This window comes from Amphiura filiformis, chromosome 14 (genome assembly GCF_039555335.1).
Source record: "Amphiura filiformis chromosome 14, Afil_fr2py, whole genome shotgun sequence".
NCBI classification, from domain to species: domain Eukaryota; kingdom Metazoa; phylum Echinodermata; class Ophiuroidea; order Amphilepidida; family Amphiuridae; genus Amphiura; species Amphiura filiformis.
The window spans coordinates 52,081,773-52,142,720 of record NC_092641.1 but is presented as its reverse complement, the minus strand read 5'-3'; the positions used below and the strand labels follow the sequence as shown (position 1 = coordinate 52,142,720).

At 35.0% G+C, this 60,948-nt stretch overlaps 1 protein-coding gene across 1 annotated transcript; it reads right to left on the bottom strand.

Moving 5' to 3' along the window:
• Nucleotides 1-19,762: 19,762 nt before the first annotated feature.
• On the bottom strand, nucleotides 19,763-41,689 carry LOC140169485 (CDP-diacylglycerol--inositol 3-phosphatidyltransferase-like). The gene is made up of 6 exons (XM_072192747.1): nucleotides 41,480-41,689; nucleotides 28,266-28,400; nucleotides 27,168-27,321; nucleotides 22,156-22,228; nucleotides 21,516-21,591; nucleotides 19,763-19,941 (listed from the first exon to the last, which is right to left on the bottom strand). Exons 1-6 carry the CDS (start codon nucleotides 41,523-41,525, stop codon nucleotides 19,763-19,765), a joined length of 663 nt encoding a protein of 220 aa, XP_072048848.1. The 5' UTR covers nucleotides 41,526-41,689.
• Between the last annotated feature and the right edge of the window lie 19,259 nt (nucleotides 41,690-60,948).

The following is a 60,948-nucleotide window of genomic DNA, read 5'->3' as shown; positions in this document are numbered from 1 at the left end:
TGTTGACCACAATATTCTTCTTTCCAGTCTTCACTATTATCTTGGCATTCAAGATCTTGCCCTGGACTGGTGTAAATCATACCTTACAAATAAGCCGCAATATGTTTGCATTGGCAATGCTACTTCTCATTCTACCATTCTTGATTATTCTGTGCCTCAAGGCTCTGTACTTGGACCTCAGTGGTTTACCATTTACACCTACCCTGTACGGAATATCATTCTTCGCCATCAATTGAATTATCATGTTTATGCGGACGACACGCAACTTTATTTATCATTTGAATCTTCTCAACATAGTGCTAATTCTGCAATTGCTTCTCTTGAAATTTGTATCAGTGAAATCCGTAATTGGATGAAATCAAACTTCTTGAAATTAAATGATGATAAAACAGAATTTCTTCTGTTTGGATCCCACCAACAGCTCTCTAAAATCAACATTGAAAATGTTTGCATCGGTGACTCTGCAATTGCCTTATCTTCCAAAGCACGCAATTTAGGTGCATTTTTGACACTCACATGACCATGCAACCTCATATCTCTAATGTCATTCGTTGTTCAGCGCTTCAACTACGTAACATCAGCCGGATCCGCAAATACCTAAGTCGCGATGCTACTGAACAAATTATTCACTCATTCATCTCTTCTCGTTTGGATAACAACAATGCACTTCTTTATGGATTACCAGCAAACCAACTCTATCGCCTTCAGAAAATTCAAAACACTGCCGCTCGAATTCTTACTTTCACCAGAAAATATTGCCATATCACGCCAATCCTAAAGGAACAGCATTGGCTTCCTGTCACACAAAGAATTGTTTTTAAACTTATGTTGATTGTATATAAATGTATTAATGATATTGCTCCGTTATATTTATCTGAACTCCTTTTACATTATGTTCCCACCCGTACGCTTCGATCTGGAAACATGCAACTTCTTCAAGAAAGAAAACCCAACCGCACATGGGGTGACAGATCATTTGTAATCGCAGCTCCACGTCTATGGAATGAACTGCCTATTTATATCAGAACTGCTAAAAATGTAACTGTGTTTAAAAAGTTGTTAAAAACTCATCTTATGTCAGTGACATTCTGTAATTCTTAAGTTATGTTTCTTAATTTAGTTCCAGTTTTCTTTGTCTTGTTAGTTTTTTGTTTGTTTGTTTTGTTTTAGTGCCTTGAGCGCTCTTAATTGAGTGGATATGTGCCTTGTCGCTATTATTATTATTATTATTATTATTATTATTATTATTATTATTAGATATTTGTTGATATCTTGGATTTTTCATGTAATACATTCCCCGTATAGACGATACAGCAATAACATACAGTAAGGGGAAAAAATTTTTCCCCACTATATGAGCAAAAAAAACCTTCCTACCCCCCCCCCTTTGAAGTCTAATGGTGCGTCCCTAAGCCAAAGAACTAAGGTACCATTTGTTTTTACCCCTGTATATCCTAAATAAAGACAACTATGTCAAAATTAAAACAAGCCAATACCTGTACTCTTTAGCTCTGATTTAAGACCTTATTAATTTTGTTGAAATTGGTTGAGAATTAAAGAAACGGTGATCTAAACCCTAATGAAGAAACGAAATAAAAAGTTGTACTTTTGTGTGAAAGCACGACGCTAGTTTTAATGTGCTAATCAATGGAAGCACGGCGCTAGTTCTCTTGTTCGCGAACGCTTTGTGTACAAATCAATAGGGCATGCAATGGAGCAAACTGTAACTTTTAAATTGGCATCTTCCTTAGCTTTGTAGATCGTCGTGTCTTTATTTCTTGAACAATTTCAACGAATCGGAATAAGGTCTTAAATTCGAGCTAAAAGACGCAGCTATTGGCTGCTGGTTAAGATTAAGATCTATGGTATATAGTGCAAGTTTGTTAATTTATTTCTTGTTTGTAAAAGGCATGTTTTTGTTTATGCTCTGAAAAGCGCCTCCATATTATTATTAATCAGCTGTAATTTAATGTGAATGCCACCACAAAGTGGCAAAAATAAAACCCATATTATAAAGTGAAAACAATATTAAGCAATAGGAAACAACCTGGACGACATTTTCCTCATTTTTGCTTGATCGACATATCGTCAGCCTGCTACGATAATTGCTTAAGTAATTTTTTTGTAATTTTGAGAACAAATGACAAAATGTGTTTCGAGTATGCATCAGTTACGTAATCATGCTAATTATTTGGGATTATTCCCTTTTATTTGTATCATTATCATTTGTTCTCGTGAATAAATATGTTTAGATGCATGCTTGAACCAAATTTTGTACTTTGTTCTCAACATTTAAAAAAATTACTTATCGTAGCATTCTGACGTAACGATAATTACGATATCTTAACTAGCCTTATTAGGATCGACTCACAACGTAATAAAACCCGTAATGGGATATCTAACCAATATGAAATGAATTTGAATAGTAATTTGTAAACCTTCTTCATCATTTTCTTTTCCCCCTTTTCTTCTTCATCATTATCTTTCTTTTGTTCATTTTCTTGTTCTTTTTCGTGTTCCTCTTTTCCTTCTCCATCGTCGATCATTATCTTATAATTATTTCATCTTCAATATACTATTCCAAACATGAGTTTAGGTAAGGTTAAGGGCTAGGGTTCTCTTATGGACCAATAAAGGGCCGAAATCTGTGGTCACCTGTGGTATATGGTATAAATAATAAAACCACTAGCGCGCAGGTATTTGTAATGTGATACACCAAAAATTGCATTGTATGACTTCGTAGATATTGCAGACGAAATCATTATTAGATCAAACATCGACAGAATAAAATAAAATCACTAGGTATTCTATTCCTGAGAAGATGCAATTTGATGATATCTTGGATTTTTCATGTTATATATTCCCTCGTCTAAACCATGCAACAACAATATACATCAGTAAGGCTAGTAAGAGTAGTTAGCTGTTGTGAATTGGTCGAATAGTAGTATACTGTGAATAGTGAATGACCTCGGCGAAATATTTCACAAAATTGTGAAAAAAAAATTAATCTACCCGTATCTCTACCAGGTGTATATTGCATTATTAAAAAAAAACAAGAATCATGTTTTGAATCATTATTAGATCAAACTTCACCAAAATGAGATAAAAAGCATCAGATATTCTTGAAAAGATGCTACAATTTGATGATCATATCTTGGATTTTTGATGCAATAAAGTTTCCCTGTCTAGACCATAGAACAAGAACATATATCATTAAATTACCCATGAAGTGATTCGTGCATGCGCAAGAAAGATACCAATGTAATATCCACATCCTCTGGGTGATTATAAAATGTTTGATCTGATGATGATTGCTATAGGTGAGGACCATCATATCAGACAATCATGCCTTCCCGCGGGTGAAAAACCGTGGGTGAAAAAAATGAAATTATGATGTAACGATTGGGTTGAATTTGAGTTCAAATTTCACATTATCACGTCATTGTAAAAAATAATGGATATTAATATTTTTATCGCAGCTTAATTGTATCATTTATGTAAATAATTGCTTAGTATGAAACCAAGTTTCCAAGAAGTAATGATCATCCACGTATGGTGTTTAACCACCGATGACGTAGTTGAATTCATCTCTCTAAGTAATGAACATGTTTAATCCATTATCTATGGGTTCTCAGAATTCATCCTAATGACCACATATAGCGCAATTATATTAAGTTTCGGCCTTTATAATTGTGGCGGAATTAGATTTTTCACCCCAAGGAAAAATTAATGGATTGTATTTGGGCAAGGACAGACTACAATCCATAGTATTACTGTATTATACAACCTGGGGTAGGCTATACCGTAAAAGGGCGTAACTTTGGCACGCAGTGGTTAATGTAGCCGCTTTTTTGCACGTCGCGTTTTTTTAACTTCAACTCCATAAAATATATCAGAAATTAATTTCCTTTTGAATAATTTTGCCTCAAAGAAAAATTATATTGTCATAATATAATTTTTTTAGTACCTACCTAGTGTAAATGTGTAAAGATTGTAAATAATTTTCTTGTTTGTAAAGGGCATAGAGTCAGTCTTGTTTATGCACTTATAAGCGCCTCCCTATCATTATTATTATTATTATTATTGTTATTATTGTTATTATTATTATTATTATTTCAGTATTTTATTATTATTATTATTATTATTATTATTATTATTATTATTATTATTATTATTATTATTATTATTATTATTATTATTATTATACAAAAATGACTCAGCCAATTATCGTAGTAGGGTGACGATACACGACGATACAACGATAATCTCTTACTAACCTTATTAGAATCGAATCACAACGTAATAAGAAACGTAATGCGATACAACGTTAATACGAGGGTTGGTCAATAATATCCCGCAACCATTATTTATCTCCGCTCATGCATGACTTAGATGACTGTTACTTACGATCAATAAAGTGTGTACCTTTGTCTTTCAAAACGCACCACAATTAGTATCAGAGTACCTTTAATTATGTAATCTCATTTGCATAAAGTCATTGCTATATGTACACTGACAATTGTCAACATTGGCGAGAAATTTAAATTGGCTTTGAGGAACGTGTAATAAAAAGAAGCAGAAGTAAGGACCAAAGTAGTTTACAAGTCTTATTTTTGGTATGAGGTAATCTGAGTATATTCAATTGATAATTGTGAAAGAAGAAATGTATCCGTCAACAGATGAGGAAAGGGACCGTCTTTGAACTTCACCAAAAATAGGCCTATAACAACAAGCAAAAATGGTGTGAAAATCGCGAAAAAGAGCCCACACGACAGAAGAAAGAATCCAAATTATCTCCAAAATAAAACAAAACCAAATATGGTTATTGGTATGGTATTAGAGATCATAGTCAGGACAATAGAATTTGTTGCAACAAAAATAGAAATATGCGCATGCGTTGATGGTATGCATGATTGAAAGTACCAAAAATGTATGAAAAAAGTAAAAATTCATCAAAAACGCGCTAAAAATATGACTAATACAAGGTTTGCGGAACAGTAGTTATGTGAGTGAATTGCTATACCAAGTCTTATGCTAAAATTAGACACACCTTTCGAAATTCAAATTTCTTATTCAATCCAGAGCCTCTCTATGGTGTGCTACTTTAATTACAAAAACAAGACCTTTTGAAATTAAGGGTTCATTAAGAAAGAAATGTTTATGGTTTCACTACTGGGACCTCCCTTTTTTATAATCAGTAGATACCCAATCAAACCAGGTACCATTGGTTAAATTTTGTCATCGATTAATCTTTCTATCTCTTATTATGTAAAGAACAATGGGTGATAAAGCCTACTCAACATTGGAGATATTCAACACGATTTCTTTTCTTTAATAAAAATGGTATATGTCTAAAAAGAGTCCAGCATCATGCCTATGTTATTGGTCTATAAAGCTGCAAAAACCGTGCCAGATTCTTTACTTTTATTCTCGAGATATTTGGAATTATGTAACAATACCTCAATTTGGCGCGAGATTTTCTTGACTACTTTTCACCATAAATCAGGCAGTGCCCATACGCTATTGTGTTTATGCTAATGTCATTACGTAATCAAGCATTCAGCATCGCTAATACATATTCGTTTTGAAAGACAAAAGTACAAACTTGAATTTAGCGTAAGTACACAGCCATCCAAGTCATGCATGAGCGGAGATACACCATAGTTGCGGGAACTTATTGACCAGCCCTCGTATAAGAAACGTATTGCGATACAACGTTATAAGAAACGTAATGGGATATTTAACAGATATGTAACCAATATCAAATGGATTTATATGCAAATCGATTTTTTTGTAAACCTGTGGAAGATCGGTTTCAAGTCTTTTGTTGCGTTCCATTTCAATTTGACACCTAGCTGATTTGTTTACGATGTTTAAATCGGTAGCGGTAGATTGTAAAAGATGTAATAATTCTAATATGAGTTACAACGTATAGCGTTCGGTATAAAATTTATATAGGTTATGTTACTCACGCGTAAGCACACGCTCAAATGCAGGGTGTCCCTGAAAGAACTGTATCGTCGGAAACTTAATTGTTTGGGTATTTTAACGCCACAACTGAATATAACTAAATAATTGGTGTTGTTCAGGAATAAATCAGCTATCACATACTTTTTTAATTTTGGCAATTGACCGCACCGTTCTTGAAATATAAGAATTTTACGAAACTCCCTCATTTTCAAACCTGTCCACGGATCCAAATATCAATCGATGATCTGTATTTGCAGTACTAATCACTGCGCATCATCGGTGCACGAGGCGACTATTGTCATATTTGACTCTGTGGAATGGGCTGAAAATTAGGTTGTTTCATAAAATTCTTTTATCTCAAAAACGGAGCGATTAATTGTCAAAATTCAAAAAGTATGTGATAGCTGATATATTTCTCAACCACATCAGTTATTTAGTTATGTTCGATTTATGCGTTAAAATACCCACACAATTCAGTTTCCGACTATACAGTTCTTTCAGGGACGGACACCCTATACAGTGATTTATTAATGAATAATGAGTATCTGTACAATCTCAATCAAAGTTTTATGAAATTTTGAATATTATGTAAACTTTCCCATTTTTCTAGACAAAATATGAATCAAATTCTGGACTCACCAATTTTTTACAGTAACGTTGCGCTTCCCGTTTTTCTTTTATTCACACGTAATAATCACACGCAAATACAGTGATAATACTGATGAATTATTTATAAAAATATACATATAATATGATTAAAAAAATATGACATTATATAATTATATTAACAACCCAACACACACACATCGATTTCGTAACATTTTAAAAGTATTTGTAAAAGTAAATGGTATGAAACATAACGAACTTTTATTGTCAAAAAGTATTGTCAAAACGTTTGGAACAAACTATTTTATAACAACATATTCACATTTTAAAAACGTTTTAGTACTTTTTTTGGTTGTTTTTGTTTTGTTTTTTGTTTATTTTTCCATATTTCCATGTAAATATTTTACGATTTTTTTTACCGTTTCCAGTTTAACAAATCTGTATTTTGGTTCTGAGCACACCTACAAAAATTTGGAAACCACATCAATAAACTTTCTTTCATTTTGTAGTAAATATTCCAATGTGTTATCATGGCAAATTTGAAGAAGCTACCATTTAATACAGAATCAAAGTTATAAGAGTCGCGGTAGAACTTATTGAATGACCCTCCCATAAACAAGTTTAGCTATAATATATCATAGTATTACCAAATACAATGGTATAATCCTTACATTGCATGCGCACTGCCAGTTAAAATCTATTTTGCTTCACCTGCGTAAATTAGGGAATAAATAAAGAAAAATGGGTAAATATCCAACGCTGACGTTAACTAGGACACCTAGCCCACCTTTGACCTGTTATAGACGTACAGGTTGTTGTTATTTTTACCAAAGGCTGAGGAGCAAAACACTTTATGTCCCATGTGAAATATAAGTGTTCCGTCATATTTGGAACCCGTCTATTTTTACATACACTGCATAAAATAAGGAAATCGCATAATTTAACCTTAAATGATTGAATTTCTTGCAGGAAGGTAGTGCGTAAACTATGGTCATCTTGACCACTCGGTTATGGATGTAGGAAATTATGAAGTGCTTACCACTGCGACCTATACCTGAAGATATCGTTGTAACTTTACTTTGCCGTTCGGCATATATATTGATTGGTAAGTTATGTCATTTCGTTGTTTCATCCCTTCGCTGACGTCGCATCCTTCTTTATTTTGTTCGATTTAGTCATTTCGTTCATTCTTGTTTTCTTTTTCTTCCTCTTCTTCATGATTTTCTTCTTTTTTTTCCTTTTCTTCTTCATCATTATCTTTCTTTTGATCATTTTGTAATATGATCATCTCATTTGTCTTGTTCTTTATCCTTTTTTTTTTCATTTCCTTCTCCATCGTCGATCATTATCTTATAATTATTTCAAAAATTAGGTAAAACTCAAAATATTCTTGAAAGTTGTCAAAACATTGTACGAATTAATTAAGTTACACGTTTCATCCGTTTATTTGCATCCTTGAAAACAACAACCATGTTTTGGATCATTATGAGATCAAACATCGAAAAAAATTAGATAAGAGCACTAGATATTCCTGAAAAGATGCTGCAATTTGATGATACGTCTTGGATTTTTATGTTATATATGTATATTTCCCCGGGGTATATTTCCCTTTCTAGACCATACAACAAGAACACACATCATTAAGGGCAATTACAGTAGATACCTGTAGTGATTTGGTTGAATCTTTTAAGTTATCATGGTTATTATGTAAAGCGTGTTGAAACGAAACATCTTTGTAAAACGACACATATCTCAAGAACCAAAATTAATCAATTTTTAAATTGGATGACAGTATACCTGTCGTAGGTGCAGACCAACCATGGGTGACAGAATGAAATTGGGCTATTCCATTTAAAATCCACACTACCCCTGTGGAAGATTTTGGAAATATCTGCCACAGGAGGAGTATGAATTTGAAATGGAATGAACACATTAAGCAGCTCCATTTAAATGTCATATACCATCTGATAAAGATTCAACCTGAATCTTCCACTGAGGGCAGGCTAGTTTAAAATGGAGCTGCTAATATTCATTACACTTGAAATTCATACTCCCCCTGTGGAATATATCTAAAATCTTCCACAGGGGGAATGTGAATTTTAAATGGAACAGCCCATTATGACATGTATGATGTAATGATTGTCAGAAGTAATAATCATCCACGTATGGTGCTTAACCACCGATGACGTAGTTTGATTCATGTATCTAAGTAATGAACATCTTTGATCCATTATCTATGGGTTCTCAAAATCCATCTTAATGACCACATATAGCGCAATTATATTAAGTTTCGGCTATTGTAATTGCATTATGACAGAATTTGATTTTTCAGCCCAAAGTAGAACAGTGCCTAATTTGCATAAATCCAACAGCTTCAGAACTATCGACTGTATTCAAAATAATTTAAGGAAAAGTACTTTATATACGTGCATTTGGATACCTCATTCGCCAAATTCCAAAAACAACATACCAGTATTTTTAAAGAAAATTAATCCGAATTTAAAAGTTGCACTTACAGCGATCAATGGTTAAAGCATTATAGCATGTAAAACCCACCATTTTCTTCGCGCTGAATTTGGGGTTTTTCTTTTAAAATTTTGATGTGTTATTAACATTTAACAAAATTGGTCGAATGGGATATCAAAACGCGAGAAACCACGTTTCCTTCTATGTTAAAATATTGTGACTACGGTTAAGGTTAAATGAGATCAAATATTGCTTTCCCTACTGGAAAAAATATATTGTGACTTTACACGTAAGAAAACCTATCATGCTGAATAAAGAAAAATTGATTGACAGGCAATTCTGTCACGTGGACAATTATTTCGATTGTCTAAAACACAGACGTCTAAAAGGATCACGTATTTTGTTAGCAGTCAAGCTGATTGCAAAAATTCTACGCCGCTGCACTCGTACTACAAGCTCTATTTAGTCCATGCGCACGCACGGCGTGGCCATGTTGAGCTCGATTCCAATCATGCCAATACTCGTCCCAAACCAAACTGGCCCTACCTTCATTTTTATCTTGATTTATTTATTTGCTTATTCGTTTTGTTTGTTTGTTTATTTATTTATTTATTTATTTTTGGTTATTTTTCTGTACTTACATATAATACTTTCCGTGTGTTTTTCTTTTTACTTTTGAATTTTATATTACTTGAGAGAGATGTCTAGTTGTCTATGGTTTAACATGTTTAATATTAGGCCCAAACACTCGTTTGTACTTTCCCGTAGGTGGCTTGAAAAGCTAAATTTTGATTTTTTTTAGTCAGAGTTACATAATGCCCGAAATCAACTAGGCCAATGTGCAAGTGTCAAGCACATTTGCCACAGGGTTTCATTCAAATTCGAGTAACTTCCCATTTGACCCCAGATGACCTTTGAGAGGACCTCTGGTTTGCACAATTTCACATTTATTTCCAGCAAGTGTTTGCCCAATCACAGCTATTTTCTTAAATAATTAAAATGTTGCAAATCTTCTGACTCAAGTGACCTTTGAACTTGTTTTCCTTGACACTCTTGACCCTTCAGATAAGAAGTATTTCAACAAACCATAGCAGTAGTGATCTATTACTTTCAGGGTGACTGAAAATTTGATTATCTCAGTATTATAATAATCTGTCGGGGTGTGTTGCGAGCGCAGCGAACAGGAAAATTTGCATATATTGTGTTTACATACTGTTTTCCTAAGCCGCCTTAGAGCGTTTTATTTAAAAGGCGCCCCGTGAATGTCTGCCAAACATCGCTTGCCCCCATCTCGGCTTGCCAAAATTGCCCCCCCGTTTTGGCTCATAAAAATTTCTTTCCTCCCCAATTTTACCCTCACCCAGGGCTCATAATTTATATTGCACACCCTGACCATGTTATGGTTGTGAATTGGGTTACCAAATATTTGTCATGTGCAAAGGGCAAAATTTGTTGGCAAGCGCAGAGGGTGGGGACTGGGGAAAGGATTTTTATGGGCCCGGGTTATGGGCATGCCGGGGGAAGCAGTATTTTTGTCAGGCCATTTTCAAATGTTTACATTAGGGACCGTTCACAAACACTTGTTAGGGAGCCTGATGCAAAATTGGAGGCCTTAAAAGTTTTTACTAATTAGGGGGGCCCTGAAAAAATTGCCCAATTTTTTCCGGGAAAATTGAGTTTATATGCTTTTCTGATGATGGGATTGACCCATAATTTTCATGTCAAAAAAGAAAAGGGGTGGGCCCTGAAATTTTGAGACCTGAAAGGGGGGGCAAACAATTTTCGTGATAAAATTGTTTTGCATCAGGCCCTCACTAACAAGTGTTTGTGAACGGTAGGCCTATTATTTGAGGACTTTTTGTAATTCTATAATTTTCATTTATTCATTTTTATTATTTTGTTTTATTTATTTCATATATCCTAGGCCTATATTTAGGAGAGAGGGAGAGAGAGTGAAAGAGAGAGATGAGAGAGAGAGAGAGAGAGAGAGAGGCAGGAGAAAGAAGTGGAGGAAGAAAACGGCACAGAAATTGGACATAGTTGTTTGTCATATAGCAGGGCAAATTGGAATTGGGCTGAACTGGTTCTTGGCCATGCGGACATGAGCGCTACGTCATTGGATGCGAGTTGTCTGTATCATACGATACAACGTGTGTGTGTTGTGCTGGCTTGAATTCTCGAGGAAATAATATAAAATGGTCCGTATTTCAACATTTTTGATGAAAAAGTATGTATTTAATTTTTGATTAGAATGTCACGCTAATCATTAATAACCATGTCCATTGTGCTGTGAACAGATTGAAAGATAAAGCTAAAACAATTCATTTTGTTCATGTGTATTTCTGTCATGGCCCATAACTCGAGATATTGAAATCCGTGAAAATGACAGCATCAATGTGACAAAACTCACAGATATTTCATTTTTGGCGAATCCTAGTAAAATTAGCATACCACGTGTGGTTTAAGAAGGTATCATAGAAATAATGTGGCCGAGGATTCTGGCGATAATATCATACACAAAAACAATATTATTGGTGCAAAATGACAATAAAGTGGTACCAGATTTCACTCAAATTTTGTCAATGCATAACCTTATAAAATAAAATCCACACGAGCTGTGTTTTCAATCTGTTTATAATCTGAAGCCAAATCGAGAGAGAAATCATGACTTATCATAAATTATGGCCTCTGTCACAAAAATCTTCATGCTCATTATACATGAACAAAATTGAAACACTTTCAAAGTACATTTGTGCATGAGCTAGATTAATAAATAATAATTAATAATAATGCTGAGAATGTTAGCTTCGAGATGACCTATGATTTTTAGGCCTAAGATGTTTATTTTCTGCAAAAAAGAATGGTTCAGGTGGCTACGTAACAGCCAATTTGAGCCAGGAACCATCCAAATTCAGCGTAACCTTAATAGTTAATAGGTAACATAATGGATTAGGATGATAAATTAGTTCGCAGCTCAAGTTCATATTCACTCTCGCAAATTTGCATTAGGTACTCCGTTTTCCTCCAGCATATACAGTAGTTCCACAGAAATAAAGAAATGCTGATATTGGACACTGGCGTAAATGATATGAGAGAGTGACCAATAAATCCAACAACCTAACCTAACCTAACCGTTGTAACTAAAAAACAACTATTGCGACATTTACCTCATTCGTGACCTGATCTCGGGAAATGAGCATAAACTTGACAAAATAATATTCCAGGTATGAAATCCTTATTTTATACCCTTTAAAATCGTACCAAACACTTCGGTCTTCAAAAATCAAAAATTTCCTCCAGAATTTGTCATGTTTAATGGACTGCATCTTCTATAGTGACCTGACGACTTAATGCTTATTTTGTGGGTGCAGCTCACATTTTGCTTGATCGAGTCGCGTATCAATATCAATGGAGCTTAATTACAATCCCTTCAGCAACCTTATTAGAATTGAATCATAGCGTAAAGGAAATCGTAATGAGATATTTAACAGGTATTTTAAAGTGGATTTTTACGAGACTTCGGATAGTAATTTGTAAATCTGTGAAAGATGAGGTTTTTAGAATTGACTTCAAGTCTATAGTCGTGTTCCATTTCAATTCGACACCTACCTAATTTTGTTGCCATGTATGAAATAGTAGATAGGAAAAGATACAATAATTCTGATCTGATTTAAACGTTAAGTGTTAGATATATGTGATGCGATCAAGCAAAATCAGTCGGAACTCGGAAATATTGATTTTGAGATATGGCCATACAAAGGAAGTATTTTCTTTTGTTTCCTATTGTTTTGGAAACTCTTTAACTGTTCATATCTTTGGAACTGGTTGTTAAATTTCAATGGTGTTTTCTGCAAAATCCATATATGTTAATGGTTTTTACTATCCTATAAGAAACTGAAAATTTAATATTTCTGAGTTCCGACTGATTTTGCTTGATCGCATCACATATAAAAAAACCCATATCAAACACTTCAGGATATGATTAAGATATCGCTTTTGTCAGCTTTTGTTTTCAGTGCTTTAAAAGATCTTAAAAGATCTTTTGTGCGCTGTATAATTATCTTTATAATTAGCTTTGGCTCAGGTTCTCTAAGCATATTATTTACTTGCCTCTAATTAAGTGCAAAAAAAAAAAAAAAAAAACATGTTGAATGTAAACAGGTTGACTATAGTATACCAAACACCTGATATGCACATTCTTGTCCTTGCAAAGACACAGTTCTGCTACTTGGAAAGACAGAATCACATAATACTCAATATACAAATCTAAAGTTAAATAGGACGCCTCCGCCTAGGACCTGCTTATCATGGTGAAGGACGTACAGGTTGTTGCGGCTGAAGAGTTAAACACTTTATATCCCTTGTGCAATATAAGTGTTCCGTTATATTTGGAACCCATCTATTTTTATATGCACTGCAACAACGCGAAAACGCAGAAATAAACTTAAAAATTATCAAGTTACTGTCAGGAAGGTAGTGGGCTTACTACAGTCATCTTGACCGCGCGGTTATGGATGTAGGAAGTTATAAAGTGCTCACCTCTACAGCCCACACCGGAAGATATCGTTGTGACTTTACTTTACTTTGCTGTTCGTCCTTATCATTTTGTTCTAACCTTCTGTTCGTTTATTTTGTTTAAATTTGTCATTTTGTTTATTCTCCTTTTCTTCACTAACGTTATTCTTCCTCTTCTTTGTCATTTTCTTCATCATCATCTCTTCTTCATCATCATCATCTTGTTTCTGTTCTTGTTCTTCTTCTACGTCTCCATCATCGATCATGATCCTATAATTATATCATCAGTTTTCTACCTACATCTTCTCCACCATCATCTATATATATATCACCTTTTCTCAGTTCACGCACGACACTGTTTAAGTTAACAAAATAAAAATCTTTAATGAAAAGCATAATTTTATAGGACAGTGATCTTGCATAATATGAATGCATCCAATTATCACAAATCTTAGGAACTAGTGTGTACTATTAAGCCAACTTGTTTTTCTTTAATCTAATGTCCTGAAGCACTCAAAATTCCAGACGACTTTCTAAAATAATGTCCAGTTCTAACTTTGTAATAATTCCCCGGCAATATAAATTCTTTGGCAATGATGGTACTTTCAACACTCACTCCTTGCTCGTCAGGATCAACTCTCCAACTTTAGTAGCTCATTGAATCAATTCGCAGCTTGACGGCGAGGACCATTATAGTTAATCCCTCTTTCGGGATGACTGGGCACTTATAGCGTAATCTACAATATGTGATGTGATCAAGCAAAACCAGTCGGAAGTCGGAAATATCGATTTTGAGATACAGTCAAACAAAGGAAATTATTTCCTATCTTTCCTATTGTTTTGAAAGCCCTTCATCTTCGGAAATATTTGTCCAATTTCAATTTTGCTTGAGCACACCACATATATTCCTTCGAATGTATAGCACTTCGCTATATGTCTAACTCCATGTGTTCAACTTTGTAAACACATTGCTGTGCTGAAATAATCAATCACATCTCACTACATTTCATCACAGATCTGGCACGAAATCATGTTTACATTTACCCATTTAGCAACCATGGCAACGAAACCCCTCATTATATTATTAGCACATTCTGTTGCATTCACCGTATTTCAGCAACAGGAATGTTTAGGGTTTTGCAAATGCTGTGTCATATGGGAATTTCCCATTCTATAAATAGATTGACATGATTTTGTTGTTGCGATCAAAGGGTTTTTTCCAGAAATGTAACTAAACACAAACTCTTGCATTATTATAAAATAGTTCCTTTTGCATGATTAGAACATTATAACTTTAGGTTTGGGTAAAGAGCTAGGGCTCTTTGTGTACTATTAAAAGGATGCGATGTGTTACGGAGTATTGAAAGGCAGAAATTGTTGGTCACCTTTTATATAGCACAACAAAAATGATATACAAAACCACCAGCGTAATGATGGATCGATATTTACCATGTGATGCGCCCAAACATGTATGTCGCCGTAAATATTGCAGAGAAATTATGGCGCTAATGGAAGTCATACTGTTTACATTACTTTTTAATTACATTTATGTCAAACGCATGGCCACCCAGTGCCACCATTTATTGAATTACAGCAACATAAATCTGCTAGTGCATTTAAGGTTTTAAGATATTAAGATAATTATCTTCAGTTTACTCGCATTTTCCACACCGTTGCCATTATCATGATTTTCTTCAACTTCTGCATCATTTTGTATCTTCATACAAGCTGTATCAAAATGATTGGTACCCATCAACGGTAGATGAGTCTGACACATCAAAACTCAACATAGGATCCAAATAGTTTAGATTAATTATTTAACCAGCCATAAGCTACCCAGCAAACACAAAAACGTTTTTAAAACGTTTTAAATAAGTTATATTTTGGGTTTTGGTTTAGGTAAAAACGTTTAATAACATTAAAATGTCGGGTTATATAAAGGCCATGAAATCGTTTTGAAACGTTTTGTATGAAAACGCACTACAACAACATTTTTAAAATGTTTTCGAAATGTCATTGTAAACTATTTTTGCAAATATTTTTGGCCAAATATTTTGTCAACACTTAAATAACATTATGTTAAAATATTTGCACCCAGCAGACACAGAAATGTTCTTAAAATGATTTTACAAAACGTTTTAATAACTTTAGTAACATTTAAATGTCGGGTTATATAAAGGTCGTGAAAACATGTTAAAAACGTTATTGTAAATATTTTGGGCAAACGTTTTATAACCCCAAAATAACATTCTGTTTAGAATGATTTGTACCAAGTTTTTAAATATTGTTTTTGGAATGTTATTAAAACGTTTTTATACCCTTTATATAACCCGACATTTAAATGTTTTCTGTAAAACATTTGTGTTTGCTGTGCAGTAAATTACCAACAAATGTTATTTAATGTTATGAAAACGTTTTATATCATTAATGTACCTTTTATATAACCCGACATTTAAACGTTTTCTGACAACCTTTTATAACCTTTTGCGAATGATGTCGAAAACGTTTTGTGTTTGCTGGGATATACATTCTGGACATTTCGAGAATATCCGATGTTACATTTGCAAGAGACAAAAATATAAAATTGATGCATTAAGCAACCGGAAAGGCGGAAATCTTTGTTTATATGGTATAATAATAAATACCGCTAGAGGCAGATGAATATGTATTTACCATGTGATGCACCAAAAAATGTATGCCGCCGTAAATACATGGTGTATCAATATAAAGTTTACAGCTTGAAAAATGACACTAGATTAAAAAAAAAACAACAGACAAGTTAGCTCAATCGATAAGGCGTTCGACTATGGTACGAGAGGTTGCGGGTGTTAACCCTGGCGGTGGTTTAGTATGCTCTCGTAGAAAAATTGAGTTTAAAATTCACCTGGACAAGGAACCTACTGGTTATTGTATCTTATCAAACCCTGGTTGCGGAGCTCAATTGTGGAATGTCCTGAGTTGTTGAATGGTTTATGGAATGATATGGTTCCATAGTGGTCAGCGACAAGTTCGACAACCTGAAAAGTGTGCTGAGGCTTGTGCATCAAGGTCTAGGTGTTGTGGCTGTGTACGCTTTTTTTTTGATAGCTGAATCAGCATCATGTCCTCCCACAACTGAAGAGCTTTATTACAAAAGCCCTTACATCCACTTTTTGAGAATTTTTTTTTAAATTGTGCAAGTATTACTTGCTCGATATGATTCAATTTGGGTTTGGATAAAGTGATGATGAAAAGAAACTAAAAGAATAGGTTTGGTACAATTTTCAAGCCTTCCTATTTGTTTTATTATTTCTTTTATATCGCACCTTTAATGGATGTATGGGTTCTTGCAACAAAATAAATTTATCCCTTTTCTATAAACCATCTTTGCAATCAAATTTGAGCCCATTTGTTTGCACTACTTTATGTAACTTGACTAATGCATTCAAAATTTTTAATTATGAATTAATTAATAATTAAATCCGGTAACGTAAAATGCCATTTTTGAGCATTTCCGAAGCTACAACATTATTTGTATTGCAGACATTTATACAAAGACATTTAGCTACAAAAGAACAAAGCGCTGTAAAATTACCGGCTTAATAGTACACAATAATATACAAGCAAGAACATATAAAATACATTATATGACATTAAAGTCATAAAATGCAAGCATAAAATACATTTGAAAATAATTAACAAGCAGGAAAAATATAGATTAATGCATAAAAAAGCACTAAAAATAATGGAGTGACACTGAAAAAGGGCTGACAGTGATTACAACGATTTTTCCCTTTTGGTTTTAATAGTTAAAGATCATTCAAGGCTACTATTATCCATCAAAAAAGTATTTTCCTAAAGTTTTATATTCATCTTAATTCCTTAAAGGATGACTCCGACAATCACAACATTATGCCTTATATGTTAGAAAAACAATTATCAAGCACGAAACACGTGGTTTTATTTGAAACAAACTCATATTGACCAAAAAAACGAATAAAAACACCCGGCTCTCAACACACGATATTCAAAATTTCCGCGACGAAATTGTCTAGTGCAATGACCTCATGGTTACTTGTGCTCAATTGTTGTCAGCATTCATTGTATTACTGGGACGTCATTGCACTGGACAATTTTGATGAAAATCGCAGTTTCAAGACTTTCTTTACAGTAATTGACAGAACGCCTTGCAGAATTGTTTGGCAATCGTGTGATTGCTTTGAAGCACCAACTGAAATGGCCCCTAAGATCCCCTGATCTTACACCTCTGGACTACTTCTTGTGGGGTTATTTGAAATCAGAAGTTTTCACAAGTCCGCAAGCAGACCTTGATGGTCTCCAGAGACACATACCGTAAAAACTCGATAGTTAGCATTATGTGCTTACTATCGAGCACTTTTGAAACCATGAAATTATACCAAAGTCCGGCGTGTGTCAGGTGGCGCTGTGTAGCGCTGCTGTGGTCTTCACAAGAGTACGCCATCTCACTCGATCTGATGCCAAGTGCGTTGCACCTTGCATTCCCTGGTTAGAAACCAGCTTCACGTCATTAGTCCAAGATGTTGGTGGACGTCCTCTTCCTCGTTTGCCTTCCATAGCCCCTTGCAAAATCTGTTTTTCTACACCTCCATGTTTCCTGACAATATGGCCAAAGTACTTCAGCTTTCTCTCCATTATGCCGCTTCTGATGGTTAGACTTGTACCAATCTTGTCGAGGATCCAGGAATTTGTTCTCCTGTCTTTCCATGTCACTCGTAGAAGCATCCTGTAACGCCACATCTCAAAAGCATCTACTCTTTTCCTGTCATTCTTGGTCATAGCCCAAGACTCGCATCCATAAGTGGCAATGGAAAACACAGTTGCACGAAGTAGGCGTACCTTGAGGTCAATGGATAGGCCTCTGCTTTTCCATATGCTTGACATGCCCTGCACAGTTGTCCTTGCAATAGCCAGTCTTCTCTTAATTTCAGTTGTGCTGTCACCACTGTTGTTAATCATTGAACCCAGATATTCAAATTGCTTCACCTCCTCAATCTGCTGTCCATCTATCACAAACTCATCACGTTTCCGCTCTCTGTCTACAACCATTATTTTTGTCTTCTTTGTGTTCAGGAGAAGGTGTTTTTCTTCGCTGGCCTCTTTGAGCATGGATCGGAATAAACCAAGTGCACGTACAATCCTTGAAAAGGGGTATAATCCTTCTTGTCTTCCATGAGCAACCGCGTCATATCGGGTATAATCTTCCTTCCAGGAGCAACCACTGTGTATGATTGACGGGCTATTCCATTGCTCGTAATAGGGTAGTGTATTTAGCGGGGCAATGCTGGGTGCACGCGCGGTTGCACGATGTACTTGGCATGTGGTTGTTGGTGTAGGGGTGTGTAGGTGTGTGTGTTGGGGAGGGGGGTGTTGTCTGAGATGTTAGGGATTATTTAATAATAGTTTTTAATATTGGAAGAACGTTTTAAACTTTAATTTAAGGCATCATATACAATGTTATACTATTCTAGATTTTCAATTAGTAACAAAATAATAAAATAGCATTTAAAATTATATTAATAGGCCTATTTAAACTATACAGGAGAGGGTTGTGTTTGGTGGCCATGGGAGTTCAAATATGTTATTTAGGTGGTCACTTTTAGTGTCTAATCTGTAAAATTTTTGAGATTTTGTTCATTTGAGGGCTGAAAAAAATAACCAAATATTCATGAAATCGAGGGCCATCAAGAAACCAAAATGCACCCCGATTCTGTCGCACATCCCCGTAGTAGGCATACCCTCCTTTCCCCCCCGTTGCCCTAAACTATACGTGTATAATGTAACCGCCACGAGTATTTACCTGTAGGCAAGCTCACCCCAGAGAAGATGTAATCAATTTATTACATCTTCTCTGCTCACCCCTACAGTCGAAATAGTTCTAGCCCAGATAGCTTTTAACTCACGCCTATTAATAACGTACTTTCATCAAGCGATGGCGCTATAAGGTTTACCACGGAAGCTGTTTGGTTTACCGTGGAAGAAGATTATACCCTATATGCAATCCTTGGACACGGCCGGGTCTTGAATCCGGGAACTCGGTGGTGCAAGGCCAACTTGTTCACCATTTATAGCTTCACCCACGACACCCCCCCCCCCGACACCCACCACCACCCCTAATGGGTAACGGTTAAGTACGCTACTATAGAAAACTACAATTGTTAATGTATTTATTCATTGCTTTAACCAATCATATTTCGTTCTTTTTACATTTATTTGTTATAATTTTTTCTCTCTTTTTGATTTCATTATAAGGAATATTTTTGAGGGATACAACGCATTCCATGACCATAAAGAAGGTTTTCTGGAAATGAGCAGGAACGGTGATGTAAAACAGCAAATTCCATAAGCCAATCCCTAGGACAGGTACTGCATTGGAAGTAAAACAAAAGAGTTAAAAGGTGAGCTGTTGGAATGTTTATCCACAAAAAATAGCCTGTTCAGTAAAATTTAAAGAAACTTTTAGGGGCCTGAACTTTCGCTCCAAGCAGGATCTTTATCAAATGCAAAGTAAATGAAAAGAATAATTTTGATCCAATATTTGTTGCAATGGTGTATCTACAGGTGAAGACTCCTCTGGCTCAAATTACCAGCAATAGCGATGCTAGGAATGTTGTTATGGAGAGGGTTATGTCCTTAGATTATTAATACACAGATTGGAATTTTCCATGCCTGTGCCCTCTAAGCGTTCTCGATTCAGCTGACGCCGGTACAGCGTACAGACCTGACGACATCGCTTATCTTACGCGCGAAGTTTCTTTTGTGTACGCTCGCGCTATTTGCGCTATTTTTGAGTTTGCTCACGCGGTACCTGACTTAGCGTCGATCCCCTGAGGCAACATGCCATGTTTCCACGGTATGGTTATGTCAAATTTGCCGGGGGAGAAAATGCCTACAATTTGAAGTTGTTTACCCCAAATACCGCAAAGATTTGAATAATGGTGCACTTGGGCTCCTTTGCCTTAGGGTAAATTTCATGTGCAAATAGAGAGCTCCCTCCTCTGAAATCCCATCAAAAATTAATGTTCAGTGCCCTTATTTGCTGGTGGGAATTTTAGGGAGGGCACTTGTAGGCTGTGCCTAAAATTCCCTTTATGTCAAGGGTGCCCATAGCGCCATTAGGCGAATATTTATGATAGTGCGATTACCTCAAATTTGAAAGTTAAATAGTCGATCTTTAAACACAGGGTTCAAATTTCAACATTCTCCAAGCGAAAAAAAATTAAATTATTTAGCTTCATTCAGGGAGCAGGAAAAGGTAGTGTTACATTGATGATGACTCTCCAAATATTAATGTCGGTAGTATAGAGTTACACTTACATAAATTTATTTGATGTTTGAAATTTGACATCTTTACCCTGACAAGAAACATCTAACAAATCACGGAGGGACTCCATAGCTTTAAAACTAAAATTATACTGGACCCGCTTTTGCAAAAATAAAGAATCGCACGCATGCTCATTGGCGTGCATTTATTTCAGCATAGAGCACAGTTCTCTTGATGCAAAGGCAAAGCACTTAAATTTAAATGGCAATCGCTTTAATATGCAAAACATTCCATAAATTATTTGAATAAAATATGAATAAAATAGATTACTCAATATGAAATGTAAGTGTCCATTTACAGCTTAAAGGCCCATTCAGTGATTTGCTCATCCGGACGATCGTAAAAATCATCAAAATTCAGATTTTGGTACTTTTGTCATTGTCATGGATGTGCCAACATAGCCTGCTAGTGGTTCAGCCGAAAGCCGTGTATTTAAGACAAAAGTAAGGAATTTACATATGAATGCATATTTTTCATTTCAAAAATACCAAATGACAATGCGAATGACTTAACCTTCACTTTTAAGCAATTTATAAACAATTTTAATTTTTTTACACTTTCGCTAGGATCACTGAATGGGTCTTTAATAAAAGGTTTTGGTTTTGGAGACACTTACCAATAGGGCCAGCATTAAAGCGAGAAATCATCAGAGTCAATGAACAACACCAATCAATACAACACATCATATATTTCTGGTTGTAAAAAAATCAAATATGAAAGTTTCTGTAAATAAAAACAAACTTTGATGGAAATCTATAAAACGAAAATAAAAAGCGATTTATTTGTGTTATACTTTAAAAAAACACAGTTAGGTCAAGTACAAATACACCGATTTTTGTAATGCATTGAAAGTTTGGGTCGGTGGTAGTTTTGTAGAGTCAGTCAGGCTACACCACTCTCGAAATTGCCCGATTGAATTTTCAATCTTTTGTCGTCCCAAATTAGGTACAAATAGATTTCGATTCAGTCGGGTGATTCGAATTTTCAAAAAAAACCACCAACAACAACAACAAAAAAACAATCAAAAGGAGTGATTCTTAATCTTTTAGCGATTAAACATATGTATCACATGCCATTTGGCAGCACATTAGTGGTAACACATGACTGGATAGTGATATCGGCCTCCGAGATCAGTCTACAAAAAAAGAGTTAGTGTCAAACCAAAAAACATTTCAATTTATTTATCTATTTATTCCTATTATCTATCCTTAAACAATCCAATTTAAGAGAGACCAATCAAACAATACGTTACATACATGGTTTCCCCACGTGATCGGTCCTGTCAAGAACGATGTGTAAGCGCCGAACGCATGTTCAGAATCGGGGAAGCTGTTTCAAAGTAAATGGAAACATTGATTAAAAGAATAAATAGATTAAATACCCATTTTATAATATCTAACATTGAATATAATCATACCAAACCATCTTCTACTGGGGTGCATCAGGAAAGTTGAAAAAGAAGGAGGAAGAACGGAATTATATCCTTGAGATAATCCCGTAGGTTATCCTATCGCACCTATTCATAGTCTTTTATTCTCAAGTAGTTACACATCTACTTGAAAGTAGCCTTTGATGTGATGTGTGTTGCCGACTACGGTTGATTAATTTTCACTCCAGAATTGAAACCATATCCAATGTTTCTATAGATAATTCCTTGAAAGTATGACACGTGTGTGTTAAGTACCTGATGTTGCTCTGCAGGGATACCATACGTGGATATTATAAGAAAGAAATGTAGTTTTGTAAAGATTGCAAAAAAATCCGCCCATTTTGGAACATATATTAATTATTTAGGAGAGTGTTTTAGGATTTTGTTAGAAACGGGATGATTTTTGATCATCTATATTTTATTGTTTTAATGTATTTTCCTGTCATTTCCTGCAAACCTAATAAAGATATTTTGATAATTGAAAATAGTCTGTATCATAAATCGTAGAGGTTGAAAGCGTAACCAAGCGTGCAAAATTATTATTTGCCATGGAACTTCGGTCATATTTTATTTGAAATAAACTGGATGTTAGGATCTGCATGCATGGTATGCATAGTATTGATGGTATACAGACTGACCTTTCCCTAAAACCAGTAAGCAGCAACTTGTGTATCACACCCGTCATGGGTTCGAACCCTTTTGTTGTATTTTATTGTTAAACCTAAATAGCGTGATTGCTTTTGAATGAGCGGCAACACACATATTTTGTTTGAGGATAGCTGGATCTAACTCCTTCTTTTACATCTTCTCTGGGTGCATCTATCGTATATGAGACGATAGAAGCATGACAGCGGCTAAAAACAAAACCTTTATTCTCATTCTTAAACACTACAATTTAAATAAATATATTAATAATAAGTATACCAAATTCTAATCAAAGGAATTACCTAGGGCTCAGAATCGGTCAGTCCCGTTGGTCGGCGCATACGAGTACCGCGTCGACACGGACGCGCTAAGGTATGTAATATCGTGTCAAATCAAACGGGTAAGAACCAATAAGTTTGCAAGAACCATACCGTGGAAACTTGGCATGTTACCCAAGGGGATCGACGCTAAGTCAGGTACCGCGTGAGCAAACTCAAAAATAGCGCAAAGAGCGCGAGCGTACACAAAAGAATCTTCGCGCGATGTCGCCAGGTCTGAACGCTGTACCGGCGTCAGCTGAATTCGAGTACGCTTAGAGGGCACAGGCATGTAAAATTCCAATCTGTTTACTTATTAATCTGAGGCAAGAACATTCTTAAGTGCTTTAAGAATCAATATTAAACTACATACACCATTTTAGACCATTTGTTTTTCAACTTCACATAATCTACATTATAAAATAATCCTTGGGGAATTTCGGCTATACGAAATTTGGAGGGCCAATTTGGTTTTATGCAAAATAAGGCACACTTATTTTATGGAAGCTTTCAGAATCATATAATAGTACATATTATCCATCTTAACATGTGCATTATTTAAGGGGCCGTCCATAATTTTCGCCATTTTAAGTTATGCACAAAGCGTGCATAAGAGGGGGGGGTAAAAATTTTGGGCATGTGTGTATAAGAAAAATGGTGATTTGTTTCAGCAATAAAAAAATATGAAAGTGTAAAAAAATGATATTTTCTCATTCATAATTTGTTACACAATTTCATTAAAATATTAAAATATTTTAATGAAATTGTGTAACAAATTCTATAATATACCAATAGTACTCCCGCACCAAAGTTGCATCATATACGCCTGCACTAAGGTATCCATAGAGTATTTGGATCAGTAGTAGGCCCCTACTCATGGAAAAATGTTCGCCATTTTATTTGTGCATAACTCGAGGGGGGAGGGGGGTAAAAATTATGCACGCTTTGTGCGTAAGTGAAAATGGCGAAAATTATGGACGGCCCCTAAGGCGTTAAGGGTACAGGCTATAGGAATAAAGACCACTCGCACATATTCTTGTTTATGCCATAATATTGCAGTCCTTTCATAACTTCAGCTGTGTAACTTACGAAAATTCCCGCTAAAAAGTGGTTCTTTTAATTTTTGAAAATACATTAAAAATCGGTCTGAATTTTTCGTACTGATTATACTATAATGATTACCAGACTATAATGTTCTGATCACACTATAGACTGGGTTGACATGAGACGTCAATTGCCAGGCAATTTATCTCTATTGTTCCTTTCCCGGTCATATGCCCACGGATCATGTTGTGTTCAGGGACCGTGCTTTTAAAAAACCCGCCAGATCACAATAAGGCCATTGACCTGTGTAGTGGTCATACGTTGCTCGCTCAACCATAACAGTATGACCGTCCCTAATAGCGACTCATTAATAATGCGTTGCATCAGGTCATGGACTCTATTCAATAATTCTAATCCTTTCTTTGTGGTCAATAGATGAAAGAGAGGCCTTGAAAAACTAATGCTAATCCTTTCTTTGAGGTCAATAGATGAAAGAGAGGCCTTGAAAAACAGGTGTGTGGTTCTAGATAATATTTTATCATCAAAGCTGGTGATACAGGATATTTCTAGGAGGCGACACTTAATTCATAACGCTCACATTTTCATTAATGTTGTTGTACGGTTTATCTTGCTGAATGCTGAGAGCAAGGGCTGGTACTATCCTCTCCTGGTTATTGCACGTTATATTTGCCGGTATAGTTCGCGGTCACATAACTCCCATTTTACCATGTTGGTGTGCTTGCTTTTACCATACTGTACTTATGATATTACATTTGTATGCTTTGGTTAAATTTGAAATTGTATCATAATCCGGGATCTCCGGTTTCCTCCTGCTAAAAAAAGTCGGCGATAAGTTATCAACAACTTTCTTCATCCAATGGACTTTGGGGAACTGCTGAGAAAATTAGTGGATGTTACAATCTAAGTGGGGATATGTTTGCGCCGGATTCGGCTACAACCGGCCTAGTTGGTGATATCTGATTCTGATAATTCACCAGTGGCACTAGCGAAATTACAGCGCTTTGAAGCCTCTGGTGAGCTGTATAAATCTAATATGGATTTAATGTTATTTATTTGTTTTATAAATATTTCTTGTAAACACAATCTAATGTGGTGCTCACTACATGTAGAAGGCCGGGTCTGCAAATATGCAGTGCATGAAGCTGGTAGAGATATAGCTTCATGTTCAGTGTAATCAATTAAAATACTATGGCTGGATATTTAAAAAAATCGTGAGGCATTGCGTTGAAATAGCTGTTTCGCTCGCCCGTCTATGCGGCGTCTTTAAGCGCGTGCGTATGTACACCAGCGCTTTGATCAAACTCTACCAAGTGAGGTTGCGCCTAATAAAATTCGTACAGTACTGACGTGACGTCACTACCACATCAGGGTGAAAATGGTATTGAACATCACAAACCAGCCAAATGTGTAGCCAAGGTTTGAAAAGCTAGTAGAAAAACCGTGAATATAGTGTCAGAAAGTCTCACACATCTTAGTATAACCTTGTCGTTAATGTGACACCGCATGCAGCGCCATTTTTGGAATATATTGGAACATTGTTTGGGCAAATATTTGGTCAAATGTAGGCTAAGTAGGCCTCAATCATGAAAATCGCTTAATCGGAATAATACCAACCAGCAACGGACATTGAGACAACACTACGTAAGAAGTTTGGGGTAAGTAAAACTTTTCCTTGTTATAAAAAACAAGGAAAAAGCAGTCCTTTTTATCACAACGCGACATAATTATTTAAAAAGTACATTTTGAGAGGGCCTACGCTGGTTCTTTTGATTTTAGTTTAAAATCTGTTCATCACCTGCAGTCCGATTTGGTATCTATGGTTTTATCAAAGTCTTGGGAACTAATGTGGATGGTATTTTGGTTAACAAAAACGATACTGTTAAAAATATCGGTATTTATACAAGCGACATTTCTAGTGTGTAAAATGCATTGAAAATTGTCGACTAAAGAGTGCATAAATTAAAATCGCGAAGAGTAATAGCAACAATAACTATCTACATTCCAAGCGGAAACGCTTTTCAAAAACAAAGCACCTTTTTTCGGGCAATCGCTGAAACCGAAATATGAAATTCCAGGTCATCTGTAAAAAAAGTGCGTGAGCAGAAATGACCATGAACTTGGGTCACCGAAACAAATGTTTATATTGGTGTCAGGCCTTTCATAGTGATACAACAATTAGCCCCTAATAATGGCTTTCATTTGAACCGTTATTTGTTAATCTGCGATTTTTACTTTTTGAGAAATTAATAAAGGTATCAAAAAACTTTTCGCATATCGATTTAAAATTGCCCAACCCGTTAAGCTCCTCCAAAAGATATATAGGCTGATAAATACGACGTGAGTCTGAGGTCTGAAATTGTCGGCCATATTGGAATGATGCTAATCAAAGCACAGAGACTAGGATTTATGACGAGTTTGTAAAACATTATCAATTAACCAACCTAAACCTTTATACATTAAAAGTGCCAAAATGATTATCTAAGACGGGAATAATGACAAATTCAATGTTAAAAGTCCTAAAATTGGCGGCCATTTTGGATTTATGCTAATCAAGGCACAGAGACTAGGATTTATGACGAGCTTGTAAAACATTATCAATTATCCAACCTAAAATGTAAACTGTATACATTAAAAGTGCCAAAATGATTATCTAAGACAGGAATTATGACATATTCAATGTGAAAAGTCCTAACATTGGATTTTGGATTTATACAAATTAGACATATTTTCTCTACCTGGATTTTATTGGATAATTTGCAGATTTTCCATACACGATATATTCTTTAATTTCAGTTCAGTGTTTATATCTTACCTATATAAAAATAGGAATGCTGCATACACAGTCAAGAAAGCTCGTGGTATCAAATAAATGCGATACTCTGGATACAAGTCGCTAAGCGCCAACAACCAGAAACTTTCAAACACCATGTCGAGACTGTGATCAAAAAACGCGCCGAATTTGGTGCCTATAATATAAACAAAAGTAAAAACATTTCAACATTTCAGCCATCCGCCCATCCATCCATCCGTCCATCCATCCATCCATCACCCATCCATCCATCCATTCACCCATTCATCCATCAATCCACCCATCCATCCATCCATCCATCCATCCATCCATCCATCCATCCATCCATCCATCAATCCATCCATCCATCCATCCATCCATCAATCCATCCATCCATCCATCCATCCATCCATCCATCCATCAATCCATCCATCCATCCATCCATCCATCCATCCATCCCTCCATCCATCCATCCATCCATCCATCCATCCATCCATCCATCCATCCATCAATCCATCCATCAATCCATCCATCAATCCATCCATCCATCCATCCATCCATCCATCCATCAGTCAATCCATCCATCAATCCATCCATCCATCCATCCATCCATCCATCCATCCATCCATCCACCCATCCATCCATCCATCCATCCATCCATCCATCCATCCATCCATCCATCCACCCATCCATCCATCCATCCATCCATCCATCCATCCATCCATCCATCCATCATCCATCCATCAATCCATCCATCCATCCATCCATCCCCAGGAATCCATCCATCCATTGATCTATCTATCCATTCACCCATCCATCCATCCATCCATCCATCCATCCATCCATCCATCCATCCATCCATCCATCCATCCATCCATCCATCCATCCACCCATCCACCCATCCATCCATCCATCCATCCATCCATCATTCCATCCATCCATTTGGTTTATGTTTTTACCTACAATGTCCGGCATCCCCCTCCTCCACAGCCCCGGGATGTTTTAACTTAATTATACATGCCATCAAACAACCGTAGTCAAGAGTTTAGTGAGGAGACTAACTGTACATCCACCCCACCGCACACGCACACTGTCACAACCACACTAACAAACGAAACTTACATTGATTAAAGTACCTGCCAGACCGACCATCCATAAGATCCAATATACAATGCACCAGGAATAGAAGTGATGCGATCACGTAGTTGGAAGTAACGAAGTATAGTGCTGCCAATTCAACTACAATTCGAATATAACCTGGAGATGGGGGAACAAGTATAAATGGTTCAACCTTAAATAATATTTTATTATTATTCTGGATATTCCGAGGGGGGAAACCTGCATAATGAAAAGGTTTAACTATAAAAACGATTCTCTTATAAATGCGTTTACACCTCGATACACCCGAGCACACATATATTTCCAGCACAGCGAGCCTAGTACGCAGTCTGTGTTATAGGTTAAATACCACTAATTATGTATTACAAAGGTTTCAATGGGAAAATGGCTAATTTCGGGTGGAATTTTCTCATATTCAGAACTCTCACAGTTAAATGCCACTAATATCAGGTGAAAATATATGATTTAGATGCCAAATGATCAAAAATTCAACATAGGTTGACCTGAGACTTTTCTTGTCTTAACGCACTGAACCGTAAACACCTTAAAATGACAGTGTGCCCTCGAAGCTGAAAGTTACAATATGGTAGGGCGAATATTTACTAAAAACCAAAGCCGTGCGTATGAATTTGGTACTATTACAACAAAAATGTCATATAATGAGAGAAAATGTACCATTTTGAAGCATCAAACCCTAAAAAGTACTTTTTTGGCTATAATAACTTGATCAATTTCAGCGATTTTAATGCAGTTTTTTCAGATGTCTTGAAAACAAATAGTTACTCGTCGTATTTCAATGTATCGCCCTGGCCTATTAGTAGTATTTAACCTATATAAGCACAAAAGTGCTCCAATCTCGGGTAAAATGCCATGAATGTAAACATTGACATTTGCAATACATGTTTTAACAAGAAAATTTCTGGAAAACTGCATAACGAGTAAAAGATCAATGATTTTCGGACACCCTGTAGGATGACTGTTTCGCTGTTTTTGCTTCAACCTAGGACTATATCTGGAGATTCGTATCTGTAGCCTGTCCTAGCACGATCAGATCAGATTAAGATTGATTTAGGGATAGTGTTCCGATTTAGGCTTGCTGATTAGTGTTAGAATTGTTGATTAGGGTCAGGTTTGCATTAGGAATAGGGTTTTTATAGGGCTAGGCTCGTGGATAGGGATAGAGATACGGCTAGGTCCGAGGATTAGATATGGGTTTAAAATAGAGTTATAGATCAAGTTAGGGTTCCGGCTTGAGTTAGGATAGAGTGAGGCCATACAAAATGCTGTAGAGGCCCATAGACAACGTGTACACAATGACTAGGTTTTATTTTACACGTGACTATTAGGCCTTACATGCGCCTTAAAGCTTAAGCAAAATGCCTAGCCTAGGCCTATACTGTATTTACACGTATATGCCAATGTACGATATTTAGGGCAAGGAAATTTACGCCGATTATGGGACAAAATAGTGTAAAATACAAAATTGTCACATTGTCACAGTAAAGCCATTTTCATCTTGATCCTGGGTAAACGTGTCAAATTCTAAATTTTTGCTCGCTACGCGCGCACATCGTCAAAATAAAGCCTTTTTTAGAAGCTTAAAGACATGTTGCAACTGCAATTTTTTTCAGGTGTGCCCCTGAAATTTTATTTTGCCAATTTCTTTCAGGTATGCCCCTGAAATTTTATTTTGCCCCCCCCCCCCCCCGACCAAGAAAGCTGGCTACGCCCCTGCAAATTCTGAAGAAAAGTTATTTGGTTCGATACTCGCATTATGTAGCTATATAACAATAAGCCCAATCGGCATTGGAAGTCTGCAATGCATTGTAGGACAGTTTTTGCAGTTTTAGGACGCTTTGTCCTTTGACCTTTCAGAAAATTCAGAAATATTGGGTGTTTGTACGTACAAAATATAATCTAAAATGTTTTACAATATTTAAAACAAATATAAAAAATATTAGTGTTTTAAAAATTAATTATTTGGTATTTTTAATGATCAAAATTGTGACAATATAATAAGAAAATTAATAATAATTACGTAAATTTTCCCGATATGTCAGAGGTCAAAGTGTCCCAAAACTGCTCTCAAAAACCGGAAGTTAGAATGGCGATTGGGCTTATTGATATTTGTACATTAATCGTGCAAATCAACCACAATATTATGCATAATCTATTATGAACATTCAAAATTGACATCTTAATTCAAAATTAAGTTTAAAAAAATCTTAAAAAACAATACATTCCGCATTCGTTTTTTAAATTGCCATGGGCTTTGAGACATAAAATTGTGTTTGTTTAGCCTAAACATTAAAAATTCTAATATGCCTACATGGTCAAATACTGGTTAGACAATAATTATAAATTAATTAATAAAAATCAATTATTTTGTTCATGTTTTTAAATTAAAAGCAAACACTGATGTTCATAATTCTTTATCAAATAATTTCAACACATTAATTAGCAAATGTCATGTAGCTACTAATTTATATACATTTCTCTAATGGACATGAGTTTGAACAACTCTCTCCGCACCATATAAGTGGTTGCCTTCTTCCAACCCCAGTAGAACAGCTGCCCGTACTAGCAGGTATTCCACCGGCCGATCTGAGGAGGAAGTCGCAGTCCATGGCCTTGACTCGGCGTGCTTTGAACGTGTGGTAATTGGTAATTATTATTATTAGTGTTATTATTATTATTATTATTATTATTATTATTATTATTATTATTATTATTATTATTATTATTATTATTATTATTATTATTATTATTATTATTATTATTATTATTAACCAATACTTATATGGCGCTCTACAGAGATCACAGCGCCTTACAAAAATACAAAATTACAAACAAACCAAGAAGCAAAAAGCAAAAAGAAGCAAAAAGATAATAAACAAATCCCTAAACTTTGGGGAATAAATGGGTTTACAGATGGCTTCTGAAGATGTGGACGGACGCCGTCTCTCTGATGCCAACAGGAAGCTGGTTCCAAAGATATGAGCCAACCACGTGAAATGCTTTTGTCACCAGCCTTACGCCTCGAACGTGGAAGAACAAGCCTGGTAACATCAGAGGAAGAACGGAGTCGACGCCTAGAGTCATCATTGCCATCAGAAACATTGTACAAAACAAGATCATTGGTAAGATAGCTAGGAGCTAGATCATGAAGACATTTATAGATATCTAGCAGAATCTTGTACTAAGCCAATGAAGAGTACACAAAAGCTGTGACGAACTCTGGTTCCGTCCACAAGCAAATACCAACCGCGCAGTCTTATTCTGCAGGCGCTGAATACGCTTGAGGTCGACTTCCTTGGCGCCAAAAAGTAACGAATTTGCATAGTCTTTTCGAGACAGGACCAAAGATCGTACAGCGTGATGGCAAGCTTCTTGAGTAATTAACCTTCGTACACGCCACAAATTGCGTATGTGAAAATTGACACTCTTACAAAGACCACTGACCTTGTCAGACATACTCATGGCGGAATCAAAGATGACGCCAAGATTTTTTACAGAGGAGGTAGTATGAACGGTTATGTTATCGAGTTGCATTTGAATAACAGGCAGTGTACTCAATACTCTTGGTGTGCAATTACTATGAACTCACTTTTAGCTTGGTTCAGTTGCAACTTGTTTTGATACATCCAGGCTTGGATATACATTTGGATATACATCTTGGATATACATTTAGAGAGTACACCAAGAGCGCGGTCATAATCTCCAGGAACCCTAGGGTCAAACTCACAAAATAATTGCGTATCGTCAGCATACAGGTGAAATTTGACATTATGCTCCCTAATTATGTCACCAACAGGATGGACATAGATGATAAAACACTGTGGCCCAACAATGAAGCCATGTGGAACAGAATAAATGAAAACATGCTGATCTGACATGACACTGTTAATCATCACTCTTGTTGAACCAATCTAAGGCAGGCCCGGTGATACCAAAACGACCTTCGAGTCTATTTAACAAAATTGCATGGTCGATAGTGTCAAAGATCCTGCTTTGAATACATGAGATATTTTATTTAATATAATTCTGATTGAAATGACTTATTAGTTTGTTGATTTGATTGTTGATTTATATTTTTGGTGTATTGATTGTGTGTTGGTGTGTGTAAGGTTATGTCGTGTGTTTGCTCAACTTGTCATAGACATGTAAAAAGTAATCAAAGGAAATTAAAATGTACTGTATGTAATAAGTATAACCACAAAAAGTGTAGTAATCTTACAAATAAGGAATTCAAAGGAAACTTGAATACCAAATATTGGCATTGTAAATCATGCAATGAAGAGGTAAACCTACCTTTTAATCATATATGTATTGAGAATGAATATCTTTTAGAATTATATCGTTTCTTTGAAAATAGAACTGTTTTAGATACTAATTTCAAAAATAAATATGAAAATCTTTCTTTCGATCCAACTGTATTTCTAACTGATGTAAATGATATGAGTGATTCTTCTTATTTTACTGAGATTGATATTAACAATTTACAGAAAAAAACAAAGACTGGTATGTCAATTCTAAATTTAAATATAAGAAGTTCAAACAAAAATTTTGATTCATTTAGAGATTTTCTTCACTGCTCCAACATGGAGTTTGATTTAATTGGACTTGATGAAACTTGGATGAAAGACATACCCCATGATTATTTTAAACTACAAGGCTATGATTTGGAATTCAAAAACAGAATACAAAAAAAGGGTGGCGGTGTGTGTTTATATATCAAAAATGACATAAAATATCGTGTTCGAGATGATCTGGCTCAGATTCAGCATCCTGAAAACGTTGAAAGTTTGTTTATTGAAATTGAGAAAACTGGTTCCAAAAATATTATAATTGGTGTAATTTATCGACCGCCGGATCAAGATATGAAAGTTTTTAACACGTTTATAGACACATTATTGACTCATGCTACAAAGAATCAAAAGCTTGTTTATCTCATGGGCGATTTCAATATCAATCTGTTGAATGAGGATATTCATTCACACACAAATGACTTTGTCGATATTCTAACTTCTCATTCATTGTATCCGAGTATAAATAAACCGACTAGAATCACATCAAAATCAGCAACGCTTATTGATAACATTTTTACTAATTCAAAATTTGATCAAACTTCTGGTATTATTATTACTGACATAAGTGATCACTTACCAATTTTTGTCACCACTGATCTAAATGTCCACAGACCCAAGAAAGAAAATGATGAAATCGAAATACGTGATCATACACATGAGAATATGGATTATTTTAAAAGGGAATTAGATAAGGTCAATTGGAATTCTGTCTGTAACGCTGATGATGTTAATGAGACATATTCAAAATTTATTTCTAAATATAATGAAATTTATGATATATGTATTCCAAAGAAAAGGAAAAGAGTACACACAAAAATGAAGAAACCAGAATCGCCTTGGATTTCATTTGCCTTGTTAAAAAGTATTAGAAGAAAAAATGTTTTGTACAAAAAATCTTTAAAAAAACCCACAGAAAACAATATTGAAAAATATAAAAAGTATAGAAATAAGCTAAAGTCTCTTTTGCGGTTGGCTAAGCAAAACTATTATTGTGAAATTCTTGAGCGTGAGAGAAATAATACAAAAAATACATGGAAAGTCCTAAATTCAATTATTCGTAATAATACCAGTAAATGTTCTGAAAAGTTTGTATCAAAAAATAGTTCCTATACATGCCCATCAGCGATTGCAACTGAATTTAATAAATATTTTGCAAATATAGGTCCTTCTTTAGCATCTACTATTAAGCAATCAGGAAATGACTATTCATCATATCTTAAGGAGGCAAATGATAAGACCTGTTTTTTTAAACCTACTAATGAAGATGAAATTGTAAAAATTATCACCAAACTTGGAAGTGGTAAAAGTCCTGGTTATGATGGTATGAAATCTGATTTAGTAAAGCAAATTGCAAATGAAATAGCCTATCCGCTCATGCTTATTTTCAACCAATCAATTTATTCAGGAGTTGTACCCGATGAATTAAAGATCGCAAAAGTTGTGCCAATATATAAAAAGATAATCCCGAAGTTTTTGGTAACTATAGACCTGTATCGGTTCTACCGTGCCTGTCAAAAATTCTTGAGCGCATAATATACAATAGGTCATATGACTTCTTACAAAAATATAATATTCTGTATAAAAAACAATATGGTTTCAGAACTAATCATTCAACATATATGGCGGTTTTAGATTTTTTTAAATGATGTTACTAAGGCCAGTGATGAAGGCATGAAGACCTTAGGTATATTCATGGATTTATCAAAAGCCTTTGACACTATTGATCATAATATTTTATTGCATAAATTGTATCACTATGGTTTTAGGGGAGTATCTCATGACTGGTTTCGAAATTATCTTTCTAATAGAAAACAATATGTTTTATATAACTCCTGCAAATCTCCTCATGAAATCGTTTCTTGTGGTGTTCCGCAAGGATCAATACTAGGTCCTCTTTTATTCATTCTGTATATGAATGACATCAGCAACACATCACAGATCTTAAATACAATTTTGTTTGCTGATGATACCACAGTTTTTTATTCTCACAAAGATGTGTCTGTATTATGTAAACGTGTAAACACAGAAATTCAAGAGGTTTCAAATTGGTTCAAAGCAAATAAATTGTCATTAAATGCAAATAAAACAAATTTAATGTATCTTGGTACACGTGCACAGACTAGTACTGTAATAAATAACAAAGAACTTGATATCATCTTGGATGGGTGTAAATTAAGTCGAGTTAGTGAAGCAAAATTTCTGGGAATTACTATAGATGAAAATTTGACTTGGAAAAAACATATTCAAAATATTTGTAAAATATGTACCAGAAATATTGGTGTACTAAACAAAGTTAAATTATTCCTGCCAAGAGACGCCATGTATAAATTATATTGTACTCTAATATTACCTTATCTTAATTATGGTTTGTTATTGTGGGGAAATGCAAATAGAGAGCACATGAATAAAATGTACCGCCTCCAAAAACGTGCCATAAGAGTAATCTCCAATAGTGAGTATCTTAGTCACACTGAACCAATTTTCAAAATGTTTAAGGCATTAAATATCTTTGATATGTTCACTAAGGAAGTTGCTATATTTATGTTTAAGTATAATAACAAAATGTTACCTAGATCTTTTGAAAATTTCTTCCAGACTCATAAAGAAAATCATAACTATAATACACGGAATAGGAATGATTATAAAATACCTATCCACAAAATCAACAGTATCTTAACGGTTGGACCAAAAGTTTGGAATACATTGCCAAAAAAATGTTAAAATGTCAGCAACCTTAGGTCATTTTAAGTCAAACTTGAAATCTGTTTTTGATATTTACAAGTAGAATTATGTTTATTCATTGATACGGTAACTACTGAATTTGATATGAATAGTACTTATTATATTTAATTGTATGTATATACTTTTTTATTACATGCCTGTGACATTGTGGTAGGGTGTGCGGGTGTGAGTGTGAGGTGAGAAATCAAGTGTATTTTTTCCCTTCAGGTTTTGGTATATTGTATTTTTTTCTTCTTTCATGTTGTGTATCTGTGTATATATACTTAGGTCCTTCTTCTAAGTGTTTCAGGGGGCACAACATTTTACAGGCTTCTGCTTCTAGTTGTGTCTCCTCCATCTTGTTTTATCATGTTTTGTTATTTGTATGTTTTTTGATGGAAATAAATTTGATTGATTGATTGATTGAAAGGCCGCCGACATGTCAAGCAATACAAGCAGTATAGCCTTGTTGGCATCCATTGACTGAAGGATGTCGCTTCTAACATGAAGAAGAGCGGTCTCAGTGGAGTGATGAGCTTTATATGCAGATTGGAAAGTCTCTCCAAGTTTGTTATGTCAAACATACTCAATTACTTGACATGACGCGGCCTTCTCAATAACTTTGGCAATACACTTTATGTTTGCTACCGGACGATAACTCTTCAGGGCATTTGGGTCCATATTGGTCTTTTTCAGGACCGGAGTGATTATGGAGTGTTTTAAAGTCTCTGGGAAAACACCTGGCACAAGAGATGTGTTAAAAATTTGTGATGATGGATAACAAGTGTTCCAAATCCATACCCAGTCTAATCTCGGTTAAAAGTATTCCTAGTGACAACAAGATTGAGATTGAGTATAAATCAAAGGTCACAGGGTGATTCCTCGCGCCAAAACAACATATCCTACAGCAAATATAACGCCTCTCTGTTCTGTCCCGTCGTCACTTTTATTTTTGCACCAATAAAATGACCATCTCCCGACACGGCGACATACCCAAATTATAATATAGACATTGCCACTCAAGTCTTGTATCGGTTCAGTGGATCTTAAGATAGCTCTTGATATTTTGAAAATATGTGTTATGTCTAGCACAAAGAGCATTACCCCGTGTACGTACTATGTTATAAACAGCGCATACGTGTTCGACTAATATTTCCATCGTAATAATAAAACGACGGTTTCGGCGTTTTATTCAAAATCTCGGATTTTGACAAAACTACAGTACCTAAAGTCTTGATTTTTGCAGAGTACCTTTGTTTACTAAAGTACATTACAATCGTGTAAAAACCAGAATTTAAAATTTTTTGAGGGCGTTCTCCTCAGCAAATGTTATAATATGGCTTTAAGTCAATTCAACAAGAAATTGCTGCAGAACATGATCAACTTTTTTGTTCAATTTAATTTTTTTTAAAAGGAAGAAATTGCCGCAGAACATGATGTAACAGTTCCATATGGCGACACATATGAAATGACAATTATGAAAGGACCCGTCTGTTGATGGTTAGAATATGAATACAGTGTAATTCAATCAAACACTATTATACTGCCTTTAGGGTAAGTCACACCTCAACTACATGTACTAGTGTCTACCTAGTAGTCATGCTTGTGACAATAAGGTAGTATTAGCCAGGTCATCTTTGGCATTTTTTCGAAGTTTTATTGTTTTATTTTGATTTTACTGCTAAGCAATAGTGTACCCAAATAGGACAAAAGGTTTTGTCTACAATGGCGGTGGCATTTATGGAAATAATATCGTCAAACATGCAATAAACTCAGATCACATGTGTAAAGCCTATTAAAGTTTGGAATACTCAAAAAGTATATGAGGGTCATTCAAAATGTTCTGCCTCCACCCTCATATCTTGGCTTTTGCAAATAGTAGCCCTTTCATATTTTCCAGGATGATAACCTAGGGTCTTATCCACACAAAGGACCTAATTAGGCTGTGACCACAGAATACCATTTGATCATTTCAGAGGGCTTAAATTGAAGCTAACATGTTGATCATTATGTAAAATGACAAAATATCTGCTTCACTCCAACAATAACTGTTGCTATTTCATGATTTAACAAAGAAAAGATAACAGCTGAAAAGAAATGTAATCAAATTATTTGATGTTTTTCTTACAAATTCTCAAAAGACATTTATGCAGAAATTGTCTGTACTAAAAGTAGTCACTGAATATAATTGTCACTCAGAATTGTCACTCAGTAGAGTATAAGTAGAGTATATGATCCTCTACTGAGTGACAATTCTACACCCTCTGTGGTCAGAATTCGTCCAACCGGAAGAAGTGATCATCAAGCAATATTCTGATGATGCTTTTCGTCCATGATGAAAAGCAAAACCGCCAAACTAGTGAGTAAAATTTGGTTTTGTGATGTAAAATTATATATCTGTACTACAAGTAGTTATTTCCTTAGCCAAGTGGCATTTGGCTAAGGTCTGTTTCTGTTAGGTTCTGATTCTTTCTTTCTTCTACCAATCGTATAATGAGCCATCGTAGCCATATGCGTTTGTCAATTTTGATGAAATTTGGTTATTATGACCATTGGGTGTGCCACAAATGTCACGTGAAAATGTCTGGCGCAAATGTCATGTCAAGGTCATTATGGTCCAAAACGTGTTTTCACTTAAAATGCTACTCATTCCCCATATTACATAGAACCGTGACATCACTTGCACACATGCATCGTCTATAGCCAGTGTCTAAAAGTTGTACACAGAATTGGGGTCAAAGGTCGTTTAGGGGTCATTTCCGGTATGTAACCAAATACCTTAAATCGACCATCGTAGCCATATGCTTTCTGCCATGTTGACCATAGTTGAGCACTAGGACCATTGGGTGGCGCCACAAATGTCACGTGATCATTTGCGATCAAAGTTCATCCACTTACGGTAAATGGCCAAAAACGTAATTTTCACTAAAATTGACTATGACCCCCCCCCCGATAGATTTGCACACAAATATGTAATACATACAGCAAAGATATATAGTCCCTACAAGCCCATTGTGGTTCAATGAGCCATGTATAATAATAATTGGGCTGATCATTCCACATTATGTGTACTATAAAGTATACATTATAGTAAGAATAGGTATGTCCTTGCAAGGCTTTGTAAAGATAGGTAAACAATCTTCACAAAGCATTGCAAGGACATATCTGTGTATTTACCATGCTGAGCTAGGTCCTGTTGTTCTATCCGATTCTTCTTTCTTTCTTTCTTTCTTTCTTTCTTTCTTTCTTTCTTTCTTTCTTTCTTTCTTTCTTTCTTTCTTTCTTTACCAAATACTTTAAAAATGCTGCTGCTCCCGTACATTACATAGTAGGCCTACAATGTCGTCACCACCATGAACCATAGGCTGGTGGTACAAATGACACATGAACAACTCTAGGTCAAAGGTCATAAAAGATCAACATCACTGGCTATGGGCCGTGCTCTGTGAGCACAACGTCTAGTTTTAAGTTGTTACCATAGCTTTTGTGTAATTTCGTACAACAATTGGGTTCCATTGTAATCCAGGTCGTGGTGCTATTTAAATGAAATGCGCTGCTAGAGGGCGGTTTACAAAATAGAACTCGTATTTTCCGTCTTATATGGCATAAAACTCTTGTCGGTGTCCAGATAAAAAAAATTGAATGAGAAAACATGTTTTGAATGAGAGGTTCTTGGTACACTTCATTTATGCCGGGATATGACCCCCCAAAAAAAGTAATATAATATTCATCATCCATTTGAGGCTGATTGTCACAATAATAATTTATGCTGCACTGCTCGAGTTTCCTGGTTCATGCAACACCTATACCATTTTACTAGTCGTAACGTAACGAAAGGCCCTTGTGGTAAATCCAGATTACTTACGAAGGGTATATCGTAAATAATTTTAGTGAAATGAAACGATTCGCCATAACTTTTTGAATGACCCTCGTAATTTGACATTTTTAATGGGGTGGTTTTTTTTAATAGTTTTGAAACATGATTTTACATAAACCGAGATATACATTTCAAGACGACCTGCAATATATTATGTTGGTTTTTTTTCAACTGCGATCCTATATTGTTCTATATTATTTTGTGAAACATTGTAGCCTATATAGTTACATTAATATGAGCATATTCAAAACAAAATATTGTTGGGAAATAGGTCAACAACATTCAGGGCCGGCCATTTAGTGACAAGGGGCAGAAAAACATGGGAATACCAGTATCCAGCTGCTTTTTCTTAGCGCGTCCATGTCAGCTGAAACGGCAAATTAATTTATTATTATTATTATTATTATTATTATTATTATTATTATTATTATTATTATTATTATTATCATTATCATTATCATTATCATTATTATCATTATCATTATCATTATCATTATTATTATTATTATTATTATTATTATTATTATTATTATTATTATTATTATTACTATTATTATTATTTTAATAGTTTTTTGCCGTAAAATCATGAAATTCTTAGACAAATTTGGAAGAAAAGTTACTTGATTCGACGCCCGGATTGTTTAGATGTAAAACAATTGATATTTGAGCTTCAATAATGTGGAAATCAACCACAATTTTATGATGTGTACTTTTTAATATATACTCGAAAATGACATTTTAATTCAAAATTAAGTTTTAAAATAAAAAAAATCGTTAAAAATACACGCATTCCGCATTCGTTTTTGCAACTGTCATGAGCATTGAGACATAACAATTTTTGGTTTAGCCTAAACATTAAAAATACTAATATGCCTACTTGGTTAAATACAGGTTAGGCATTACTTCATATTTTAGAAATAATTACACTTAAATAAAAATCAATTATTTTGTTCATGTTTTTAAATTAAAAGCAAACAGATGTTCATAATTCTTTATCAAATAATTTCACCACACTTAGCAAATGCCATGTTGGTGCTAATTTATATACATTAGTATGTGTCTATGATAAATTAAAACCAAACAGATGTTCATAATTCTTTATCAAATTATTTCACCACACTTAGCAAATACCATGTTGGTGCTAATTTATATACATTTCTCTGTAAATCGGTTAGTGTGTGTCTATGATATTGATAAAAAGTTACACAGTAAGAGTTTAAAATTGGGCTATTCCAGTTGAAATCCACACTACCCCTGTGGAAGATTTTGGAAAATCTAACACAGAGGGAGTATGTTTTTCAAATGTAATTGGTCAAGGTTAATCATTTTGAATCCCATACTCCCCTGTATTATGGCTTTAAATATATCTTCTACAACTGGAATGAGTATTTCAAATGGAAGTTACCCAGTTGTTAATTATATTCAAAATTCATACTCCCTCTGTGGATCATTTTACCTAAATCTTCCACAGGGTAGTGTAGATTTTAAATGGAATAGCCCATTTCATTTCACCACCAAATAGAAACATTGCTTTCACTTCTTCTTTTTTTAAACTATCTATCAAAATTAGACCTACTTATTTATTAACGTTTGAAATACAGAATAGAATTTCCCCGTATTTCCCGGTGTTTCAGTTCAGTCAAAATTCACTGAGTGTTAATTGGTAATTACCAGTATTACCCGCCTTGGTATTTTACCTCCGAACATTGACATGAATATGATAAATTATTATGTCTTATTATTATACATCCCAAAATTCCAACAAATTTACAGAGCTTATAACTGATACAAAATTTGAAAACCAAGAAATCAACAAAGAGTCCGAACAACTGAGAGCTATTGGGAGTGACTAAAGAGTGACAACAACAACAACAACAAAACTGATTTAGTGTCGACGAATTCACCTGCAAGCAGCTCAACGGCCACGGGTTTGAAAATAAAATAATTATTATTTAAATGATTTTAATAGTTTTAAAAAATCAAAATAAGCTAACCAAAACACCCGTAGAAGAAAATGTAAATTTACTTACAAAGTATTTGTGGTACAAAGAGGTACATGTTATCCGTTGCCTTCATTTTGGATAAGTTGCTGATGGTATAATGCTTTTCTATCCCCACTCTGGTAATTGCCAGTGAAACTACGAACTGGTCGTAATTTCACAAACAGAAGGCAGGCACTGTGGAAAATGGACAATAGAACAGATGACCTCGCCTGGTTTGATTAGCCCTACCACAGGGCCTTTTTTCTTTTTCTTTTTACACGCTATACTCCGAGACACGCTATAACCCGAGAACTGCCTAACCCAATAACAGCTATGGGCTTTTTTGTTTTACACACTATATACTCCGAGACACCATGCTATATCGTGATATCATGATGAGAACTGCCAAAAACCCAGGGACAGCTCACAATTAGCAGTTCTCGGGGTATAGCGTGTCTCGGAGTATAGCGTGTAAAACGAAAAAGAAAAAAGGCCCTGTGGTAGGGCTAGGTTTGATCGAAATTCCTTCTGACGATTATGTGTCGGAATCCCTTATGACATTTATCGCCTTGCTTTGAACAAAAAAGATGGATCGCTCTACTTAATTAGTATTAATTCTCTTAGAACCTGGTACCTGTACCGTGAACGTTCTTTACCTTGGTGCTTGTCAATGTTTATGGTATAATAGGAATGTCAGGTCAAAATCTAAGCAGTGCTTTTATTATGAAGACCGGTGTTACAAAGGTATCTTGCTGGTAAATTACTTACTTAATCCCCTCTCTCAGGTAGTAAACTTTTTGAAGAATTAATTTTGTATTTTGATATTTCTCGTCGTGGCAAAAAAAACCATTCCCAGTTCTTGGCTTGGAACATCCAAACATTGGATGTTTGCAATCGAGTGGTTCATAGAATTCCCAAGCATGCTTATTCCATCATGATTGAAAATCGTATTCCTGAAAAGCGTATTGGTGTTTGGAATGAGTTGATTGACGATTTGAAGGACTGAGTGGACTGGGAAGAAATTCACTTACGTAATTTTAAAAGCTCCATTGATTCTCGTCACCGTTCTTATTACTTTAAAACAATTTCATAATTCAACTGCGTTCAATGATTTTCTGTACAAAACTAAAAGGAGGGATTCACAATTATGAACTTAATGTGATGCCTGAAACAACAATTCATGTCTTTTGTGATTGTGAAGTGGTTCAACTGGAAGGATTTGCTTATCATTATTGGAAATATGCATGACATTAATTCTATTTTTATGTGTTATTTTTATCATGTGTTTATGAGTAAGTTAAAAAAACAACCAAATGTTATTAGCGTTATGGACTACATTAAGAATAATAGGGAAAGAGAATATTTAATTACTAAAAATAAAACTTAGTTCCCACTTCCGTAAATGGAGGGTTGACCTTCAATACCTTTATTTTGTTTTAAATAATGGCTGCATGATTACATATATACTTTGAATTACCCACCATTTTGTAATCACTTTAAAATTTGTTGTATGCTGTTGTTATTTTTTTTGTGATTTGTTGATATTTTTTCTCTCATAAAGAAAATGCAATTAACCATTTAAAGGAAAAAAGAAGATGGATCGCTCATCTCAAGGATTCGGACAAAATACGTTGTCACCCATTGAATAGATATTGAAACACGGCCAAGCAAGTATATTTGCTGGAAAACGCATTTTGAAAACAAATCCACTAGTGTGTGGGACAATCTCAAATTATGATTACGAACACTTTCTTTTTGGAAAAAATAGCAAAATAAATCCTAATCACGACGAATAGGTACAGAAAAGGTTGGGCAAAAATACGTGTATTAATAGTGATGTATATATACACTGTAAAAGTTATAGAACGTTTGACACTAGTGTTATGATATGATATGATATGATTTTATTAACCTGCACAACAGGTGTTCTGTTTCTGTTTCCAAGATTAGTTATGAAAAGATGTCTGCATACCCATACTAAAATTTGCCTTAAATAGTGTCTCCTTACCTAACACTATGACAAAAAGAAAACATTGTTTCATTAATATTTGATTTTGAAAAATAAGACAACATTTTCAAAACTTAGAACACATATGTAAAACACTTTTTGAACACTTGAAACGTGTTCAAAATTTCCTTATGTCTTTCTTTGTTTCATCTGAACACTGGTGTCCTTGTAGTTTGAACACTGCTGTTCTGAAATATTTTAAAACACTTATTACACATTTGTCATGTGTTCAACTGTATCTTATGAACACGTCTCATGTGTTCGCACTAGTGTTCTCTAAATAAGTTGAACACGTGTCATGTGTTAAAACACCGTTACATTATTGAACGCGTTCCATGTGTTATGTGTTCATGTGTTATCAAACAAAATCAGTCTGAAGTTGGAAATATTGATTTTAACAAAAGAAAGGAAATATCCTTTTGTTTCCTATTGTTTTGGAAACTCTTTAACTGCTCATCATTTGAACTGGTTGTTCAATTTCAAAGGGATTTCTGCAAAAGGTACAGCTTTGCAAATGCCTGTTACAATCCAATAAGAAACTAATCAGGCTTCAGACTGAGTTAAGGTTAGCAACTATTTTAAACTGTTGCGATTTGGTATTTAATAACATCTTGCGAATGGTGGTGAGCTTTGGCAAAAATGGCATTGATCATTTCATTGCGAGTGGACTTTTGTAGGTCCTGTGGTTCTTGAGTTATGTTGTAAAGAGGGCTGAAACAATAGCACTTTTGACAAACGTACATAACTTATTAACAACTATAAGTCAAGCAAGTTTTCATAGTATATGGTCGAATCCAACGAAAAGTGTACACGGCATGTTCAGGGCCATAACTTAAAAGTATTAATCAATTGGCATTCGTTTTTGTATTGTGTTTATTCGCCTTGATCATACGCTTCGCGCCATATATAATAAGACCCCTTCTGTGAAAAACTTAGACACAGAGACCCCAAAACATGCTATTTTTACCCATTTTTTCAAAATATTTCTTAAAGTATTTTTAAAAACATCTAAATCAGTTATGAAAAGAAGTCATTGGATTGAATCTAAATTGATTTCCTGAAAGGTGTGTATTCAAAGATTGCCTGTTCAATTTTTCACATATTTGTACATAATTATGAATTTTTGTGATAATTTTTTGAGTGGTATTTTTTACATTACCTACGAATACAATTTTTCATAGCACTAGATATATCTTTAAAAATGGAAATCACTATTAAATGCGCAATTGATACAAGCTTTGATATGTCCAATACTGAAATGCATTGCATTCGGACATCTTTATTATTGTGTTTAGCTGCCAGAAATTCTAAATGGCACAAAGGTAGGTTTGGTAAAAAATATGCATTACCTCCGAATACATGTTAAAAGCTGTGCCATTTCCACAAAGTGAGAGAATAGTAAACAATAGTTAAGCAATAGGTGCAGGGTAATACACTCTTTATTTCTACCAAGTTTCAATAGCCTGCGTTTAAATAATATGTCTGAGATGTCAACAATAAAAGCAAGTATTCGTAGGTAAATTTCGGTAACCGAATGTTACCTACATTGCTCATAAACGGAAAGCTCTTTAATCAGCTACTTTAGAAAACAAATTACTGTGAAGCCCATTTTAGGTCTCAAACAAAGTATTTTTCAGAGTCTCTAGTTCTGTTAGACTCAGCCTGTAATTGCTTTGTCATTTAATTAAAGAATTTGCTCAACGGAAAGCATTTGTAACACTCGATCATCTACGCAGGTTGAACTTATTCCTAGTACCAACAAGATAGAAATAGTCAAAGGTCATTACAGGGGTGATTTTTCGCGCCAAAAACAAAATATCCTGCAGCGAATTTAACGCCTACCTGTTCTGTCCCGCTGTCACTTATGAAGAGTTAATTTCGCACCAATGACCACAATGTAACCAGAAGGGCACTTAGCACAAATGATCATACGTGAATGTTCCCCCGGAAATACAGACTTGACATTTAGTATGGAATATATTTCGCAAAATTCCAAAGCTGTGCCTTCCTTTGTGGATTTTGCAGCTCCGAAAGACCCACTATTAAAATTTGACCAAAATAGAGCTCCGAAAGACCCTTGATTTTGATAATTTCAGCTCTAAAAGACACTTTGCTCATTCCTTACATTTCTGTGGGTATTTTAAGCGATTTTCAATAAGCTGATCAGAAAGCCAAGAAAGACTCTTGATTTTGACGTTCGCAGCTCCACAAGACTCCCCTTTTACCAGTACGACAGTTACCAGATCCAAAAGACTCACCACCTCAAAATTCCGGGGTAACATACCCACTAAATATTTATGATGTGCCCCCGGGCAGCGTGAAAGGTCACCTTACTTCCATGAAGAGTTTGTTTCCAAAAGGCATTTTAAAGACACTTAAAAGTCCAAAGGCTGCTTTGTGGAATATGTTATTTGAAGATATTCCTAATAGTAGCAGTAACCTTACCAATCTAATAACATTTGAGCAGTAGAATAAAAATAACAGTTTTTTGGTTATCTTCAAAAAATAATTACAAATCTCCTTAACCTCCCACACGTGCGAAGAAGAAAACAATAAATATATAAGAAAATTATTATCTTTGGTTCCAAAGAGGCATTAAGTCCAATGAAGTCCAATGGCAACCATTTTTTAAACCTTGCATTGGACTGATTCTGAAATTTAGAGAATAAGCTAGAGTTCCAAACACATCCATTTCAATCGTTAAATTTCATTTAAACTTTTAAAATGTAAAAATATACAAGAAGAATGTGACACAAGGCATCTATTGGACGTAATGCCTTTTTGAAACAAACTCTTCATAATGGTGACACACCCTAAATTATAATGGACATTGTTGCTCAAATTGTTTAGGGGCAAATAATAAATACTCTTAGGAAATCCAACAGAGTAAACAATTGTTTCAGTCAAATTTGACAACACTCTGCTAAACTACTACGAATTGAGTCATGCTAAAATATATTTTACTTCAATCAGGCTCTAACTTGCGGAAAATGATCAAACCGTAAAGGTCATCCAAGCTTCCATTTGACATTTGCCATAATAGCCTTGTGAAAGATTTAAGACAAGTCTTCTACAGATGGAGTATGTTTTTCAAAAGAAATTAACTAGGGTTAATTATTTTGAAATCCATATAACCCCAGTTTAATGTTGGTCAAAAGTATTGACAACAAGATTGACATTGGATGTAAATCAAAGGTCACATCAAGGGTGATTCCTCGCACCAAAACAGAATATCCTGCGGCGAATTTAACGCCTATCTGTTCTGTCCCGTCGTCACTTATGAAAAATTCCTGTTTATTTTCGCACCAATGACCACAATGTAACCGGAAGGGCACTTAGCACAAAATGATCATACGGGTATGTTCCCCCGGAAATACCTTCGTTTGTGGATTTCGCAGCTCCGAAAGACCCACTAAATTTGACCAAAACAGAGCTCCGAAAGACCCTTAATTTTGATCATTTCAACTCTAAAAGACACTTTGCTCATTCCTCACATTTCTATGAGTTTTTTTTTCAGGTGATTTTCAATCAGAAAGCCAAGAAAGACTCTTGATTTTGACGTTCGCAGCTCCACAAGACTCCCCTTTTAAGCTCTTTTGCCAGTACGCTCCCAAAGGCCCACCACCTCAAAATTCCGAGGACATACCCACTAAATATTTATGATGTGCCCCCGGACAACGTAAATGGGCACCTTACCTCCCTATATATGGTGATACACCCTAAATTATAATGGACATTGTCATTCAAATTGTTTAGGGACAAATAATAAATACTTGTAGGAAGTCCAGCTGAGTAAACAATAATTGTTTCAGTCAAATTTGACAATATTCTGCAAACCACTATGAATTGAGTCGTGGTAAAATATATTTTGGCCTTCATTTGACCTTCGTCATAGCCTTGAAAACAAATCTCAAATTATGATTACGAACACTTTCTTATAAAAAAAATAGCAAAATAAATCCTAATCACGACGAATAGGTAAAGAAAAGGGTGGGCAAAAATACGTGTATTTAGTGATGGAGCATATTTTTCAAATAAAATTAGCTTTCAAATCCATATTACCCGAGTCTAATGTCGGTTAAAAGTATTCTTAGTGATAACAAGATCAACATTGGATGTAAATCAAAGGTCACAATAAAAGTGATTCCTCGCACCAAAACAAAATATCCTACAGCGAATTTAACGCCTGGTTGTTCTGTCGCGTCGTCACTTGTAAAGAAATCCTGTTTATTTTCGCACCAATGACCGCGACGTAAAATGACCGACTCTCGACACGGCGACATATCCATATTATAATATGGACATTGTCACACAAATTGTTTAAGAGTGCACGTAGGATCGCGGTTTTCCTGTCAAATTTGACAACACTCTCAGAACCCCTACCATGCTACGAAGTTGTAAGAAATATTAAAGGTAGAAAATTTCTTGTATCTGGTAGATTAAACTTATTGTTTTTAAAAACTCAAAAATTTCAGAAATGTAAATTTTCATGACCATATTTGGAATCATCCTAAAGAATACATCAAAATGAGTTCAAACAATCCTTGTATTGGTTCAGAGAGCTCTTGATATTTTGAAAATATGTGCCATGTCTAGCACAAAGAGTATTAAAGATTTATTTCAAAAAAACAGCCTAAAACTCCACTAACCCTCATTTTCTGCGAATTAATTTGTTTTTGGCACGCTAAAACTTTTGCCGCCAAACGAGTGGGCTAGTTTGGGAATCATCCATTGCACTTATAAAACTGACCTACCACTTCGGGCTACTACCCCTTAGTGGAAATGAGGGAACGAGGATGTGCGGCAGATTCGGGGTGCTTATTCAGCCATTTTAGTTTTTAAAGTCAATTTAACAAGAAATTGCCGCAAAACATGATTAACTTGTTTGTTAAAATTAGTTTGAAAAAAAGAAGAAATTGCCGCAGAACATGATGTAACAGTTCCATATGGCGACACATATGAAATGACAATTATGAAAGGATCCGTCTGTCGATGGTTAGAATATGAATATAGTGTAATTCAATCAAGCTCTGTTATACTGCCGTAGGGTAATTCACACATCAACCACAACTAGTAGTCATGGTTGTGACAATAAGGTAGTGATAACCAGGTCATCTTTGGAATTTTTTGAACTTTTATTTCTCTATTTTGATTTTATTGCTAACCAATTGTATACCAAAATAAGACAAAAGTTTAGACTACAATGGCGGTGGCCTTTATGGATATATAAGATCGTCAAAATTCAATAAACTCGGGTCTCATGTGTATAACTTTAAAGTTTGTAATATATGAGGGTCATTCAAAATATTCTGCCTCCACCCTCATATCTCAACTTCAGCAAATAGTGGTCCTTTCATATTTTCCAGGATGATAACCTAGGGTTATCTTTATTACAGGTCATCTTGCTGTTTGGTTACACATTCTACGTTGTTTCAGTTACAATATGTTAGCATAAAATGTTAGCATAATCACAAAACTTGCATATCGAGCTAATCTCTTAGGAGGGTTATAAGCGCGGGGTTGAACTTATTGAATGACCCTCGTAGTTTGCTATGGAAATATTCATTATAACGAGCAATTTTGAAGGGACAATTTAAACGCATCTAGTTGCAGGAATAGTAGGTACTGTATGATTAAAATCCTGAAATAATTGTACGCGATAGTTATCACAGGAGTTACATGACGGTCTATTGCCATTTGGTCTAATACCATTTTGTCTAATTCCCGTTTAGTCTATATTCAATTGGTCTATTACCGGAAAGTATAATTGCTACGTAGTCTAATAATCATATAGTCTAATGTCCATTTAGTCTATTATTGTTTGGTCTAATAACCGGTGTGTCTACTAACCATATAGTCTAATAACCATTTGGTCTAATATTTCTTTAATAACCATTTGCTCTAATACCCATTTGGTCTAATAACCGTTAGGTCTAATATTCGTATGGTCTAATAACCAGTTAGTCTAATACCATTTCGTCTATTTATTAATAAAATAAATGCTTGTAAGGCTAAATGGTTTGTAGACCAATGAGTATTAGACCAAATGCTTATTAGACCTATTGGTTATAGACCAAATGGGTATTAGACTAAATGGTTGTTAGACTAAATGGTGTTAGACTTATTGGTTATTAGACTAAATGGCTATCGGACCAAATGGTTATCGGACCAAATGGTTAAAGGACCAAATGATTATTGGACGTAGTGGATATAGACCAAATGGGTTTAGACGAAATGGATGTAGACGAAATGGATATTAGACCAAATGGCATTAGACGAAATGGCAAATCCCCTACATGACACATCGGATTTTGTATTATTATAATATTTTCCCAAAGCATTTAAAAGTAAATACCGAAATTATATATACAAAAAACAACAACTGTCGGGTGCATTTCACTACATTTTTAACCTTTCGTAACTCAAGTAATTGTTCGTAATTACGAATGCCATTTTGCTATTCGTAACGTAACGAAAATCCCTATTACTTACAGAGGGTACCTGTCGTAAATAATATTAGTGAATTAAATTTTACGATGCGTCAGAACGTATGATGGATTTTGAAGCGTCGGGCTATTCCTGTTAAAATCCACACTACCCCTGTGGAAGATTTAGCTAAAGTCTTCCACAGTCTTCTACAGAGGGAGTATAAATTCTTAATAGAAGAGACAATTGCGTAACTTCCACTTAAAATATTTACTCCAGTTGTGGAAGATATATACAGTGCACAACTTATAAGTTCCCCCTAATGCTTTTTGAAATAAATCGAAAATTATTTAACGAAAGGTAAAATTGTAAAAAGTTATGAGTAACCGTATTTGTTTTACAAATCTGGGCCAATTTGTAGTGTCACACATCATTGCGTTTGGCCACAATGGTTCATTATGTAAAAAAAGAGGGAGTTTTAAAAGTTGCACCTGAGTCCATAGGAGTCAATTGTCAAACAATACAGTATGTTAGGCCTCTCCATGGGTTTGTAATGGAAATAAAACTTAAAGTCTAGATGTTTAGTAGGGGATGTGTCCTCCTGCACTGTTGACAAGTGCATTGCAACTCACATACGACGAGCAATTTCTTTCACCGGTACATTTTCATCCAGCAAACCTATTGCTCTACCGCGAAGAAATTCGGGCAAACGCGGCATTATTAAAATGTGACTTTTCACATGTAATGAACTACTGGCGATGTGGTCTATTCTCACTGCAGTACATATCCCTTCCATCTCAGACATTTATCATTAAAAAGAAAAGAATAAAACACCTGCTTTGCTTTTGAAGAAGAAGAAGAAGAATACCAAAGATTAAGTTTTCTTTTACAAACACATGAATATCCCTGGCCTACTGTATTGTTTGAGAATTGAGTCCTATGGACTCAGATGCAACTTTTAACACTGTTTAAAACGGTCTCCTTTTTACATAATGAACCATTGTGACTGAACGCAATGACGTGTGACGCTAAAATTTGGTCCACATGTGTAAAACAAATAAGGCTACCCATATCATTTTACAGGTTTGCATTTCGTCAAATAGTTTTCGATTTATTTTAAAACATATGTAGGGGGGAACTTGTAAGTTGTGCACCCTATAGGTATAAAAGCTATAATACAGGGGGAGTATGGGTTTCAAAATGATTAACTCTAACCAATTACGTTTAAAAAACATACTCCCCCTGTGGAAGATATTTCCAACATCTTCCACGTGGGTAGTGTGAATTTCAAATGGAATAACCCAATGTTATTGAAATGAACATCCGGTCAGTGCCACCTGTAAGCTTTAATTTTCATAGACTACTGTCCCAACTGTAAAACCGTCTAGGGTTTTGTTATGTCTGGAAACTGGTCATTAGAGAGTATTTTGTCTCTTCGTTTGATAATAACATGATGTTTAATTTGTTACAGATTGTATATGTGTCAGAAACACACAGCACAAGAGAGTTTCGGTAGTTCCTCGTGCTATACAATCCATTTCAGTGAATGCTTTAATAATGGCATATGAGTTGAAAAGAACATGGGTTACAATCAAATTAAACATGGCGGATAGCTTATCATGGCAGAATTGTCGAAATTCGTTTTACTAGAAGTACGACCATGTATATCTACCTCGGGTGTCCCTCGATTGTTTAAGTTTAGTGCAGAAACATATTACCCAGCAAAAGGCCGCAAATTACAAAATTTGACGAACGGAGGTATACAAAAGTACTAGTATATGACTAAGAAATGCTTTCTCTGTTCAGGAACAAAATAAAACATCAGTACCAACTTACTACTTTTCTCAAATTTCTGAAATAGCTGAGACTCTTTGAATGCTATATATTTCCGGTGTCAATCATTTCCAACATGACGAACTAACAACCCCAAAGCTCCACCCTGTGCTATAAATATTCTACATAATATGAATTTCCGAGTGTAATGTATATGTGATTCTCTTTCGGTAGCTTATTGGATCTTCACCGAAATGACTTTATTAGAATGTGAGAAGCTTGCACAATCGTTATTGCATTCTTTTATATTCTTTTATATTTCAATCACGTAAGTCGTATGTGTATTATGTGGTCTTAAAGGCCCAGTGATTTGTTCGTCCTCAAGATCGTAAAAATCATGAAAATGCAGATTTTCGCACCTTTGTTAGTGTCATAGATGTGCTAATAGCTTGCTAGTGGTTAACCCGAAAGCCGTGTATTAAAGACAAAATAAGACATTTGTACACGTGAAAATGTATTTGAATGGGGCTTGTCAATACTGCTGTTTTCATCGTTTTTTGCCAAATTTGTCATTTCAAAAATACCTAATGACAACTTTAATGACTTATTATTACTTTAAGGAAATTTATACACATTATTAACACTTCTGTGATGACTGAATGGGTCTTTAACTAAAAACACTATTAGTGATTCACTAAATTTAACTAATCATGTAAAAAAAAAGTGGGTAATGGTGAATCCAACGGACGAGGACACAAAACACATCAAGGATCAATAAATGATGCTTTCATATAGTACAGACGCAGCTTATTTTGCTCTGAGCTTGTTGTCGTGTTTGCTACCGAGTTCTATTTGAACTTGCCTTCAGTTTTTGACTTCAATTTGTTTTTAAACTACAGCATGTAGTTTTCGCTGTTTGTTTTTATATTTTTGTTGTCTGTCCCTGAAGAAGAGCAGTTTATCTGCTCGAAACGTCGGTTTTTTTTGTTTTTGTCTGCTTATGTGCACAGTGATTTTCATCATTGTACACTTTTGTACTGTTTTCCTGACACTTCTGTGGGCTAGTTGGCAATTTTTGGCCATCGAACTTTGCCTGTACCTACATTAGTTGTTTGGTTCTCTATGTCTGCTTATGTGCATGGTGATTTTCATCACTTGTTCCAGTGCACTTTTGTATTCCTATTGATCCGTGTTGTTTTTGCAGCTACTTTGCCTACTTTGGTTGTTTTTTGTCCTGCTCTGCATACCGTCTAGTCTGTATTTTGTTTCCCCACATCAAGTTGGTATACCTTGCTCTTCTTCTTTTCAGTTAATCATGTAAAATCAGAGTTTTGCCGTTTTATAAGAATCAAGTGCATATAATGTTGGTATCTTTAGTAGAGAGCATAGATGTGCTGTAGTGATCTGAATAGTCATGATGATTATGATGCTATCTTCAGTAGATAGCAGCTAATTATATCAGATGCCTTGTAGCGATTGTAATAGTCATAATATGTGACACAATCTGGTCCATGCGGCCAAAGGAGGTATTTTTGAAAATTAAGTTGCTGTAATTATAAAATTACACATACAAAAGGCTATCATTTACTAAGGTCTAGCATACTTGGTTCTAAAGTTATGAAGTGTTTTGATGTCTATTTTCTTATGTATCTTATTGTTTTTTTACTCCATATTTTTGCCTTTTTCTCAGTTTCAATTTTGCCTCCTTTGGCCCACATGGCAAATCAACTTCAATTATTTTATGTGTTATACCTGATTTTACTGATATTTAGAATCAGCGTTAAAAATGCTTAACATTAATGCTAATAATCCTACTATTGGTTCAGTGGTTCTTAAGATAGGTCTTGATATTTTGAGAAAATATTTCAAAACTTGAACCTTTTATGTTGAAGCCTAGGCCTACACGGATTGCAATCAGAGCATTAAGCTAACGTTTAAACATAACACGAAAAGAAAGTCTTCACTTATGTAACCCGTTATTAATCTAAATATGTTTTGACAATTTGACTACTCACTCGTGCGCAGCATCTTGTGTTAGCTCCAATATGGAAAGGTTTCTATACAAAAACGATTCTCTTATAAACCATCATGCGCACAGTTTCCACCTCGATACACCTGAACACACATTTTCGTCCCAAGAGCTTCCAAGCAGAGAACAACAAGCAGCTAATGTCTCCACCACAGTCTTTGATTACACTACACGGTTGGGTACATAGCAATGTAGGATCTGTGAAGCTTTTAGCTAAAAAATGGGCCTCATTTATTGGTTTTTGTCGAAACCTCAAGTGTTCCCTCATCTAATCGGAATTGTTTTTTATATCAAACGAAAGCTGACACTTCCCCCTAAAACACTTTTAGTCACTAGGTCAACAGATAACACAATTCAATGTTATAGCAAGGCGAATGTGGAAAATCTGTTTAAAACTACCTATCCAAGCACATTTTTTGACCAAAATGTAGGTTTTAAAAGTCAAACCTCACGTTTTCCTTGCAATATTTTTCAAATTTTATGTCATTAAATGAAAAAGCACACTTATATTGTCCATATACTATAGTCACTAGAATGAGCAATGGTTAATTCTCTTTAAATTGCAAATCTTGTGCAAAAGTTACTGTAAATTCAATGAATTATGACTTTTAAAAAAGAGCGGTTACAAATTGATATGAATTTGATACCTTATTTGCTACCAAAAGTTATACATTAACAAAGATTGATACTAGTACAGTACTAGTATTTGAAACGTGGTACACTTTAAAAGTTGCAAATCAAAAAAGATCACGCAGCAGGAATTGATGGCATGGCCAAGCTCGCTAATAAGGTGTGCAACGACCGTGTCAAATACATTGTCATAACATGCACAGGTTTAGATATGACGGATTACTTTCTTTTTGAGGACTTTCTTTTTGTGTTATGTTAATTTCCTACAAATATCAAGTATACGATAGTAGTGCACGAGTTTTACCGGTCCAACAGAGTTTGTTTTAGGATGATTTGATGATGTAACAGGGTATACTCGAAAAACGAGTGATAATATTAAAACTTTTTGAACAGGTAGCAACACCATTAAACACCATTATTAAGGTGGTACGCAGGATCACTCAAAGTGGGGAATTTTAGACATTGTTTTATATTGTATCTTTAAAACTAATGATGATAACTATATAAAAGTATTTTCAGAAAGGAAATGATGCAAGGAATCCAACTAGCACTTTTTAAAAATATACCGTATAATATCCAAAATTTTGGTAAAAATAGAAAAAAAAATCAAATTTTGAACTTTTTAACCAACATTTTAAGGAAGCTAATAATATTCACAGACACCCCAGCAACCTGAACAAGGACAAGGGACGACACGACCTGGCACCCGTCTACCGGAACATCCTGTAACATGACGTTGTTGACAACAACTCGTCATGTGACACTCGTCAAGATCAATAACATCAGTTTGAAAAAGGCTTAGCGACCGCAAGCCGAAAGCTCACGTAAGTGAACATTTTTGTTGTGAGAACAGTCATAAATTCATCAATATAACATTTTTAATGTTTAAAAAATTGACCTTATATATATATTTATGGTTTTAGCTTTAAACTTTCAACTTTGTGATTCAGTCTACAAGTGTATTGCGCTGTTCCAATTAAAATTCACATACCCCTATGGAAAAACTGGCCTTAATATAATTCAGGTAACCCCATTTGAAATTCACACTACCTGAGTGGACGATAAAGATCCTGTCTAACACAGGGGGTGTATGGACTTCAAGTGGAATAGCCCATTAAATCAAATCACCTGCTTACCGGAATACTGGGGATACTTAGGTATGCGTCTGATTTTTACGCATCTTCTTGACATGGCTATTAATTTCCGGGTAGTTCTCAAGGGCGAAATATCAAATTATATCCCCACTGGTATATCTTTATATCTGGTTCAATTGGGCACGAAATAAAATAATAATTGAATGAAATTTCATAGATTTTCTCCTTTCATATCATATTTCTTTGCATTTATTAAGGAAGATATTTTCTTGTCAGTCAATGACGGTGCCATCTGACTTACAGATGGGAGGAACTGGTGAAAGGCAGTTTTAATCACCAGAAATGGTAGAGTTTGATTATGTTAAATAAAGCCTACATCATCCAATGAATACTACTAGTAAACATCACAAACAATCCATAGATGCTGACATTCTTAGTTGAATTTAGGAAAAACACGACACCACAGTGAAAATACCTACACAACGTTTCAAAATCATTTTGTGTCGAACATCTCATTTCCCTGGTAAGATATTGTGTAATTTCAAAAGGAATGTTCAATTTTTTAATCTAAAAGTCCTAAGAAAGCTAAAAGTATATACAGGTTACAAGAAAAACAATGAGAATGAACTAGAATGAACTTAATTGGACACCATTAACTAGGATATGTAGTTGATTTTATGTAAACCGGTGAACAAATAATTATTGTTTTGTTCCTTTATTTTTACTTGTAAGTGTTGACAAAATATTTGGCCAAAAACAACATTATGTTAGAATATTTGCAGTCGGTAAGTCAACAAATGTTTGTGAATGTTATTCTATACCCTTTATCCTTATTATATAACCCGACATTTAAATATTTTCTGGTAACCTTTTCTAAGCTTTTGCGAATGATGTCGGAAACGTTGTGTGTTTGCTGGGGTGTACCAGAACGTAATGCAACTTTCACGATATTTTTGCTAAACGAACAAATCTGCAAGAAGTCTTTCGTACATAAACATTATGTAGCCAGAGGTTTCCAGTTGTATAAAAATCTCAACTTATTTTGAGAAAAGTGGGGGGGGGGATGCTGTGGATTACGAAATGCTCTTTTAAGGGTAACTAATAGTAATGTTAGTCACCGTCAGTGTGTATTCCATTTCATTACAAAATTACATTACACTGGCATAAGAGGGTTTAGTTACACAAAATGTATGAATAACTACTTAAATCAGTATAAATTCATGGAAATTTGACTTCAGAATGAAAGAAATATCAATATAATACAAAAGAATTACCGCATAAAGGATAAAATAAGAAATTCCAGACTTTGAATGATTTTGCTGTAACAAAGCAATCATAACTCTGTAAAGGAATATCAGATTATGATAATTTTTAAAGCAAAAGAAAGCTTGTTTTTCAGGCTTTTACAAAAATTAAAAATACATTTTGCCCTAGATTCGCCCTCTCCACCCCATATTCCCCCTTTTAATGATAAAGACAAATAGACAAATCAGTCAATAGAATGTGGACTGGTTTGCCTTCATCGGGAATTGTATTCATATTTTAAACTCATAGAATCCAACTTTCAGTTTCAATCCCATGGTGAAAACCAATATCTACATGCGCAATTCAATTTCTATTAGACAGCTTGTGTTTGTGGAGGGGAGTTGGTAGGGTTTGTCGGTTGGTGGTGTGAGGGTGGGGTGGAGGTGTGTTGCGTGATGTTTGCGAGTCTATAATAATTTAGGAATGGGATTTTACAGACGTGTGGGGTACGTAGTGAGGTTTGCGTGCTGGTGTTTGTTACGCACCTTCAACAATCACCCAACAAGTACAGCTAAGTACTTCAAATCCTGAAACAGGCTCATCAGGTTTGATAAGATTTAATGAATCAAAACCAATGGAACAAACTTACTATTTTCTTGCTGACAATAAACGACTTTTCCCAACTTATGTGATGCTTGTTTGTGTGTTGTGATGATCCAACATTTTAATAGTGGGAAAATAATTCAAGATATGTCACTTCCGGTAGCGATGTAGTGTTGCTTAAGTCTCCAACAGTGTATTATAAATGACGTCACAAATGAATGTGTTTCACTGACGAAACTTTCAGCAGGAAAATTGTTAGTTTCTTTGATTGGTTTTGACAAATTCAAAATTTTTAATTAAAGATACATCAAATGTAATTTTATGATACACCCTGTCAAGTCAACCGTATTATACACTAAGCCAAAAAAGAAACTTATAATTTTTCACAAGGTCATAATGTTAAAATCCTCTCCATAAAAATGAACAAAAATTGCACACAGGATTACTTCATTACTCTACTCTAAACACTGGTCAGTAACCAAACAGTTATCCAACTGACACAACAGCAAAATGCACTGACATGCAACACCTTCCTGGACCACATTCACAGCGCAACATATTTCTTTGGCTGGGTTCCAATTATTCGCCTGTACATGAACAAAAATTACACACAGGATTACTTCAATACTCTACTCTGAACACATGTCAGTAACCAAGCAGTTGTCCAACTGACACAACAGTAAAATGCACTGACACGGAACAGCTTCCGGGATCACATTCACAGGCGAATAATTGGAACCTAGCCAAAGAAATATGTTGCGCTGTGAATGTGGTCCAAGAAGGTGTTGCATGTCAGTGCATTTTGCTGTTGTGTCAGTTGGACAACTGTATACACATCCAGATTCTCATTCACGGTTTACCCCCGCGGCAGATTACCTTCGCGGCTACACCTGGTGTAGCCCTGAAGCTACACCTTAATAGAGCTACTCTGAAGCTACTCCGAAGTAGCTACACCTTAGCAAACCCCATAGTGGATACACCATATCAGAGCTACTTCGCTGTTACTCCATCCATTGTCTGTCTAGAAGCCAACTCCGGTGCTACACTAGTGCCAACTTCTGGATACGCCATATCGGAGCTACTCCAAAGGTACTCTTAAGAAGCTACTCTGAAGTACATCTGATAGCTGTCAGCCACGAGCCAACCCTGGGGTAACACCGAAGTCAGCTCCGGTGTACAACCGCAGCCAAACGGGTCATTGACCGGCAGCGGTAAACAACTCGCCGAACGCGTAATCGGCCGCGTACTAGTGCGCGTACCTAGCTATTTTTAGCAAAGCGAACGTTTGTTGTTTTGATTAATTGATTGACCATGTTTGCACGTTTGCATAGGGCGTCATGAATCGTTTTCAGCCACACGGAGCGAGAATCACCGTTGTCGATGTCACGGAGACATTTTGTTTCTATTTAGTGGTTGTTTCCTTTGTAGAAACTTGTTCTTTTGTTTAACGACAGTACGACTTCTTCTCAATTTGTTTTTAAAATCATTTTTAATCATTATTTAATTTTGTGTTTCTTGTTATGTTTTTAGTTTTGCTAAACTTGAGATGTTCGCGTGACGTTGTTTTTCTGTATTTTAAAGAAAGTGTGCATACTGCGGTTCGCGGTTCTACTTTCCCATGTTGTTTGTTTATTACCCAAGTTTATTATCAGGCCGTTGCAACTCGTATACTAGCGCAATACAAAAAGGTGGCGACACCGTCGGCTTCCCCTGTGTATTACCCTGCACTAACATGGCGTCCAATGGCGTCTCCCGGGCGGGGCCATTTTGGAAAAGTAAAGAAAAATGCTGCTGCCACCTACGGCCTACTGCGTAGTGCTGTGGAGACTTACGTTAACATGACGTCACGAATATGCTAATTAAAAAAAATGCTGCTGCCATCTACGTCCACATGTTGCAAGCGTGACGATCGCTGTTTCGCTGACCTCACATCGATGATCGGAGTTGCAAGTCCATCGCACTACGTGCTCTATAATACGTCCTATAATCATGATAATATGCCTACTTGCAATACAGTTTTGATATTTTACATGTTTTTGTTAGGCCCTACTAGTCTTTCATCTTTCATTGATGTTATTCACAGTTTTCATTTTTTTTTACTTGGTTGTTATTCATCTTTTACTTTGACTTACCTATTTGATATGTGTTTTTTCGTTTGTTTGAGTAGGCCGTATTTTGTTTGTTTTTTAAACATTTTTTCTTTGCTTATTATACTTGAATGATTGGTCACTTATTAAAAAGTAAATATTTAAATAACTTACTAAACAATTAAATAGTAAATAAGTAAAATATAATACATATAAAGAAATAATAAATATAAAATTAATAATAAATTTAATAAAAGCGTAAAAAATAACTGAATAAAAGTGGGGTCCTAAAATAAATATTAGCTATAAAATGACCAATCATTCAAGTATAATATGCAAAGAAAAATGCTTAAAAACATACCAAATGCAGGCCTACTCAAACAAATGAAAAAACAAGTAAGCAAACAGGTAATCAAATAAAAAAGCTAAATAACAACCAAGTTAATGACAATCATTATCATTCTATTATTGATTATTTTACATAGGCCTAGACCTACGAGTACTATTCATTTTTTTTTATTTAGGCCTAAATAATGCACATGTTTACTTATTTACTTTCTTATTTGTGTAGTTTTTACTTGTTAATTTAATTACCTATTTATTTACTTGTTTATTCATTGATAAATTTATTTAGTCAATGATTTACATCATTAATTTTACTTACTTGCTTATTTCTGAACTTGTTTATTTATGTAGGCCTATTTACTTGTTTATTATTTTCTATTATTATATTATTAACATATATTTGAAAAATAATAAAAGAAAGAAAGAAAGAAAGAACAAAAATCCCTAATATATCCTAATAAAAGCATACAATAAAGCTAAATTGAGAAAATAGCATTAAATCTGGCAACAGATCATCACACATTTTTTACGGAGTACCTCTAGAGGTACTCCGCTATAGTCTGTCTCTACGGGAGGTACACCGTGGAAACCGGATAGGAGTAGTCCACGGATTTTTGACTCGCGTTACGGTACACCGCTACAGAGTAGCCCTGGGGGTAATCCGGAGTAGCTCCAGAGTACATCCAGTGAGAAATTTACTGACATGTGTTTAGAGTAGAGTATTGAGGCAATCTTGTGTGTAATTTTGGTTAATTTTGATAGACAGGATTTTAAGTTATGACCTTGTGAAAAATTATAAGTTTCTTTTTTGGCTTAGTGTACATTGACACGGTCGTATCACATGGCACTGATAACTATTGCGATACCAATTTCACAGATAATGATAATGATAAACTGAGGTCGTTTTCCTATACTATCAAACAGATACCATGTAGCTTACTTATACGTGTACAATGGCGACGCCTCTCGTCCAGAAAATCGAGGACGAGTTTCTTTCTTGCTGCATCTGCTTTAAAGAGCTGCAAGACCCGGTAGGCCTGCCTTGTCTTCACGGATTCTGTTTTAAATGTTTAGACTGCTGGTTTCAAAGCGGTTCAGACAAGACCACCGTGACATGTCCAATATGCCAGGAGTCGTTTCCAGTGCCACAAGAAGGAATTCGTGGGTGTCCTAAGCATTTTTTGAGAGGAGACAGTTGACTCTGAAAAGAAGGTACAAATAATGTAGTTATAAAAGATAAAACAAGTTATTACATATTTTTGCATTTTACCTGTTTC

Coding starts and splice junctions, on each gene's coding strand:
- LOC140169485 (XM_072192747.1), bottom strand. CDS start 41,525: ATGAAGGCAACGGATAACATGTACCTCTTTGTACCACAAATACTTT. Junction 21,592..22,155: donor CGATCACGTGGGGAAACCAT/GTATGTAACGTA, acceptor TTTTACAACCAG/AAATATATGATGTGTTGTAT. Junction 19,942..21,515: donor CTTTAATGCTGGCCCTATTG/GTAAGTGTCTCC, acceptor CTTCCAATGCAG/TACCTGTCCTAGGGATTGGC.